Here is a 72089-nt window from a genome sequence, read left to right on the forward strand (position 1 = left end):
ATTCCACACACTTAAAAATAAAGCTTCAATAATATTATTTAGTAGCAATGCCATAAAAGAAGATCCATTTTTTGTTCCCCCCAAAAAACAATCAGTCAACCATTCTCAAAAGAACAATTTTTTTCTTCCTCGACACCAGCCGTTTCTATGGTTTGCGTTGGTGAGTCGGGCATGGCAGTTCAGGGTCCTGCCCTTTGGGCTGTCCCTGTCCCCCATATCTTTACAAAGGTCACGGAGGGCACCCTTGCCCTGTTATGGTGGGCATCAGGATCCTCAACTACCTCGACAACTGGCTCAGCTCTGAGCAGCTCTTTGTCTGTTACGGAAAGGGAAGGCTATCTCCAAGCAGAGGTTGGCCCACTGGATAGTGGATGCCATTGCCTTGGCCTACCAATCCCAAGGTGAGCTGTGCCCCCTGGGGGTGAGGGCTCACTCAACATGGAGTGTTGCCTCCTCATATGCGCTGATTTTGATAATCTAAAGAACCTTTAATCCAGTATAAAAAAAACTTTGTAGAATGGAAAAGTTCCAAACTCTTAAAATAAAGCTTCCAAAATTGTGTTTTCACTGCAGCAATGCCATGGAGGAACCATTTTGGTTTCCCAAAGAACCTTTCAGTCAACAGTTCTTAAAAGAACCATTTTTTCTTAGTGTGAAGAACATTTTAAACATCTAAAGAACCTTATAAAGAACCTGGAAAGTTTTCATGGATGTTAAAGGTTCTTCATGAAACCATCAATGCTAATAAAGAACCTTTATATTTAAGAGTAGTATTCAGATCTGATTAGAAATTCTAACCTCCAGAGTAGAGGATTATGAGAATTTCAGGTCAGGTTTGTATATTTAGATTTTGAGGGTAGATTTGCAGCTGACATCATGAGGCTGAATGCGAACTGGCTCGAGCTGAATGGCTGAAGCCGATCGCATATGAGATAATGGAGGGAGGCAGAGAAGGAGAGGAGTGTGGATTGCCACCAATTGCAGATCTGCCCTTGTGCTCTAATCCAACTCTCCTAATGAAAACCACATGCTCTGTGAAATGGCTGAGGCTCAGAGAGAGAGAGAGAAAGAGAGAGAGAAAAGAGGGGGTGTGAAAGAGGAACAGGATGTAGACACAGCTTTAAAGATACTGACACGTTTTAATGAATCCAGACTGTGGCTCTCTGAGACACTGAAAGAGCAGGGAGATTACAGGTCCACCTCTAGGAGAAGAAGCTTTGGGAATTATGAATTAATACAGACTGACAGACAGACAGATAGAAAACAGAACAGCGTTACTGGCTGCTGTATCTGGATTCAAGATTCTAAAACCAAATATATTTTAAAACCAAAAATACATTTTTGAATAGTACAGCACTTTACCTAAAATGTAATTTCTTAGTGTTTTTTGAGTTTGAGGTGAAGTAAATAGATTTCTTTCTTTCTTTCTTTCTTTCTTTCTTTCTTTCTTTCTTTCTCTAAACAATATTTTTTGAAGCAAAAGTATGTACACTTTTTATACATTTTAATATTTGTGTGTTTAATACTTGTGTTCTATATAAAAAAAAAGTACAGCATAGTTTCCCTATGTTCCCATTAAAAAAGTGCAAATTGATAACAAATCTTATTTATGATAAAATGTATTTATATTTTATTTATTTATTTAGATTAGATCTGATTCAAAACCCCTAAATAATGTATAATGATCTATCATTTTTTAATTTATGGCAACATCTCCAAGATGCTTCAAGAAACCTATCTGCAAAGCGACAGTATACTGTTTAAAGTTTTAGGCACTTGCGTAAAAATGCTGTAAAATGAGGATGCTGTCAAAAATAATGTTGTAAATAAATTTTCTTTATCAATTAACTTCTGTTATCTAAATTAAATCAACATTTGGTGTGACCATCCTTTGAGTTTAAATCAACTTTTGTCCTAGGTGAACTTGTGCATAGTTTTTCAGGTACCTTTGCAGGTAGATTTCTTGAAGCATCTTGGAGACATTGACCCAGTTCTTCTGGATTGAGTCTGTTTCAGTTTGTCCTGTATCTTCATGTTATTCCAGAGAGACTGATGATGATGATGAGATCAGATCTCTGTGTGGAGCACTGGCTGCTGTCAGACTCCTTGTGCGAACAAAAAAAATCTCACTGGATTATAACATTATGATTATACTGTATGTGATTAGATATTATTACAACATGATTATAATATCTGCTACGCTGCTGCTGAATTGCTGCTGCTGTGGGTTATTGCTTTAGTTGTAGATTATTGCTGCCGCTGCAAGCAAGTACAGGAACTGACTACTGCCAATGCATATGGATATACAGTCCCGTGAGTATTTAAGACATACTGCTGCTGCACAAATAGCATACAGTATAAAATAACCCATAACAGATCTATTCAGGTGGAGCTGGGGAAGGTGGAGGGTTTCAGAGAAACTCTGAAAGCGTGCTACAGGAATCTCAAGTGAATGCTAGCCAGCCATATAAATGCAAGGCAGTAAGCTCATTGGCTGCATATGCAGCATGAACCAATCAGCTTGTGCCAAGTCGTTTAACTCTTTGAATATCATCAGTTAACAAACTGTCAGTTAATCTACAGTTTCATGACTATATATATATATATATATATATATATATATATATATATATATATATATATATATATATATATATATATATATATATATATATATATATATATATATATTACAGCCAAAGTACAACAAAAGTATAATACACATTTTTGTTTTTATATATTTGTGTATACATTTCTGTAACAGTCAATTATTTTACTGCTTATATGGTGAGGTACTTTTAGAAAATAGTCATCCTTTATTTTAAGGTCCAATTCACGACTTTTGCCTTAATAAACTGCTAATTTTCTACTTATTAATTGTTAGTAAGGTAGTTGTTATGTTTAGGTATTAGGTAGGATCAAGGGATGTAGAATATTGTCATGCAGAATATGTGAATTATAAGTAGTAATAAACAGACAATATGTTAATAATAGGCATTCTAATAAGCAACTAGTTAATAGTGAAGAACAGTAAGCAAGCAGCATTAATGTATAAAAGCAGAGGAGCCTTTCATTAGAGTTACGAAACAGGGAATTAATGTATGAGCTGCTTTCCATTTTGGTCTATTCTTCATCACTGTTGTGTGCTGTGACGGTTACAGAAGCAGCTCTCTCCTTCTGTTCTCCAGAGCCAGTAAAAAGACCAAAAAAATCCCTGCTCTGAAATCTGAGCCCTGAATAAACCATACTACTTCCTCCTCTCAGAGAGGGAAAAAGTGGGGGAGAGCAAGGGAAGAAAGAGAGAGGATAAGGAGGGAAAAAGAGGGAAGGTGGGAGGGATGTGGAGAGACAGAGAAAGAGAGAGAGAGAGAGAGAAGAGGGGGAGAAAAACAGAAAAGTTTTCCATTAGAGGCAGATCCTCTTGAATAAACTTGACACACAAATATGCTGACAAAGAGGAAAAAAGAGAAGCGCAGACAACTGTTTGCTGACCCTGTATATCTGTCTCACTAATGGGAGACTTTCATCTCTTCATAGGGGCTTTGCCTTTTATATGTAGCGGCTTAAAAATGGGCAAACATGACGATATGTGAGCCAAGTCTTCCATCGCAAATGTAACAGAACTCTTATTGCTAACAGTTAAGGAGTGTGTTGCATATTTCCTTTGATACCTTACCGGGTGAGAAAAAAAAAGAGACTTTGCATTTGTTTTATAAAAAATACAGTAGCAATACAGTAACAACATTACAATTTAAAATTACAATTTAAAATAACTTTTTAATAAATATTTGTAATTCTTTTAAATTATATATGGGGTGGGGGTGGAGTCTTATTTCACAATGCATAAAATGTGTTAAAGGTTTTTTTTTTTTTTTTTTTTTTTTTTTTTTTTTTTTAATATTGATATTGGTTGTTTGTTTGTGGTTGATTTCCAGAAACAGCCCAATGTGCTGCACCCTCAAGTCTCTATGATGTTCTGATCTCTAGATAGGACATGAGTCAACCCTTCATTGTGAGTCCATGTAATTTATGTATTTATTTATTTTCATACATGTGAAAAACAGCAAACCTCTCGGTTCTGTTTTGTTGACATAATAAAAGACAAACATTTACACAGTTTAAATGATAAATAACCATTTGCCTGCAACCCAGCACATTGAAATATAAATTTAATAACAAACTGGTGAACAGTGAGTAAATCGAGTGCAGTAAATCATTTATTTTTAGCCCAGTACACGTCTCATTAACTGTATGATCAAGAGATCTTTTATCACCTCAGATCAGTCAGTCTTATATCACAGAGTGAGTACAGCAGATTCAGCCTGTAACAGTATATTACATACACACACATGATCTCAGTGCTGTGGAGCTGAGCTCAGCATCCAGCGGTTAGAGGCAGCGACACACGCCAAGTGTCTTTCCAGTAATAACCCACACATGGCACGGACACGTAAGTTGTGATTCACAGATCTCTCACGAAAAAACACGATAGCAAAAACTGATGCTAGAGTGCTTCCAACAGATCAGAGACCTACAAAACGTATTTGGGAGCATAAAATGTTCAGAATGTAATTGCATTAACCTCTTAAAGTCCCCAGATTATCGTTGTACAACATTCACACGCATTAAAACATCACATTCTTACTTGATCTGGACAAATGGTATAGTGTTAGAAAGTAGTAGATATTTGACTAGTAGTTATGATTAAACTCAGTTGCAATGACAGTAATTTCTTCAGGAGTGCAAAATAATCAAATGATAATTTATGATATTCTGAACAGAATAACAACACATATTCATATTAAGTCACGTATTCTGTGGTTTATTTATGATACTTTTACTTTATATTTCTTTAGAAAGAATCATAATTCTTAGTGGTTTCCAGTGCTGCACACACACAAAAAATCAAACCATGTAGCATCTGCAAAACAAATGATGCAAAAGACCAAATTTCCCTTTTCTGAGCATCCATCAATCAGTAAAAATACAGTAAAATCAGTATTATTGTAAAACATTATTGCAATTTAAAATAACTCTTTTCTATTTGAATATATTTCAAAATGTAATTTGTTCCTCTGATGCAAAGCTGAATTTTCAGCATCATTCCTCCAGTCTTCAGTGACACGATCCTTCAGAAAGCTTTCTAATATGCTGATTTGCTGCTCAAGAAATATTTATTATTATTATTATTATTATTATTATTATTATTATTACAGTTTTAACCATTTTGCTGCTTGACATTTTTGTGGAATTTTCTTTACAAGATTCTTTAATGAATAGAAAAGAAATAACATTTCTTTGCAACAGAAGTCTTTTTTTTTTACATTTTAAATATCTTTACTGTCATTTTTGATCAATTTAATGCATCATTGCTGAATCAAAGTATTATTAATAATAAAATAATAAAAGATAACTCCAAAACCTATAAACAGTATTGGGTGTATTATTTATGTAGAATTTACCTTTCAAGTCAAACATTACACACACACACAACATGTTTGTTTCCTTCTTGAAATCCATACTTATATTTTATTATCTAAAGCACTGACACCGAGACATTTCTAAGTGTATCTGAGGCCCCAAAACTTTTTGTCCAAAGGTTTTTGATACTATATGAAGGCAAAACCATATTATTGTTTGAATTAACCCAGAATAAAGTGTATATGCAATGATGAATATGGTAACCAAAGCACTGCATTATCATCTATCACTCTTGAGATTCAGACGAAAAAAGAGAATAACAAAGATGCAAAACCCATTTTAGAGACCAAACATCCTACTGACACAGGAAGAGCTCTTGCTTTCCCACCTAGAATATAAGCGTACGATTTCTGTTAAAGTTATGTTGTTGTCAGCCTTTATTATACAAACATTTTCTCTCTGGAGTCTGTCGCCTGCTGGATAGTCTGTTTCCTATGAAAACCTGCTTAAACAGACAAAGCGTGTCAGCTTTCCAGAGGACCAGCACGGCACCATTCAATTCTCATAACTTACAGAAGTATGAAATATTGCTTCCATTCCTTTTGTTTCAAAAAGAAAGCAAACAAACAAACAAAACACATTTCTCATCCTCTTTCAAGTGTAACTCAACCCTCTGCTTTTTTCTGCTTTGCATTGCAGAAAATATTTGTCTTTTTTCGCCTTAACACATAAATTTCTTTCTTCCCCCGCTTTTTTTTTCTTTCACAAGAGCTGAAATCGCTACCAGATGTGGATGCAATCTGTCCCTGTTGCCATGGCGACGGCTGGGTTGTGAACAGGCGTGTAGCCGCGGGTCGGTTGTGGACTCTGATGGTCCTGTCGCTTGATTGTGCTCCAGGTTTTGGAGAGGTATGTTTAGACTGGCACTCCATTTGTCATATAGCCTCTTCTGAAATATCAGTTTGTCTGTCCGGTCGCGGATGACAGTCATAAACCATATCTTTTTTGAAAGCCATAAGCCTTGTTTTGTGAATACTTTCTGGAATACACTTTTTTTCCTGGAAGAATCGCAGCCTAAATTACTTTTCCAGCGCTGGAGTGCTTTTTCAGTTGTCTCGTACCTCTACTGTACTGTGATTTTGGAGTTAGGTTGTGTGTATTTGCATTACTGTAATCTAGACAATATAATGGTAGATTACTTAAATGGTTAAATTTTTATAATTAATGGCAGTATTTTTATAATTCCTTTAGAATTCAAGTTGATTTTTTTTAAAATAAAAATTATTGTATTTCAGTATTATTTATTTATTTATTTAATATATATATATATAATATATATAATTTTTTTTTTTTTTTTTATCATCTTTATTCGATAAAAAATAAAAAGTAATTATAAAACCTAAAATTAAATTGATAATTTAGATGATTAAATTACTTTTATTTAAGCAAAATATAATTTATTACTTTTGATTATTTGATTTGATCTCTTTGTATTTAATTTGTGTTTAATGATATTTAATTTGTTGTAATTTATTATCATTTATAATTATACATTTTAAATATAATTTCAACAATGTAATTGAATTATTAATTTAGAAATAAAATAATAATAATACTTTTCTTACTTTTGAAATTATTTCTCACTTTTAATTTTATTTTTATCTTTTTTTTCTTTCCAAAAATGTGATTGGTCTTCTGTTTATTTTAAGCAAAAATACTCTTAATAATGATATTTATTTTATTTTAATATAATCCTAGAAAAATAATTTGTTTATAGAGAGAGAGAGAGAGAGAGAGAGAGAGAGAGAGAGAGAGAGAGAGAGAGAGAGAGAGATTTTATAAATTCACATTTTTAATTTACTTTTCTTATTTTTTCCTAAGGTGAAGCAGGATTTTGTTAGATTCACAAGGGAAACACTGCCAGATCCACCACTTTTAAGAACTTATTTTGTAAGATGGACCCAGAAATCTTTTCAAATTTTAATCACAATTACTTTGAGAAAATGTACAAAATGTATGTACAAAATCTTGTCTTTTGTTTTTCTTTGTTAAATTTTCTAAAATGTTTTAATTATATTGTATTTATTATATTATATGGTTGCAAGTTTAATCTGTATCTGCCGCGTAACAGCCGGTGAAGCCGTTATGGAAATAAATATAAATTCACCAACAACAAGACACATACATACTGAAATGAAAGCGAATTCGTGTTTAAAAGAAGCTTGATGTCAGCAGTGGGATGACTTGGGAAATGTGCACACGTGTATGTATGTCTGGATGCTTAAACATCTCTGGTTTCAATTACAGATCACATGATCTTCTTGCCTGTGTTGCCTTTTGCCCACGAAACCTTGGCTGCTTTCTTCAAGCCCTCCTCTCTCACTCTTAAAAAAGACAGAAAAATGGAGCGCAAATACGCAGCGCATGATGCTTTAACTCCAGGGCCTCATCGCACAAACTTCCAACTGTTCCTGTATGAAAGAAGCTGTTGTGCCAGTAGAGGAGCTCGCCAGTTGAGTCCTCTGGGCCCTTTAGAGTTTGATGAGCATATGACCACCATTGCAACAGCTACCGCAACTAAAAAAACCTCCCCATGATCCCTTGCTCAGAGCACAGAGGCAGCCAGGAGTCAGCGGAAACTGTAAAATATCATTTACTGTATAAACGTGAAAATGGATGGGAGAGACAAAAAAAAATTGAGAGAGCAGAGTGTCATTTAGAGACATCCTGGATCGTCTTGTAATGAATGAGAGCTGCTTAGTCTAAACAATAATAATAATTATTATTATTTTGGTAACTTTAATATAGGGACCAATTCTCACTATTAAGTAGTTGCTTATTAGCATGCCCATTCCCATTTCCACTCATTTCCAAATCCCAGAAGTCCTTGCATATATTATATGCTTCAAAATATTTAGTAAATATATCTGTAGGTAAATATTGCATTTATTATTGTTGTTATTATTATTATTGTCATTAGGCATTCATATATTGGTCCATATAAATTAAATTAAATGTAATTTTTAATGCAATATTTTTATACATATTATAGTATATTGTTCTCATTTAGTGGGGAAAAAACAGGCTTTATTTATTTATTTTATTTACATATATTTTGAATCCAGTTAGTGGCTACTTTCAAAATATTTAAATAAGGTTGTGTAAGATTTACTTATGTTTTTGTTATCTGCCTTTTTTTTAATATAATATAATATAATATAATATAATATAATATAATATAATATAATATAATATAATATAATATAATATAATATAATATATACTTTTAATTACTTATTTTGTAAGATGGACTCTTACAATTTTAAGCACAAGTACAATTAAACAATTAAATCATCTTTCATAGATTCAATGTAAAATCTTGTTTTTTTGCATCTATATTTATTCATTATATTATATTGAATGTTGAAGGGAGAGCCAATATAAAACTATACCCTATACACTCATGATGAATGTTGAAGGGAGAGCCATTTGATATCTGTACCCTTTTGATTCATGAGCTACAGGTTTGCTTTTATTTCAAATATGGTAACTGAACAACCACACATCAACAACAACAAACAAAAACAAAAAAAAACACAAAATGAAATAAAAAAAAAAAATGAGAAGATACATTACTCATAATACTGATAATGCTCCATATTTTAAGGCTGGACTTCAAAGCTCATGCCAAAGTCAGAGTACAAAAAAAAACAAAAAAAAAAAAAACACTGCTATTCATACTCCCATAAAGTCATATACTGCAGATGGTAATGTTCTGGATTCGTGCAAAAACATGAAAAGTTGTTTTTTGTCATAGGTCCCAAGTAACAGAACAGCAAAAACAAAACATGGGCTAACATGCATGGATATCTCTCAGCGATCTCTCACTGAACTCTGCATCATGCAGTTTATCGTTCATAAAAAAACAATAACATCCACAGAGAAATGTGAAAAAGATATTTTGAGAGCAAACAGAAAGATATTTAAACATTAAACATCCAAATGTACCTGATGCTTGCACAAAAAAAAAATAAAAAATGTAATCAAAATTGAAAACCAGTTCATTTGACACATTAAAAAAAGAAAAAAGCAAGATATAAGTTGTATAAGCACAGCTTACAAATGAAGGTAAAAATATTATTACAAAATATCTTAGCATGTAGAAAAATATAAGGTACCATATGCGGGAATAGCAGTTACTGTACACCACAATCGAAAAGCTTTTTGCGAACTTGCTTAAAAATACTGCAGACCCAGATTGAACATTTAACCCTAGGTTCTTAGTTAAAAAATAACCATCCAGTTTTTCATGAATTCTTTCTGTTGGTGTCATTCTAAAAAAGTATTAGTAAGCTTAAAAAAATAAACACACTGCAGTCATGAGCCATTCTTGTGTTCAGTTTAGCCACAGAAAACATATTTTTGTTGGTTGCATTTAACTTCCTGCAACTGTATAGTCAAAGCAAACTCAGAGGAATGAATAATTAAGGTAATAACCTTTAATCGGACTTGTAGGTTGCTTTATACTGGCATCTTTAAAGCATTTCATTGTTTCTATGGCAGGACAAATAATATTTGATGGTAAAAGTCTGTAGGTTGCAACTGCTGTATGTATGTGTACAGTATATATAAATAATGTATGGCAATTCTTTTTCATAAAATGCCAGTGAGCACTATAGTAATGCCATAGTTATGCTATAGAAACATGTACAGAAAAGCATGTGAGATTTTGCAAGCCTTAAAAATAATTACTGTATTTAAGAATCATTTAAGTGCTGATTTTTAATGCAAATATCAACAAGTTCAAAACTGATTGAAACATCTTTTTTTTTCCTGTGTATTTCCTATTTTTTCTGTGTGTTTCTGAATTTTATTGGATGAGAATTTAAATACTCCCTAGTGTACAAGATCTATCCTAGAGGAGAAAGGTTGTATAGCTGTAATTATTTTCTGAACTATTTAACTTTTAGAACTATAATATCATATAAACAACATGAACGCCAAGATGCACAGACTAAAAGCCAAAAAAACTAACTAAATTGACATAAGATGGGGTCTTTATCTGGCCTGAAAGAAAATAAAATAAAATGCATTACCGATTGTGAGTAATTTATGGGAAAAGGAAAAACTAGTGCTGAGCTTGAACATCAAGAAAAGACATCACTGTGGATTTGCAAGAAATACCATTTTAAGCTTAACAAGCATGATGCAAGGTGAAGTACTGATGAACGTGAATCAAATGACATGTCTTAAAACCCAAGCAGAGAATTTCCTTCATGACATCATTTACAATGTACTGAATATACTGATACAGCCTGAGAGAAAATGAATATTGGAATCATTCATTCTGTACCTTTAAAGTACCTTTGGTTCATTCTTTACACCTATTAATACAGTGCTAAATACAACCTTTCAGACACAAAAACCTGCTGATCACACAATAGTATTGGAAAATCTCTCTTTGGAAGTGGAGTGATGCATATGTAAAACTGAGAGCATACAAGATGAGCTTATTACATTAAAATCAATTAACCTACATTTTTAATACTGTACACAAGCCACAACGTTGTTTCCGATTCCAGGTCTTCAAAGAGTTAACGAGAACCACAATCCATCAAAATATTAAATCCTATAAGCAGCTCGTCCATTAAAAAAAAAAAAAAAAAAATCCATCCAATCCCTATATAATGTTTAACGAAAGAAAAACTGTACGTTTATATTCTCAAAAATGGACGCACCAGTGTGATCAAAGATCTACTTGACAGTCTGAGGTGGCATAATGGCCGTCTTTGGAGTGGTTTTGCCTTCCATCTCCAGTGTTACCTCCTTTCCTTTCTTCCTCGGTGGTTTTTTGATGGGTGTTTTCTTTGCTGTGGCGTCTCCTTCAACTCTGGTCCCATTAACCCCTTGTTTTTCTGGGCTTTTAGCTTCAGGTGTAGAGTCTGAAATTGGAGCCACCATCTTCTGGAGGTTGCTGGAGGTGGGAAGAAGGGGCTTGTTGGCCCCAGTTGCAGAGCGCTTGGTCTTTTGAGGAGGGGTGGGTTTCTCTCTGTTGGCTTGAGGTGTTGATATACCATTGGGTTTAATGCCCACTGTGAGACCCTCATTCCGGTTAAGGCTCTGGGTCTTTTCTTTCAGCTGAGCCGCGAGTAGCGTTGCGGCCTCAGAGTTCATATGCGGATGCATGATCTTTGGGCTCTTGGGTGGATCTTTGTTGGTTTCATTTGTTTTCTTGTCCGAGTGGAAGTTTCCGATCTTCTTCAGGGCATTCTGGAATGTTCCATTGAGATGCTCAATGGTATCAGAAGCTTTGTGAGATTTGCTTTTGCTTGGTGATTCGGGTCCATCTGCTTTCTTACCGTCCTGATGCTTTTCACGGTTCTTGCTCGACTTCTCCTTTGACAGCTTCTTCTCATCAACCTTTCCAGAACCTTCTGAGTTGTTCTTCCTCTTCTCTTTATGTGGTGACGGAGACTGGCTTTGCTCTGTTTGGTTGGTACCAGATGTTCCGTGGATCCAGGACACCTTCGGTTTGGTAGAAGGGTCTGGAGGACGAGGCTTTGTCTTCTCTTTCGTCTTCTCCGGTGAGGCGTTGTCCTCCTCCTCTTTGGACTGTTTGGAAAGGCGGGCAACATTGGCGTAAACAGCTCCTATGGTTGACTCAGAACCACTGGTGGAGCCCTCGCTGTCTGAAGACTTCAGGAGAGGCTGCTCGCTCCCATCGCTAACGTACTGCTTCGTAGTTTCTCTTGTGTCTTTGAGGGACGTGTACTCTCCTGCATCCCCATCAGTCGGGGTCGGTGGTGTTTCTCGAGCAGCGCTTGTATTTCGCTTGTCACAGCTCTCATTCGTAGTCTCTGAAAAATGCAAGAGAGTAAAGGGAAAGGGTAAGTAGAAGACTTGGGTAAGTCTTAACATCTCAAAAACCTTCATAAAATTAAAAGAAAAACTGTCTGGCCATTTCCTGTGCGATAAATTAACTAGAAAGAATATCAGCTGCACTTTTTAACACGTCTTTGTTTATATTTGTAATTTAAATGGTTTTGTTCCAAATTTCAGTCTGTTGGTACACCAGTAGGTGCCGATAAGTCTTTATGAGTGAGTAACTCATTGAGTGGTTCATTGAACTGATTGATTCAAAAACATAGATTGATTCATAAACAGAACAAGTGACTGTCTATATGAAAAAACCATTATTCTTGAAAAACACTGATTCAATCTGGAAACAAACATTCAATCTGGAAACAAACAGGCAATCTTTTATGGGTGATTATTAAAACAATCATTCAACAACTTATTCAAAAACATTGATTCATTTAGAAACAAATCAGTTATTCTACCGAACCAATTAATTTAGTTATACCACTATTCTGTGTTCTGCTGACTTAATTTAGATTTATTTTTTATTTATTTTTTTAGCAAAACAAAAAATACACAAAATACATGGAGATATTTTTTCTAAATCACAAATAATTCACACAAATTCTTATTCTGTTTTACTTATAAAATTATAATTTTTTTTCTAGAATTAAACTATGCAATAATGCCTTTTTGGGGGTAATTTTTGCCTTTCTATATATTTTTTTTCAGGGGCATTTTAGTCACTTTTGGTTCAGTATTTGTTTAGTATTATTTACATACATAATTTGAATTAGCTTTTATTTTTATATTTTCAGTAAATGTTTTTAATTGTTTAAAATGTAAATTAATTGTAATAAATGTATCTGCTTTTATCATGTTATTAATTTTTTATATATCTATTTATCTTTAATTATTTTTATGTCAGTTTTTTTTTTTTTGTAATTTTAGTACTTAAGCACATTTTATATCAATCGGTTACCACATTTCTGGCAACATTTCTACTGGTGTGCGCGTGTGTGTGCTTGTTTATGCTACATTGTGGGGACCAATTGTCCCCACAAGGATAGTAAAACCTGACATTTTTTACATTTCACAAGGGAAAAAAAATTGTTAAAAATAGCAAATGAAGTTTATCTCAAAGTGTAAAAATGCAAACAGGTTTTCTGTAAGGGGTAAATTTAGGTTAAGGGTTAGGGGATAGAAAATATTGTTTGGTCAGTATAAAAGTAACAGAAGTCTATGGAAAGTCCCCACAATTCACAGAAACAAATGTGTGTGTGTGTGTGTGTACAGATAGATAGACAGATAGTACAACAACACTGTTTTGTTAGTATTTTAAACCTTATTTCCTTTTTTTTTTTTTTTTTTTTGCAATAACATTATACAGTATATATTGTGCATTATTCAGCAAATCTTAAGCTAGTAACTTTTCACTGTACTAAAAGTTTTTAAAAACAACTAACCAAGCAAGAAGTCTAGATTATTATAGACACAGAAAAAAAAAACAAGGACACCTAAAGAACATTGTATGCTTTATGAAACACCAAAACTGCACATTAAGATTAAACCGTTTTCCTTAAAATGCTTTTATCAGTTCTACAGCAATCTCCCAGACAACAGATTATGCGGAAATTCCTGAGTCACATCCTGAAAGTGCTGCATTTGCTGACCTGGCCATTTATAGCATTTACTGTTAGTGTTATGCACATGATATACGCAGAGCCGGCACCAGAGCAGCACTGATGAGGGGGCAGCTGAGGTGACGAAAGGGGGCGATGACATAGCAGAGTAAAAGTCAAAGTATATATAAAAAACACAATTCCCTTTTTTGGCCCATTCATGTATTTGTTGGACCAATATTACTACAACTATTAGAATACAGGGTTCACACAGATAGAGATTTGGTCGCGAGGCAGGTCAGTGGAAGGTTTTTTTTTAAGTGCAAGGTCTATAGAGACGTGTTTCAGAAGCTGAATTTCTTTGAACTTGAGGGCCATGTTTTAGAATGATGTTGGCTATTATGCATGAGAATTATGCCTGAGAAGCTGCCAAAGACCTGAGATGAGAGCGCAGCATTCAAGACTTCACGTAGCGCATTTACATTGAAATACAATGGAAAAGTGCAGCAGTGGAATGAAAAATGTGTTCTGAGTTAATTAACCTATTAAAAGCTACTTAGCAAATACAGATGGCAGAGTACTGAATAAAACAAATCGCATAGCCACCAAATTAAAAATGTGAGCTGCTTTAGGCAGACACAAATATAGACAAGTGATACCACCACAATTAAATACTTAATTATGTCTGCTTTACAGTGAAACACAAGCTCATTGCGACCGATTCCCTGACATAATACATTCATTACGACCCATTTAACAGATGCATCATTTTAAGTTAGAACAAACTGAACAGCAACAAACAATTACAATACAGCAAAATAATAAACAAACTACGATCATCTAGCCTTCTATTAAATATGAAAAAAAAAAAAAAAATCATCATAGCTTACTCAGTCGTGCTGCTTTCTTAGTTGCACCGCTTGCGTGGGAATTTGTGTCAGAGTAACAATTAAAATGCGCCTTTGTGAAATGGACTGTCCTAAATTGTTGCTATAGTAGCATCATATTAATGCTAGAAAGTCTATGCATTTGGCAACTATATTTTTTAAATAAACCATTATATACCACAACTAAAACCAAAAAACAAAATAATCTTGCCCGAGGGGGCGGGATAGTTCAAGTGAGGGGACGATGCCCCCTCACGCCCCCGCCGTGGCGCCGGCCCTGGATATACGCACCCAGAGGGCAACCATTTACCACAGAATGGGGTAATTTAATAAAATTGTCTGGAGATTTCTTATCTCCCTCATTTGTTTTCCATGTTGCACAAACAGATGGCTTATCTGCACTAGTTCCCGCTCACCTTCGTGGGGTATGCAGTAAACAGGCCCATCTTCGTTCGTCTCAAAGGAAGAGAAGGACTCCTGGGATGACCATGATGGAGAAGGCTGGTCCACCACGGAGGGCGGCTCGATAATACTGTTGAAGGTGTTCTCAGGATCATGGTGGGTGACTAAGGGTTTGGGCAAGGGGAATACAAACAGAGAGGTCAGGTCAGATCAGTTGAAGAAGGCTCCCTGGGTTCTACAACACACAAAGGCTCTTTGACAACATATGTGATGACGTTAGGGTCTACAGTCTGCATTAGTGACCGACAAGGCCAAATAGTGGAGCGTGGATAATCTGTATGAAAGCCAGCATTGACAGCACATGAGTGAAATGGTACACTTCAAAGCACGCTACTGGAATGATCTGTGGGCATCTGAAGAGCTAGGAATTTACTGTGTTAAATTAGATTACAGTTAGGGTTTGTACTGCTAATTAGAGCTGAAAAAAAATCAAGTACACACTGGTTTTGTGTGGTTTAAACTTTCTGTTATATATATATATATATAAATTACATTATATACAGTTTTGGGAAGGACACTTTGGAAATGTACACTTTGGAACTGTAATAGGTTAAAGATTACAAGTTACCCCATTTAAATTGTAATAAGTAGTAGCAAATACAGATTTAAAATCATAACAAGATATAGTTTAATAGTCATGATACCGTTTTTGAAATCAATTTTTTTGCGTAGTTATAACAGTAAGCACTCGCATCTAACAATTCCTTGAAAAAACAAAACAACAACAACAACAACAAACAAACAAACAAACAAAAAAAATCAGTTCATTGAAAAATAAAACAGTTATTAAATTGCCATGTGTCTTATTCTGTGTCCTAAACTCCTTAAACAGTCAATGCAATTTTGGAAAGAAATCAATCAAATCTGTATGCATGTAAAAATATTCCGATGTAGCACCCCTTTGTAATCTTTTTGTTTCTTTTAACAACGGCTCATCAGGAACTAAAAATGCTAATCACAAAAGTTTACAAAAAGTTTACAGCGGTAACTTTTTGCCCAGTTCTCCTGCATGTGACTTTGGTCCTAATGAAGGTCACAGTGGTTTTCAGGAGGCCGCTTCCTTCCGCCCACTTATATGTGATGATGCATTCATGCTGACTTAGAAAAGATGGTCAACTCAGGATTCCTGTGGTCTGCTGCTCACATCTCCTTTCAGGATGAACTAGAGTAGATGCTAACCACATTTTCTTGGCCTGGTTACGCCTCTCTCACACTGCTCTTTTGGCTATTTAGCCACGCAAAGCCTTCTAGGCAAGATCAGAAGATCTCTTTCAAGTCAGCATGCATTTAAAATGGACTTCTTTTGCATTTTATACATGTTCTTGGTCTAATTATGCATGATTTTTAAACTTAATCTGTCTCTAATACAACTCTCCTTTTTAGGGGACATCATTAAGCCCTTGTTGTTCAGCCCCTCCCCCTCCATTCATCTGTCACCATTATGGCTCATAACACCCATTTTCAACAATCAATTAAATCCTGATGGATCAGACATGCTAGTACATATTCTCGCTTATTAAATGTCTAGTTTAATTCTGAAATACATCAGTTGCGTTAAGTAGTACAATTAAAATGATTTTAAATGTCGTTTCATCATATGGTTTCAATTACTAGTAGCTTTTACATTTAAAAATACCAGCAACCAGATTTACTGATTTTCAGCTCTTGACAAACTATGGGCTGTTTAATTTAGTTTACTCATAAAGTAAATAATAACTCAAAGACTGAAAAAAGTGAACTTTCATGTTGAGTTGTAGCATATGTGCTTTAGATATAAAAACAATATATCTTTCAAAATCCTCTCAAAAAGCTCCCAACACAACACCATCCCAGAAAAAAAAAAAAAGAAAAAAAATAAAATTTCAAAAATAAACATTTCAACAGCACATAGCAGTGAAAACCACAGAGAATGAAAACTGCAATTTTGGATTTTTGCCTTCAGTGAAACAATTTACATTCCATACTTTATACTTTTTCCAAACAGCTGTACATGCTGAAAGACCTTTCCTGAAATGTCAAAGGAATATCTCCTCTCTGTGTACTGCTGTTCATGTCACCAGTATTCAGAACATGCAGATTCATGATGCCCCTGTGGGACTGTGAAATGGCATGATATGAATACATGCAAACAGACTCTGCTGTTACTGAGCGATTTACTGACATCGGAGACTTAGCTGGTCTGGCTGCCAGCCCTCTGCTCTACAGGCCTTGGACAAAAGTGCATTACTGGGACATCCCAGCTGCACTAGTCCCCACAGCTGCAGAAACTACTCTGGTGGAGGGCAGCAGGTGGCCTGTCTCTCTAACACCTCTCCAGAAACATGTTTATAGACTTGGACTAAGAGAAATGTACAGCAAGAGCTGTGCACCGGAACATTGTCCATGGCTCATTCTTTACAGGGTTTCATTTGTCTTGGTTAAAAATGTGAGAACATGAACATAAATTAGGCTCGTATAATATAGAAGTAAAATGTAAATGGATGAATCCCACAAAAAAATATGCAGTTGCATGTTGCATGTCACCTTAAATAAAAAATAAAAAAAAAAATGGAAAAGTACTCAGACTTTTTCATTTATTTATTATTATTTTTATTTTTTATTTTTTTTGCATTGTGACAGTATTTTCATGAAGTTTAAGACCCTAGCCAAATTCTTAGTATGCAATGCATCCAGATGTTTTACTTTTACTTTTTACCTTTTTTATAATTCCCTCTTTCTCAATAGTGATGTTTGGAGAGATAAAACTACAGTATGTGCAGTGTAGTTTATATATGGTTTATTTATTAAATCTAAAATAAATGTGTATTAATGTGTATAATCTTAGATTGAATAAAATAAAAAAAAATGTACAAGTATAATATATATTAGAAATTATTGTATATAAAAAATGTTTATAAAATACACATTAACATATACATTAATATGCACTCATATATATTATATTTATTATAATTATATATTTTATTTTATATAATATAATTTAAATATCTGACAATATAGTAGTGGGAATTTAAGGGAAATTTGTGCTTTACTGTGATGGGCCTAAAATGTGCTAAGAATGTAGGTCACAAGGAGATGAAGGGGTAAACATTTTCCTTCTTTTTTTTCTTTTCATTTTCTCTCTAAATCTGTCATTACCAGCTGTAGTATGAGTAAAGGGGGCTCTAAAAGCACACTGTGATAAATTTGGTCACTTCCTGTCTGAAAACCCACAGCCCCCCGCTCGCTCTGAGGGTAAAGTTACAAAAAAAAAAAAAAATTGGGGGAGGAAAAGAAAGGGAAAAAATAGCAGACCTCACTACTGCAGTCAGCCAATTAGGATAACAGAACCACTGGCTTGCAACAGAAAAAAGGAGGAAGAGGAAAAAGATGGAAACAGAGAACGATATTTTCATCCAGCTCCTCCCATTAAGTAAAGAGTTGGGGGGGGTTGGGTAGAGAACGGGGTAAACGTTACATCTGCGTTTGCTTGCAGTTCTTCCTCTCATATGTTATCGCAAACCCGAATTGTTTACCAATCAAGAGTGAGCGTGAAAAGAAACGTTTTGCATTGTTTTTTTCATCACCCAAAATCACTCAAAAATTAATAATATGTCAAATAAAAGACATCATAACTCAACATCCACAAAAACTCTTATGATTAAAAGAGCATATCTCTTCACCAAAGCTAATGCCTATAATGCCATCTTCTTATTGCATTTTACTACTTGCTTATTCTTTGTTGTCTGTCCAGGGTTTTATTGAAACAATCTGCAGGCCATACTCAACCCTAACCAACAGTGACATTATTGTTTTACAGAGGATTTTTTTTTTACTCTGTTCTAATGGTAGTGACTCTTAACTTATGTAATGTGGTAAATTAGCTCTGAACCACGTGTCTCTTCTTTGACATCAAATAACTAAACAGTCTCTCAGTCATTAAATAACTAAATAATGCTCACCCGTGACCGCCTGTTACCCATACACTGGGGTATTGTGTATTGTAATTAAACCTGTGCCATCCATGTTCTTCGTAAAATCACCATTCAGCTCGCAACCACTTTATTGTGAATGTAAATTTTTTTTGGGGGGGGGGGCACTTGGGTGATCCAAGTGGCTCTTTTGGAGACTTAGGTCACATTGTGACGGGCTTTTATCTGATTTGTTTTTTTGCTCAAAGCCTTTTCGTCAGCTGGTGTTTTGGTGTTTTATAGTGGATCTATTATTTATGCATTTAGCAGACGCTTTTATCCAAAGCGACTTACAGTGCATTCTGTTGAAAATCTATGAAGTCAGTTCTCTTCAAGTTCTTAGCAGACTAACCACAGGAGTAGAGAAGTATGATCATTTTACACATTTAGACATGTTATTGTCAAAATATCTTTAATTTTCATCTGATTATCTATTATTTTATTATTTAATACCTAACAAGAATCTTTTTGTCAAATGTTTTGCTTTAAAACTGTGCTTGTGCTGTCTTTGTTTGTCTTTCACATCTTACACTGAAAAATATGTTAACTTAAATCTTGTGATTTTGTAATTGTAATTTTTATATACTGTAAATATACAATTTTATATAGTTCACTGAAAATAAAATTGTCATCAAAAAAAAACTCCAAACACAAACAAAATCCACATCCAAAATAAAACTCATCTTTATATTCAGACTGCTTTTTTTTCCCATAAAACAAAAGCACAAAGTGACAAGAGGCTGTAAATCTAAACTGTAGCTCTCAAATCTCATTCTAATGTGTCTTTTTTTTTGTTTTCAAAAATGACACCTTATTTGATATCATTCATTTTCATATCAACCAAGTTTATCTGATTGCAATGTGTCAGCTTCGTATATGCACAAGTTTATATGATATTTGAGTACTTGAAATAAATGGTTTGTTCCCCACAAATGTAATGTGTGACTTCAGAAGGCTTGAAATGGAAATACATGTGTTCGGAGGAAAATGCTTATGGTCCTTTTTCTTTTTTGGAAACTTGACAGCCCCAGTATGAAAAAGAGCAGCTTCTGCATTTTGTTAAAATCGTGAGTTGTTTTCCAAAGGTTTGGAACAAGTTGACGGTCAGCAAATGATGACAGAGTTTTATTTTTGTGTGAGCTTTCCCTTAAAAGTCAAAAAATCAGTAAAACAAAACATCTGAACTAACCCACATTTTGACCTCTTTTATCTGTGCATGCTAAAGCAAAACAGCAACTCCACAGCAAAACTAACCCACATTTTTTCTATATTTAAAAAGCCCAACTCACTTTCTTTACTATTTGGCGATGCTAATTCAAGTATTCCATGCCTTTTGCAATTTGGTCTCTGAGATGAATTCAAGTCCAAAATGAATATCACAAACAAAACTGCCTCGAAAATGTATAATATGCTTTCATGGCCACTTTAATATTCTCTCTAAAACCTCTCCTGGCAGCCGCAGCCAATACAGTTCCCCAACCACAAGAACTCCACACACGGGTTCCATCCTGGCAAAAACAGAGGAGTCTTTGATTGGGGAACAATCAGCTCCCAGCTGTCTGTTTTAACAAGAAATAGGGAAATGAGGAAAGAAATGCGGGGAATAAGAAAACAAATGTCTGTTTGGGACTCGAAGCTTCACAGGGAGCCAAAGGAAATAAAATGTGCACCCAAAACATTCCATTCAGATGATACCCTAAAGACTTTGTTTGGGTCAACGCGAAGTGCTTTTCAATCCGACTGAAGCACTTAACCAGTAGCAGCACCAATAAGAATTGCTTGAATTAGGATTCCTTCCAATCAGGTTCCCAAAAACTCCACTATTTTTAAGTCATCCAAAAAATTATTGCGTAAAGGGATGTTTCACTGAAACATTTAAAACTGTCATAATTTACACATAAACAAACACAGAAACAAAAAAAAAAAACAACAGAGAAGTCAACCAACAAATGATTTGGATAAAGGGATGTTTCACTCAAACATTAAAACTGTGTCATAATACTCATACTCATACACTTATACCATGAAACATAAAAAAGGGGTTTGCAGTATTTATAGTTTATGACAATATTGTAAATGTACACACAACAAAAAACAAAAACTCAAAAACAAAAAAAAACTAATCAAAAACACAAAACATTTGAATGTCAAAAGAATTTTATGTGCACAGGTCACACGTGGATTGACTTGGTTTTGCACTAATCAGTTGTTCCAAAAATCACAAACGGGCATTGACTTGGTTTTGCACTAATCAGTTGTTCCACAAGGTGGCAACACTGACCCAAGCCATTGTTTCACAGTAGAAATTGAAACTAAAGAGATGGAACAACAACGGATGCCTGCATTGACAAGTACTTGTGTGAGAGGGTTATGAGACAGCGGTAACTTTAGTTAAAAAGAGTACAAAGACATTTTTAACACACTTGGCTACATGCATACACTAGCGTATCTAAAGCCTTCATTAGCGCATATCTAACCAAACATAGTACAAATATGAAGACCATTCATTAGCCCACATCCACACACTAGCGTAAGTATACATTGGATAAATGAGAAGCTTTCTTGAGCATTCGTATATTCGTATATGGCATACACTATAACTAGCGTATGCATGAAAAACTGAAGTGTACAGTACTTTGGGCTTTAGAATGCAGTTAGAACGCTTTATTTTGAACAAATTGTTTGAAGTGTACAGTACTTTGGGCTTTAGAATGCAGTTAGAACGCTTTATTTTGAACAAATTGTTTGAATGGATGATTCAATGAATCACTCATTAAGACTGGGACTTAACTGCCATCACCTACTGGCGGTTTTAGCATCACATTTATCCAAGACAGGCTTAAACCAGACAATGTACAAGTACAAAAACACACTTATATAAAAAAAATAAAAAATAAATTAAGGTGCCAAAAGACCTATCATTCTGTATTCAGACACCCAAACCTATTCAACAGTGGACAAAGTATGCAGATACTTTTTTGGCATTATTTCATGCTGGGGTTTTATTAATCTTTTTTTTTTTTTTTTTTATTTTTTTTTTAATGCTGGTTGCTATTCACTTCCATTACATGAATAAGCATGAACAGGACATGTTTTAAATTTTTCCTTACGGCATAGAGCATGAGAACACCACCAGGGTGAATAAATGATGACTTAATTTTCATTTTTAGGTGAACTATCCATTTAAGGGAGTTCATACATGACACAGACTTGCAGTGTGTCCTGACATTGCATGGCAGCTCAATAGTTTTATCAGTGACCCAATTGTTTTTAAAATGTGTTGGGTTAAAAAAAAAAGTGTTAAACTGTTATGCATGTCACTTGAGGCTTGCATCCTTCAGTTACACTCCCTTTAGCTGAACTAGAATGTATTTTACAGTTATTTCTGCTATTAAACTAGATTTGAAAAGTCTGACATTCAAAAAATAAAGCTTTACTTAAAAGTTTATTTTGCCACTGCCTGTTTAGGCTGAATGAGATATGCATCAAAATACGCTTTTAACACAAAAAGCATACTTGCTTAGCATGCTGTTTTTGTTAAATCATTGAAGACTAAACATTAGGCACATCATATTAAGAGCATCTTTCATCTGTTGCATGGATCTGTTTATTCATGACACACTGACCTAAACCATATGTAATTTCAGATGGAAAATGAAGACATACCAACAACTTTGGGTAGTTTTTGTCTCCTCAGAGGGATTCTGGGGAGTTTAGTGCTGATTCGACTGAATCCACCGCAGAGGATTATTTTGGCCTTCTTGCTGTTGGTGGAGTTTTCGTGGTCAGGGCTAAAGGAGCAAGAGTGACGTTAGACCAATATTACACTGACTAGAAATGGATTGCATATTGTAGATTTGTGTTATTGTAGATCAATTGCCTTCTACCATGAACTGCATGGAGATTGCAGATATGATGTTCAAGTGAAAAAGAAATGGAGGGATTAATTTGCCTCATGGGCAAACTGAGGAAATCTAAGCTCAGTTGGTCTTATGTTCTTTAGTTTTCCAGCCATTGAGAAAAGGTGGAAAGTTTAAGACAACAGCCGACTGTGATTTTCTAGAACACGAGAGTCTTGAGTTTTCCCGACTGACTGCGGAGAACAGAAGAGGCTTTCACTTCAGCGAACTGTGAACAATTCTGATGACAGGCTTTGTTAAAAGATGATTTTTGCCAGGGGTGTAAGAACAGAGTGCGTTTGAGGGAGACACAAGGGCCACGTTCACACAGTCGATGCAGAATATGGCTGTCAGTCTGGTTTTACAGCACCAAATACAGCTGTGTTCACAAACAGTTTGTTCAGTTTGAGCTCTAGACTAGTTGTTTAAAGCTGTCATATTATAAAGAACAGCACAACTCTTTTCAGCTTTGCTAACAACAAGAAATGTTTTTGAGCTAATCATCACATTGATTTCTGAAGAATTATGTGACACTGAAGACTGGAGTAATAGTGCTGGAAATTCAGCTTTGGAATAAAGGAATAAATTACAATTTGTTATATACTACAATAGAAAATACTTATTTTGTATTGTAATAATATTTAACATTTTTACAATTTTGCTGTATTTTTCATCAAATAAATGCAGCTGTGGTGAGCATTAGTGCCAAACTTTTTTAATGGTATTGTGTTTGAGTTTAAACTAATATTTCTGATTATATAATTGGGGAAGAGGAATATCTGACACACTCAATCATTTTTATTTAAAAAAAAAATTTATTTAGAGGTAAAGTATGTAAGTGCTATTTTTTTTTTCTTTTTCAAAAAGTAGTTCTGCTTCAAACTTAACTGGTTTAGCCAAATTTTGACATCAAACCACTCAAATAATGAAGGCTTCCTATTTACAAATTCATTGACACATGTTTATCTATCAAATCTGAGGTTTACACAGCATTTGCAAATACTTTTGGAGAGTTGTGAAAGTCCATTTTACGTGCAAATTACTCATATTTGTGAAAGTTTAATGATAGAAGCCTAATGATTAAACACACTAATATCTGTAAATAAACTTCTAATGTTGTTTTGCATATTAAACTGTAATTGGGGGAAGTATTTTAACCTTTTAATATAGAATGCTGGGACTTACTAAGAAACTAATGTTGATTTGTACTTACTTGCGGTTGTCTTTGTTGCTACAGAGGAAGCAGCAGCACAGCAGAGAGAGAAGAACCACCAGCAGGAATGTCACCAGCGTTCCCGCAGCTATTACTCCCATCCGCTGATTGGGATCTGAGAGAAAGACAGACAGAAACACAATTTAACTCCAAACATCCCTGATGAAAACATGGCTGTAGTAGGAGACTAAGATGCAATTGTGTTGTGCAGAATAACAGGTGAAACCTTCTTTTAAATGCTCAAAGTCTGAGAAGCAATAGAAAATACTGAATTTAAAATTCAAACTAAGAATAATTTCATGTTACATTATTGCACATGGCATTTCACACTAAACAGCTTTTAAAAGGTTGAATTTTGCCTGCTAAGGGAAAATGTACAGAAGTTAACCAATTCCATTCATGCAAAAAGCAGTTTATTTTGACTGCAGAACAAATCTTATGGATTTTTAAAGAGAGATAAACTATTTTAGTCTTTTTAATGGAGTAATGCTGAAGTTTACACAGAATGAAAGTTAATGATCCTTATAAGTACCCTGCAGAATGCCGCTACTGACCAATCAAAGTCAAAAGCCGTGTAGTAATTTCAAAATGATACACAGAATAATTTCATGTTGCATCATTGCAAATGTTAGATTAAACAGGTTTTAACTTAAAGAATACTCTACAGAAATTAATTATATGTCCTCGCAATTACTACACGAGTTCAGGAGTTTAAGAAGCTAGCAGTTGTGTCCTGTGAGATGCAGGACTTCTGCCAGTGGCTTCATTGCATCTGTTGCCAACAGGCATTATCACTGGAGCATAAAGTGTGGCCATTTGGCTCTTGTGTTCATAAACAAAGACAATGTTGGGATGCTTAATTTAGCACTGGTGAGAATGAAGAATTTCAGCTGTTGGATTCACCGTATTTTTTGTCTGGATCGCCGATCGTTATTAGCTCAGTAATACACACTGAAATAATTACTGGCCTTTGGATGATCCAGACAAAAAATATGGTGCATCCAACATGTTATGTCATTTTTCTATATTTTCACAACTTCAAAAATGTCCAAAAGTGAAACACATCCAGCAGGCCGTATAAAATTTGTACTTCAATTTTAAAGGAATAGTTTCACCCAGAAATTCAAATGGGAAATTCAATAAAACATCACTTGCTCACCTCTCTGAATGAGTTTGTTTTTCTTCAGAAAACATCAGAACAAATTTAGTTAAACATAACATTACATCACCTGCTAACCCATAGATCCTCTGCAGTGAATGGGTGCCGTCAAAATGAGAGTATAAACATCATAATAATCCAGAAGTAATCCACACCACTCCAGTCAATCAAGCTCAGTGTTATAAGAAACAAATCCATCATTAAAGGTTTTTTAACTTTAACCTGTCTTTTCTGGCCAAAATACGAGTCCATAATCCATAATATCATTTCCCCATTGAAATATTCCATATTCTGTTGTCCTCTCACTTCAATATTCATCCACATATTTGTTTATAACTGTTTTGAACTGTTTTTACTTGTAAACGGCGCTTGATCTGTGCATATTTCTCTCCTGATTCAGATTAGACTACTTTTTTTATTAGAGAAAACAATAATTAGGATAGATGCTTGAAGTTAAAAACATATTGATACATATTGATTTGTTTCTTACAGAGACACAGTCTTTCTCTTCACAAGACATTAACCGATGGACTGGAGATTACTTGTGGATTACTGTGATGTTTTATCAGCTGTTTGGACTCTCATTCTGACGGCACCCATTCACCGTAAAGGATTCATTGGTGAGCAAGTGATCAAATGCTAAATTTCTTCAGTCTTTTCTGAAAAAAATAAAAAATAAAAACAAAACGAAAAACTCATCTACATTTTGGATGGCCTGAGGGCATTTTCAGCAAATGTTCATTTTGGAGTGAGCTACTCCTTTTTGTTTAACAGAAATTATTTTCAGCTGAACCCAAATATTCCTCTCATAATATTCCTTGTGCAAACATTTGCTTCTAAAAACCAACTGAAAACAGTTAAAGCATAATAACTGATGACAACCCATTTGACTCTTTGATTTGTGCTGTGGATTCTGTCACAGAAGTGTGGAGCTCAGTCCACACTTGAAAGCGCTGAAAGCACAGCTGTGTTCAAGGAAGGCCTCATTGAGGTCGGCCACAGTGACATCATTACTGCTTTCACTCAGGTCCCTGTGAAACCTCTGCTGACCCACACCTTTTCTAGTTACTGTCTCTCTCACTCTCTTCCTGTAGTATTTCTCTCAGCTGCGTGAAACAACCTCGGCTCTCACTAACTGGACGAGCTAGCAGGAAAAGAGCCAAAAAACACAGCCGTAAAAATAAGACACCACTCTGGAAACACCGTCAGGCCGCCATGTTAAACTGCTGCTGTCTACGGCAGTGACCTACATAGTGAGGAACTGTTACCAATATCAACTCAACTTTTATTTTACTTCACAACACAATCAAACACAAATAAAAATAAAAGAAAAACAAATGATTTTCACCTCATTCTTTAACCCAGGAATAACTTTAATTAGGAATTAGGAATAACTGATTATTCAGATGTTTTGGTAAGCAGCATGTTTTTGTAAAAATATATTAACATTGATAAAATGAGATCAATTTATAGAATAATCAGACTTGTTTTCAGAGAATATATCATGGAAGTAAATGTATTTTTCTTACCCCAAAGGCAAATATTTTGTATGGTTTTAAGCATAAACCTAACAAAACCATTGCTTAACAAGACAAAAAAATACTTGTCAGTGGGGTAGGAAAAATATGGTAACGCTTATATATTTTATATAAAATGCATTCCAAAAGTAGTTTTTATCCATTAGTTAAGCCTTGTTATACACCTTATAATGCATTGTGATATTATAATATACTACAATTAATATATAAAAGCTTTAGGTAAAGAGGTATACTCTAAAAATAAGTCTTGTTGTAAATAAATATATATATGTACATATTTTAATGGAAAGTGAAACTGATATTGTGAACTACAAAAAACACCCATTTTCCGAAACTGATATTGTGAACTACATTAATTGTACTTTTTTTGTCCTGTATGGAACTTTGTATTTTGGGGGGGAAAAATACCCATTTTGCACAATATTGACAAAAACAGTTTAGCCTGGAAAAATCAGGGTGGCTGTAATACAATGCATAATGCGTATAATGATCATGACGTGATGTCATGCTGCATTTGCTGTATCTAAAAACATCTCGTTCCACCTTTAGCAAACGACATGCATGCAAATCCGTTGAGAGTCAAAAGGTTGAATCTTAAGTTGACCTTGGCGTCAACTGGGCAGCTGCCCCCCACCCCCTTAACGTAATAGAAAATATGACTGATGCTGGACCCCACAAGTATGTCTCAACACTTTAGGAGTTCTTCTGTGTCTCCATAGCAAATGACATAACAGAAAGGGTTTCTCACATAGGTTGCAGGCTCCTGACACTGGGTTGCAGTTCTTGTCGTGACATGGACAGACCTGGGCACAGTTCACTCCAAACTGACCCAACTCACAGGTCAGGTTGCAGCTAAAATGAAGAGGAATACAAAGAGCACATTAACAACACTGATGGAAAAAAAAAAAACATCAAACAAAAGCAATGTGTGCACATAGCAACAGGAGTTTCCAGTGAAAATGGAACAAAGCAGTTACAGGCAATTATCTTGATATTGGAAATGCAAGAACTTGCAATAAAAAAAAAAAAAACACAATTAATCAAACAAAAACACATAACCTAAACTAAAAACATAAAAAAAACCTACATAACAATAAAAATAAAAATAAATACAATAAAGGTTTTAAGTAACAATGAATTCTATTTCAGTGTGTTCTCTGATCTTGTTTCATCAACCAAAAATAAAGGTATGATATCTAAAGTAAAGGTATGATATTTAATTAGAATAATTTTCAATAGTGTTTAATATTTAGATTATTGTTATTATTATTTAATATTGGTCTCAACCAACAAATACATATAAAAACTCTGAACAATCTAACAATCAAAATTTGCAGTTCAGAATAATAATAACTCAAATGGCCATTTCAGATTTGAAGGCTGAATATTCTAACCATTTATATGTTTATATAACATTTTTAAAATCCATTCAAAAAAATTAGAGCACTAAGAAATTTTTATAAAAATAACTATATTTATGCATTTAGCAGACACTTTTATCCAAAACAACATAACAGGCTATACATTTTTGTTACACTAGTTTGTGTGTTCTCTGGGGAATTCAACTCAAAACCAACTCAAAAACAAACACAATACTAAAACAATGAGCCACACAAACAAACAAAAAAAAATTCATACTAAAAAACAACAAGGATGCATTAAATAATCAAAAGTGACAGTGAAGACATTTTTTTTTAAAAACTGTATTAAGAAATAAACAGAAATATAAATCGGTTTCCACAAAAATATCAAACAGCACAACTATTTACAACATTGGTAATAATAAGTAATAAATGTTTCTTAAGAAGGTTTCCACAAAAATATTAAGCAGCTCAGCTATTTAAAACATTGATTATAATAAGTAATAAATGTTTCTTAAGCAGCAAATCAGCATATTAGAATGAAAATTCAGATTTGCCATTACAGAAATATTTTTTAAATAAAAAATTGATAAACCAAAAAACAAATACTGTAAGACTGAAATGATCTTCTGTACAAAGTTTAAGTGAAATCTGAACATTAAGGGATTCAGACTCATCAATATTAATAAGTCTTGCAATTGTAATTATAGTCAACATAGTATCAAAAATCGCTTCCCTTCTGTTATAAGAGCACAAAACATACAATTATGTGTTTATGTGATGCTCCCCTGACGATCATCATATCTTCCTATGATGGACATGTTTAGTGCCTCTGTTTACAAAGAATCAATGCACATTTAATCATTTTTGGTGTCCTGTTTTGCACACTGTAATGTGTTTTAAGGTTTACTCATCTTTAAACAATTTAGGATGACTCTTAGGATGATTCAGTGGTTAATGAAAACAGACCTAGATATCAAGATGAGCTTAATTTGTGCATGACTCAGATGTGACTTACTATGTCCCATAGAAGCCAGGGTCACAGAGACACTCTCCTGTGGCAAAATGGCAGTCTCCATTAAAACAATGGCTGCAGTCTTTTTCACAGTTTTCTCCATAGGTGCCATTAGGACAGCGCACCTCACAGCTGAATACAGAGAGAGAAAGAGGTAGAGGTTATGCAAATGGTCAATTTCAAATTTGATTTTAGTTTCCATTGCAACAATCTCCAAGAAATTACGTTAGGAGCAGCAACATATGAAAACTTTCAGAGATGAATTCACTTAAACACTTGGTACACTTCCACTATTCCGTATGATATTTCATAGAAAAAACTCTGTTTTAATCACTAATCACATGCAATTTAGTTTAATCAAGCTGGTTTATAGCACCATTATAATTCTCTTAATTACAAATATTAGTATTGTAGACTGTGCTTTATTTGCCTGAAGCTATTGATGTTTTATTTATTTATTTATTAAATTCAGTTATTTATTAACATTTATATGTTCAAATGTTTGGGGTAAGATTTGTTTATGTAATTAATATTTTTATTCAGCAAGAGAAAATAAATTGATCAAAAGTGAGAGTAAAGACATTTATAATGTTACAAAAGATTACTGTTTCAAATACAATGAGCAAAAAAAAAAAAAAAAAAAAGTGTCCTGAAAAAATATCACAAGTTCCACAAAAAACAGCATAGCTGTTTTCATTGATTATAATAAAAGATTCTTAAGCAGCAAATCAGCAGAATGATTTCTGAAGGATCATGTTACACTGAGGAGTGGAGTAATGAAGCTGACAATTCAGCTTTATATCACAGGAATAAATTACATTTTAAAATGTATTCAAATAGAAAACAATTATTTGAAATTTTATCATATTTAACAATATTTTCATCTTACCAACCACAAATGTTTGAAAGGTAGTGTATTGATGTATAAATGGTTTTATGTACAGTACTTCAATTTATGTTTTTAGTGGGTGCTTCACTAAAAACAATGCAGATAGTATATGTAAATAAATAGCGCTGTCAGTAGACATAATTCCCCCCTCTCTTGTCAACTTTGCATTTTGGATTGTTCTTGTTTCATTAACAGTCATTTTTTTAACAGTTGGCTACAATGGCCAAAATTGCGTACCGATCTCCAATCCAGCCGGGATTGCAGTGGGAACACTTCCCGTTGATCCGGTTGCAGAAATGACCGTCTTTGCACGGCGGACACTGATCCTTACAGTTCTCTCCAAAGTAACCCTCTGCACACATCTGATCACATTTTGTCCCATTCCAGCCGCTCTCACATGTTTCACAGTGACCCTCCGTCACCTTACAGGGCTGCTGGCCTTTACAGTGACCACACCTGGAGCAACAGAAACAAGAAAAGACAGTAAAACCAATATACCAAAAAGGTTTTTCTTACTCAGTGCTTTTGTCTTGCCAAATATCTAAACATTCTTAAATCAAGAAAACATACTTTAGATATGAAGTCTTGTTTTCAAATAAAAAAGTGAGTTTATGTTTAAAACAAAAACAAATATCTGCCAATAAGGACAGAAAAAATCAACTTAATTCAAAACGAAAACAAGATTATTGGTCTTACCCTCTTTTAAGTTTTTTTTTTTTTTTTTTTTTTTTTTTGCTTTCAAGTTATATCTTGATTTAAGAATTTTTTGACATTTGTGTTGCAAAACTAATAAATATACCTTTTTTTTTTCAATGATGTTAACAAAAAAAAAAAACAAAAAACAAAAAAATTATATTCATAAAACAAAAATATAAAGCTCCAAACACTAATATTCTGTAGACATTTTTTAAAACTGTTTTTAAAAAAGTAATATTGTGAAATACGCTGATTTGATGCTTTTATTATTGGTGCTTAATTATGAATAATTGTTCTTCATATTATCAATATTGAGTGTTTGCTGCATTTTGTGGTAACTAATATATTCAGGATTTTTTGATGAATGATGAGAAGAAAAAAAAAAAAAATTATCATAAATATAAATAAAAAAGAAATCTTTTGTAATATTATAAATGTCTGTACCATGATTTTTGATCAATTTAATGCAACCTTGCTAAAAAAAAAAAAAATGTACCCTTTATTATTTTATTAAATCACAATTTCCCCAAAATATTAATCACCAAAACCTTTTTTATACAGCATTAAACTATCACAATTTCCCCAAAATATTAAGCAGCAAAACTTTTTTTTTCCAGTATTAAGATTTAATAATACAGAATGTTTATTGTAGAGTAAATCAGCATATTAGAATAATTAAAAAATGAAATAATTTAAAATAAATAAAATTTTACTGTATTTTTGGTGAAATAAATGCAGCCACAGTAAGCATAAGAGACTTCTTGTACTCTACATCATTTTTTCCTCACTTGTTTTTGCAATTCTGTCCATAGAATCCTGCTGGACACGGCTCCCGGCACAGTTTTCCTCTGTATCCGGGTTTACAGGTACACGATCCATCCACAGGGTTACACTTCCCATTCGCGCACTGACAGTGCCGCTCACAACGCTGACCCCAAAACCTCTCCCTGCACTGACATCGGCCCGAAAACTGCTCACAAGGCGAGTTGTTACATGAGCACTGAGCACCACAGTTCCGGCCGAACCAGCCGGGGTTGCAGATGCACTGGCCCGTGTTCTGATTGCACACTGAGTTGATGCTGCAGTAGCAGTTGTTGTTGCACTGTGGCCCCCAGTACCCGGCATGGCAGGTGCATTTGCCCGTCTCCTGGTCACATTTCCCTTTCTGACAGTTGCAGGGCTTCTCGCAGTTCTCACCCCAGCGGTTTGGGTAGCAAGTGCACTTCCCGGTCACGTCGTCACATTTACCGTTAGGGTGACACGTGCACATGCCCTTGCAGTCTGGACCCCAGTACTGAGCGGGACACTCTAGAGGAGTCAGAAAAAGCACAATGTCAAAGGAAAAGAAACATATTTACTGTGCAACTGGGAAGCTGAAAGAATTTTTTCAGCTTGTTGTAAAAGTATATTAGACAATATTTTGTGTTGATTTTAAAACTCAGATTGCATATAAAATATACCTTTCACAAATTTATTATATGTATATATTGTATATATTGTATATATTTTTAAAAAAAATTGTATATACTGTACACTATCATTCACTACCAGTCTGGGGATAAAAAAAAAGTCTCTTATGCTCACCAAGGTGCATTTATTTGCTCAAAATACAGTAAAAACAGTAATATTTACATACTATTATGCTTATATTGTATATACAATACCATACACAAACTACCATTCACTATTTTTTTTATTTAAAATTAAATAAATAAAAAAAAAATAAATAAATAAAAAATCTCTTATGCTCACTAAGGTCTTCTGTCTTATATTTTCAAAATGTAATTTATTCCTATGAGGCAAAGCTGAATACTCCAGTCTTCAGTGTCACATGATCCTTCGTAAATCATTGTAATATGCTGATTTGGCAGTCAAGAAACATTTCCTATTATTATTGTTGACATTAAAAACAGTTTCTGCTGCTTAATATTTTTGTGGAAATTGAAATAGATTTTTTTTTTTCAGGATACTTTGATGAATAGAAAGTTCAAAAGAACAGCATTTATTTGAAATGGAAAAAAAAATCTTTACTGTCACTTTATATTAATTCAATGCATCCTTGCTAAATAAATTACTAATTTCATAAAAAAAAGGCTACTTACCCCAAACTTTTGAATTGAACTGAGGAGTGAAGATAAATAAATATTATTGATCAATATTAATTTTTCCTATTTTTCCTATTAGTTTCATCATTGGAATTGAAAAGTCAATTCAGAGGTGAAAGAACTTTATGAAAATTACGAGCGATTATAATATTTCTTCTTTAGAATAAGAGACATGTTCAAATAGAGTCAAATGGCTCAATCTTGAAGTCATGTTGTCTTTAAAGTCTGCTGAAATTGTTAACAGTGCTGTTCATTTTTCACACAGTTTTCTTACAATTAACAAGTACAAGCCTTCACAAGAAGAATTTGGAGTGGAACACTGAAAGATTTGACTATTTTTATAAATAGCCTTTAGTTTTGATCATAGCTTAGCAACTTTATGATTAGCTAATTTGGGACATTTTTTTCAAGAGCAACTTGAAAAAAAAAATTGGATAAAGTATCATTGTTATTGTAAATTTTGAGTGCACATCTTTGTAAATTGTAGCTATATTAGCATATAAATGACCTCAAAACTTAGTGACATGGAGTAAAAAGCAAAAAAGATTTTTTTTTTTAACAATTAAAATTAGCTTGATGAACTCACTTGTGTCACAACTTGCCCCAAAATATCCATGACGACATCGGCATTCGTTTGGTCGGACACACACCTCGTTCTCATTACAAGTGAAGTTACCTTCACAGAGCGCTGAGGGGAGAAGGACATAATCAAGATATAAATCGTGTAAAGTGACACTAACATAAAGGAAATGACACTTACGTGTTAAACACTCTTCGCCTTGCTGCGCCCATCCGCTGCAACACATAAACCCTGGTGACCTGAAGATTATAAGACAAATAAAATTCAAACTATACTCAATCAAAAATACATCAAAAAATAAAAAATCTTTATCACAATAATATGCAAATGCCCTGACCAAAGTTTCATATCAGCATATTTTGCAAATGCCTTGACCAAAGTTTCAACTGTCCATGAGAGATTTAAGCATGTGGCTCTTGAGGAATATTGCAGATGTCTGGATGCCATCTGTAGCTTCTCCTGAGCTTCACAAGCGCAGATGTTTCAGATAGCAAACATATACTGACTCATATCCAGTCACACAAACACAAGCATAAGCATTCATTCCATTCTCCACCCTCTCGACGACAGCAGCCATGCGAACCAGATGATCCCATCAAAAAAATAAATTAGTTACATCATCAAAAAAAAGACCTGACCATAAAAAAAACCCAAATCTACTACAAAAGCAAAACAACTTAACTAGGCCAGTAAGTTAGTCTAATAAACAGTCTGGGCTCCATATAAATAGAAAGCTTTGAAATAGCCTTTCCGAATATTAAATTGAGCTTGTTTAAACATGGTATGTTCTTCTAAATCCAAAATATTAAATGTCTGGATTCGTAAAAAAAACCCCAAAAACTCAAAGCACTCTCAGTCTCATTCACAGTTCTTTATGCACCAATTCTAAATACATATTCTGTGATTAATGACTTAAATTTGATTCACTTTCCTCACATGAAGCTGTCTCACGGCTTCAGAAGAATTGAAATATAGTGCATGAGTCATTATGCATCTCCTTTGTGTTCCACAGAAGAAAGTAAGTCATACGGGTTGGAAAGAGATGAGCGTGAGTAAATGACAGAATTGTAATTTTTTTGCATGAATTACTATTTTAATTCATCACATATGGTCCCGGTGGAATTTTGCATGTGTCTGCGGTGGGTGTTTTATTCAAAGCATCTCACAACAGGCCTGCCGCAGCAACTTGCATGCATTTCTTTGACAGAAAATGATGGGAGGAAGTGGGAGGAATGGGTTCGGGACACAATAAGGACTGGAATTGAACCCATTTCTCCCATATGAGCACCACACACTTATCTTAAGGTTTCAACATGCATGTTTGTAGGTTAATATACTACTGTTCTAAGGTTAAGGTCAGTTTTTTGAAAGAAAATTAATACTTTATTCAGCAAGGAGACATGATCAAAAGTGACAGTAAAGACATTTACAATGTTACGGAAAATTTTATTTTAAAAGTCTATTTGAAATGATGCTGTTGTGAAGTATCATGTGACACTGAAGACTGGAATAATGATGTTAAAAATTCTGCTTTTACATCACATTTATACATTATATTTTAAAATATATTCAAATAGAAAACTGCTATTTGAAATTATAATAATATTTCACAATATTATTGTTTTTACTGTATTTTTGATCAAATAAATGCAGCCTTGGTGAGCCTAAGACACTTTTTTACCAACCCCAAACTTTTGAACTGAGTGTATATCAAGCGATTCAGTGGAAAATATGAGTTAAGTGCAGTTTCATTTAAAGACTCCCTAACATTCCATGTATGAAAAACAAAATTATCTTCCTACTCTTCTTTAAACCTTTCAAATTATCCCCGCTATCTCTACTTTAAGTGGCTTCCCCTTAAAATGTAATACTCTCTAAGTGCTCCTTGGATATAAGACGTATGCCGCCCCTCATATTCCTCCACATGTGACCCCAGAGAAGCCTTGTCCACACTTTGGCTTCCTCTGAAACGTGGGGGCCGCTCTCTGCCTTCAGTCGAAGTTTGTTTAGCCTATGTGTGCGTGTCTTAGCCAGACATGATCTACACCACAGCCCTGACTTCTCTGCTCTGTGTCAAACCCAACATCAACGCGAAGCTAGGACCATTGATGAAAGCTTAAACAACTGGAAATTGAGCATCAGTGAACAGCTGGGGGGCCAAACTTGATTAAGCAACAATAAAGTCCTGTGTGGAAATTCTAAGTTATTTTGTAAAACGAACGTGAACTTCCTGTCAAAGTCTGTGGTGGGTGAGAATCTCTGTTTGTGAGAATACAAACTAGATCGTATCTGGTGGTTTTCATTCTGATCTTAAGTACAGCAATAGCCTTCTGGAGCCAGTAATCGCAAAGTAAACAAACGTTTAAACAACAGAGTAAACCATTCAGTGCTTAACACTGATAGTAGACTTCCTCAAAAATGTCTAGCGAGAAGAAATACAACATAATTTTGAGATTAACACCTAAACATCTAAATCCAGCTGTTTTATATAATATAAAATGCTTTGAATTAAAATCATGCATTTCACAATGTCATTTTGTATGATTATATATATATATATATAATCATATATATACACATATATATTTATATATATATATATATATATATATATATATATATATATACATATATATATATATATATATATATATATATATATATATATATATATATATATATATATATATATATATACCAATTAATTGACGGTTTAGTGATTATTTCCAGGTTCACCATGCTCAACTTGTTAAGTATTACTGTTAATATTGTGTACAATAAATGCTTATTTAATTGCAGAAACTCTTCTACTGTTAGAATACAGTTCAAAAGTTTGGGGTAAGTACTGTGTAAGTGTGTGTGTGAGTTTGTGTTTGTGAGTTTGTGTGTGTGAGTTTGTGTTTTTAACTAATACTTTTATTTGGCAAGAGTGCATTAAATTGATCAAAAGTGACAAAGACATTAATAATGTCGCAAAATATTTATATTTCAAATAAGTGGAGTTCTTTTGAACTTTCCATTCATCAAAGAATCCTGTATGCCAGTTTCCACAAAAATATAAAGCAGCACATGTTTTCACCATTGACAATAATAAGAAATGTTTGTTGAGCAGCAAATCAGTATATTAGAATGATTTCTGAAGGATCACAGGAACAAATTACATTTGTAAAAATATATTAAAACAGATACAGTTATTTTAGATTGTACAAATATTTCACAATATTGCAGTTTTATTTTTTTATTTTTTTTAAATGAGCCCAAATTTCTGAAAGGTAGCCTGTAGTATCAAAAGTATGTACTGTAGGTCACTTCTTTTGCACTATTCTCAGTCCTGGCTCACTTGATGGAAAAGAGCAGCCTTCTACATCCATTCTTAAAGAGATATTTCATCAAAAGAAAAATAAATAAATAAATAATAAAATAATAATAACAATAATAATAATTTACTCATCCTCATATTGTTCTAAACCTGTATGAATTTCCTGGTTCTGTTGAACTTAGAAGAAACAATGTTTGTAACCAAATAGCTTCTGGTAGCCATTGACTTGAAGTCAGTGGCAACTGTTTGGTTATCCACTTTCTTCAAAATATCTTCAACAGACGAAATTTGGAAGAACATGTGGGTGGGGAAATGATGACAACATTTTCATTTGGATGAGAACTATCCCTTTAATAAAATGTAGGTCATAGATACTGTTTGTTGTGGGTAGATGTTGCACCTTTGATGACCTCTGTGTTTAGGTCAGGGAAGAGTTTACAGTCTGTAGCAACTGTACAGGTCAAACTCTGAAATAATGAGCAGAGTATAGCAAACTGAAAGATCATTACAAGATCTTTGATATAGACTGATGCTTGTTTTTCCCCTTTAAACTAATATAAAACATTTGTTTGCACTAATAAATGATAAGGATTTTAATGCTGATTCATTTAATTGTTCTTTTGCACAGACAAATATCTATGCCTAATATCTAAACTATGCCACGACTTCAATGCTTCAGTGCTTGAGTATTTGGTATCGCCTCCTATCCCTCGATGTGTGTCAGACCCAGACGTGAAACAGGATGACTGACACAACTACATTTGTATTTGGAACAACATCACAAACAACGTGTGTACAGTTTTAAAAGTCACTAATGTTTAAAAGTCAATTATTTCTGTACACTTTCATATATATTGTGATTGATTAGTGTTAAAACAAACATATAGTGAAATAACAAACAACCTGTCCTTTAACTTTAAAAACAAAAAAGATATGTCATTTTTAACTTTTACATTTTTAACTCTTAATTTAAATAGGCTACCTCTTTATGTTCATGACTGTTTTCTTGGAGCTCACAGAAATGGGCCTAGTGTTTAATTGTCATTAATTACTGCTGCATTCAATAAACTTTAATTTAATAACATTTGATTTTCAACTTTGCACTTGCTTGATATCATGCATCGGGTCTACCGAATGATCAGAAGACATTATTTTTTTCTTTTATTTCTTCCCCCCCCAGAAGTTATTCATCCGACTTACCCTGGAACTTTGCACACGTTCCTACCCTTTGGATTGAGTTCTTGACTGAAAACAGGGCACAAGCATAGAAGCAAAAGCACCAAAACCGCTAAAGTGCCCTTTAGATCCATGGTAGAAGAAACAGCATCTCTCCATGCGCCTCTTCTGCTCAGCATTCCTTTTCTTTACAATCTCCAGAAGTTCAGACGGGTTATTCTGTATCTTCTAAGTCTTAAAACCGTCGACTTTAATCGTTTGAAAGATATTTTATCCGCGTAAATCGTTTATCCACTCGCTTCCAAGACTCCAAGGGCTGAGGCAGAGACGAAAAAAGAGGAAGAGAGGGCGCACAGAAGTTACAAAACCAAACAGTTATTCCCTCCGTCCAGCCCCAGTTCCTGAGAAGAACTTCTGCTTTTACTATGCGCTCCAAACACTGGTGGATGCAACTGGTGCATTGCTGGAAACTTCTGACACCCTAATATCCACAATTTTCATCTAATATTTCCAAAATGCAGAATTTCAGAGAGGATATGCTGCTTCAGATCATGTCAAGAAGAAAAAGAAAAAAAAGCTCGGCAAACCTTTAAAAGCGAAAATCCTAATAAATAATCCAATCTAATTTTAAAACGGGTAGTTGTTCTCTATTCAGAAGGGAAATTCCTAATTAGTGATCCTATCTCTGGCTCTTGGGAATTCGGTGCGCCTGCTCTCTTTGGCGAGCAGCGGTTTCCCAAATTCAGACCGAAACCACCCGAGCAGCTCCTCATCGAGTGGGTGTGACTATAGTGTATATGCTTACGACTTGGGACCATAGACCCATCCAGCCCCCTTACTGCCCCGTAAACGCGCTGCTAGTCTCGTATCCTCATCAATGCGCACGCGCGCACAAGTTTATCCATGCAATAAACTTTAGTTGTTTAATGTAATATAATAACTACCTATCCATAATTATAACCACTAAAAGAGAAATATTGGAATTGTAAAAGTAAATAAACGAATAGAAGTAAACATAAATAAATAAAGCCTAGTCTTTTAGTTAACCACCTAAAACGTCCCAATAAAGGCCTATAAATACTAGTGGGTTATAGTCCTACATATGTGCATGTGGTAATACTGGGTTTAAGTCACACAGAACAAATATTTTTACAGCTAAGATTTTTATTTAAAAAGCAGTCAACATGCCAGATTTACCGTTTTTAAGCAGATGAGTTGGTTGTTTCATAATATTTGTGTGGTCATTTTCACAAATAGCTAAACAAATTCATGCATTTTTGCCTAGTTACTGTACATTAAGATTGATCTATCCCCTTTATACAGATTCTTTGCCTCATTTATGAGGATATAGACTTTATATAGTTTATTATTATTGTTAACAATAAGTAAACAAAATGTTATTTTATTTTGTTTATGAATAACTTTTGGGCATCTCCATAAATTTTGTCAGCTCAGCTAAATAGTTTTTTTTCTTCAGTCTTGTAAAGTGAATTACTTTAACAATGCAATGGCTCCCCCCTCTGTTAACTTCATGGAACATGCACAACAAACTTTTACGTCACAAACATAGCTGTAAGAGCAAACCTAAACATTCTCAAACTAAACGACAAAGAGAGCAACAACAGGATATCTAAATAAAATCTGCATTTTTTTCCTGCATCTCGGAATTATAAAACTGTAATGTTTACGTCACGGAACGTTTATGCAATAGCATCCCTTTTATGGCAGCACATGCGCGTATACATTAGTAAACAGAAACGTCACTGGATTTGGCCCAATCCTTCAGCCCAGATTTGAATATAGGCGGGACCCCATAGGTTGCGTTAAATAATGTAAGCTGCTTGAGGACAGGTTGCAGGAGATTCGTTATTTATTGTCTGTACAGAAGCCTTGAATTGATGTCTCTCCGCAAAAGTCTCACTGCCTTTGGGCGCGCGACTCTTAACAGGAGTTTGGTGATCGCCACTCGCCATCATCGTGTGCAAGCGTTACATCCAACCAAAACAAACACAGAAGACGAGTCCGTTGACAGTAGAGAGTATGTATCTTATAGTAACAAGACCTCCATTGACTTTGAACAGACCAAAGAAGCCTACAAGAGCAAAGACACTCTCGAGTTGCTTAGAAGCTTGGTGGTTTTCAAACTGTGCTCCTATGACATCCTGGTTGATAAGAATAAAGAGGTATGTAATGTATTTAATGCTTAGGCCTATATAGTTTATTCATACAATATTAACCAAAAAGGACAGGCACCCTGTTCTAGTACTGTACTATATATGAAAGACTTCCATGTTCCTGTCTGGAATTACTCCTGTGGCATTGTCCCAGATGACTGGCAGGAATGGCATCTTGCCAAGGGGAAGTCATGTGGTTAGTGTGTAGTTACTAGAGCCAAGATTACTGGCAAGGACAGAATGTATCTCAGACATATGCAAGTCTCTTTGAGACAACGGCATTTCTTCATCCTGGTCCCCACGACCCCCAGCTCTACATATTTTGCATGTCCTTCTTGTTCATCACACTTGATTCAAATCACCAGTTCGTTAGAAGAGAGTTCCATATGAACTGTGTTCCGATTGACATGGTCTCAGTATACACAGTGCCCCCAAACTGCAAGGCACATACAGTAAGCCACACTTAAATATGTATGCAAGGCATTGCATTAAATAACAAGTAGTGTATAGGTGAAACAGTTTAATCATTCATGTATTAGTATGCATTGAGTGCTTAGCTAAAAGAATATAGGGCTCTCAGCTCAAGATGACTTTAGATGATACTGTAATCTGTGCATGCCTTGACAACACCCTCTCTGTCTCATACAGATAATGGACCTCAGCAGAAAGTTGTTGGGACAGAAGATGTTTGAGCAGTTTATGAAGATGACGTTCTGTGGTCAGTTTGTGGCAGGTGAGGACCATCAGTCCATCAGGGCTGTAGTGCAGAAGAACCAATCGTATGGAGTCGGGGCTGTGCTGGATTATAGTGTAGAAGAGGATCTCTCACAGGAAGAGGCTGAGAGGAAAGAGATGGAGTAAGTGCTCTCTTGCAGTTCTGCTCCTTACATCCACAAACAACCATGTTTACTATTGCTTCAATAGGTGGTGACTGTAAGATTTGTGTGCAGTTTAACAAAATGCATAGTCTGTTATTTAGATAGGAGAATGTTACTCTAGACATTTTATTTTATGATAGATAAAAGTAGGTAAGTGTATGTATGTGTGTGTGTGTGTATTTAACAAAATACACTTTCTATCGACTGGTACATTTTACATTCAGCTGAACATTTAACTAGTCTGCAGGCATTTATTTGCAGAATACATGAGCCAGACCTGACCAATTAAGAGCAAAATAAATAAATCAGCGATATAGATCACACCAAGTATAAGAACAGAATATAAATGAGCGCAATTATTTTGCTTCATAGAGCTATAGTGCTTAATTTGCCTAATTTAAAGCAGCTAATTAAGAACTTTTGCTCTCCTGATATCAACCTGCTGTTCTGTGCAATTAGTTTAGTTGAATCCTTAAGTGTTTTGAAAACTTTCTCCCTTTCAGACCCTCCTAGCTTGGCAGTATGATTCCAAAATCTTTTGGCCTGAATTAAGTCTATTAAGACCTGCTTTGCATCACACTAACTACTTTTCGGCAGAGGGCCTTGAGGTTAATGGCCATGTTGTGTTTTGTGCTCATGTGGAGAGCCTACAGAAATAGACTGAGATTTGATCTGCTGTCACAGATGTAAACAAAGAGCCGATATGCTATTGGCTGTTTCGGTCAAGCCCCATTGTTTCTGATTGGCTTATGTTGATGGTATCAACATGCTCACTGTTTAGGAATCTTGTTTCATGGTACACATACAGATAGAGAGCTGCTCTCTGTTTCCACAACAGCAACTCTTTTATAGTAGTTTATGCTGTGGTGTGATATCAGTGGGTAATTTTTTTTTTTTTTTTTTTTTTTTTTTTTTTAAACCTGCATCACTATTGCACGTATTTAGGGTTAGTGATTTGAACAAATCTATATCTGGGGAATGAATTATTGGGGAGAGGGGTGTCTGACCCCCTTAAAAGAAAACAAAATGACTGGATATTTTGTTATTGGTCAAAACATGAAGACCATCCCAAATAGCTTTAGTTATTTTCAGTTTTTATTTTAGTTTTTTTTTATTATTATTATTTTTTTTAAATGTAAACATTTAAAATTAATGTTAAATATATACTTTTGGATTTCATTCTGTTTTTGTTTTTATTTATTGCCATGTACAGTATGAATTTTACTGCGTTTTGTGCATTTTTTTTTTAATTGTTTGTTGTTTAAGCTTTACTTAATTTGTATGTATGTATGTATTTATTTATTTATTTAGAATTTATAATATACAAAATAGCTAGTAGCTAAATCTGGTGCAAAGCATCTCTTCTCTAATAAATGAATGAATAAATAGTTTTAGTTTCAGTTTTAGCAAAAATATAAGTAGCAATAATTAAGTACAATAATCCTGTTTGCAAACTTAGAGATTTCGACTTCTTGTGATGCCCTATCAATCACCCAATGCATATTTAACAGATTAAAAATATGCTCTCAAATGTAATTTGTTTCCTGTTTGTAAGCATTACTGAAACATTTACACACATTATTTGGCAAATAGTAGATTTTTTCGTTTCATGCAACTTGTATACTAATTGGAGTCTGGGCTAGTTAGAAATGCAGTGTGCGGCCTGTATGTCTACTTGGATGTTTGTTCTTAATAATACTGAAGGTAACTTTTTTTCTGATTCATCCTAACCTGGAACTGAACCTGTGACCTTTCTGTTATCAGCCCAGGTCCTTAACCATTAGCCTCACCTACATTTCAACAACTGTGACAACGTTATGACATTTGATAAAAAAATTTCTTCATTTGTTCTTGTCATTGACCTTTTGGAAATTACAGAGAGTCAGTGCCTTCCCAGAGGGTCTCCTGCTGGAAATATAAATGAAATGTATTGCCTGAGTACTGAGAGAGAGAAAGAGACGGAGATATAGATGATATGCCATTTGGATTATGAGAAAAAGCCATTGATACAAAGTGAGATCCAATAAATGGACTTCTCCCCCACATCACTGCTCTCATTTCTGAACGCAACAGTCAGAGGTCTGAGCAATCTTATAGGCCTCTCTCCTCAGATTACTCTGTGGCTGTGAAGCGCAGTTCTCTCCGTCGCCTGAGAGGGGCGCTAGATCACCGCGATAGCTCGCCACATAGCCGAAATGGAGCGTTTATTGGAAATGCTCTTTACAACCACAGAGGACCCTGGCTGGTCACTGGCTAATAAAAGCTAATTTATGTTCGTGATGTGTGTTTTAGAGCCTCTGCCCCTATCAATATTGCATTAACATCCACCCCAATGGATCCTGTAATGCTGTTATACAGAATAGAGTGCTCAGCTTGGCTTTTCTGCATTATCAAGGGTGTGATAGAGGGAGAATGCTGGAGGATGTGGCATTTGAGTAGGCTGCCATCTAATATGCAGGAACCCAGGCCGATCATTCAGTGAGTTCTGAGACACCGTTCCTGTCATGTATCATTTTGTATGAAAAAGCTGTTATTGTTAAGTCTTGCTTTGGTGCAGACAGCTATTATTATAATAACAACCATCGGTCCACTGTAATTGACTTGCATGTATTGATTTTATGAATTGTCTGCTATATAACATTCAAGTGTCTGTCCAAGACAATCCCACAAAATCTCTGTGCTTGAATCAAAACTAGTGCTTTCAAACGAATCAAAACTAGTGCTGTCAAACGATTAATTGTGATTAATTGCATCAAAAATAAGAGTTTTTGTTTACATAATAAATGAGTGTGAGTGTGTACTGTGTGACACAAACACATACATATATATAATAAATATATTTTATATATATATATATATATAATTTTAAATATATTTTAAATATATATATATATATATATATATATATATATATACAAACACATGCATGTATATATAATAGAAAAATATATATATTATATATATATATATATATTTATATATATATATATATATGTATATATATATGTATATATATATATATAAATATTATCTATATACTGTGTGTGTGTTATATATATACATATATGTAAATATTTTAAAAAATATATATATGTATATGTATGTGTTTGTATATTGTATATATACACAGTACACATGCATATATTGTGTAAACAAACTTTATTTCGGATTATATATATATATATATATATATATATTACAGCTGTAATGAATTGTGTGTGTGTGTGTGTGTGTCTGTGTGTGTATAATAACTATTATTCATTATTTTTTGTATTTGTATTATTGATATTAATACAGTTAATATAATAATTTTCAATACAGTATGTATTAGGAGTGTCAATATAAACATTATTAAAAACATTGCAAAGATAATTACAGCAGAGAATAGATTTTTTTTGACAGAGCGGAAAGGTTCACATGCAAAACATTTTCTTTATGCATTTTTTTTCTTGTGACTTTGAAGTAAAATATATATATACATATATATTTAAATCTATTTTCTTTTGAATATATATTTGTCTTTAATGTTAATAATAAGAGATATTACATCAAAATTTCCCTAGCTAACAATGAAAAGGGGTTTAAATGCAAAAATGGTCTAAATATATATTTTTTTCTTTATGCAAAATCTAAAGTTTTTCTTTGAAAATATATCTCTCTTTTTTGCATTTATATTCAGTTGATATATGTAGATAAATAGACCCATCACTTCAGATTTTCTCTTGCAAAAATGGAGAGATTTTGGAGTAAGATCTATCATTCTCATATGTTGCATGTATAACTCTGTTTCGTTTAGCCGCAGGCTGAGGCATTAACTGAGCACTTTAAGTCTGGAAGGGATTGAGTCCGTCCACTAATGTCCCCATCAACATCTCAACATTCCTTACTGTTGGAACATTACAGACGTCAAAACATTGTCTCCACTGAGCCGCCCCATGCAGCATATCCACGGCTCTAAGGGTGGATGGGAAAGAGCGGAGGCGTTGATGTGAGTGCCGTTCGAAAGAAGTGAAGATCACAGGAGCTCAATCTAAACAAATCACTGCCCCATGTGACTATGTAACCTTTTAGTTGGTTTATGCCCAGCCTGAGCCTCAGTGTAGTACATCAGAGAGTTTAAATGCATGCAGGTATAAGCATAGACATCAGGCAGGAGTCAGTGTGTGACTCTAAGTGCTGACCCTGAAATATAGAAGGGAAACAAATAGCAGAAGTGCACCACAGTAAAGTGACTTCATAGCAGCCTCTGCAGTTATTATTGATTCCTCTCTACAGAAACTGCTGTTTCTTCATTTTGTTGGAAGAAAGGTCTCTAAAAAGACCTAAAGAACAAGTAGTTGGTTTCATTAGTCTCCTTTTTTATTAAAAATGTCAATGTCTCTCTCTTTATTGATAGATCTTGCATGTCTACATCAGAGAAGGAAAGCCCTGGTGAGTATGTGCACCATTTTAACAGTTCAACTCGTTTGTAATATTGAAGTAAAAGGTCATACTTTCCCTTTTGGACATTGTTTTCAGGAGCTGACCACCGGGAGAAGAAGTTCACAGCCCATCAGAAATTTGGCGATCGTCGTGAAGGCGTGACAAGCACTCGTACTTATTTCTATGCCGATGAGGCGAAATGCGACCAACACATGGAGACTTTCCTGAAATGCATCAAAGCCTCGGGTAACAGACCATCTATTAAAGCTGATTAGTAATTAACTTTGGAATTGGAGTCAGTTTACAAGTAAAACAAAAGCCAGGAGCTACTAATGCAATGACCAAAACATAGAAAGTAAACAGGGCACTTTCCACGAATGGGATACAAATCAGGGCTTAAGACTTATTCAGTTTTATTTTTTTGACCTTCATATAATGTTAACTGGCAACAACTAAATATTATATGATCTGTTTATTTTTCATTTCATCTTACATGAGCTTACTGCATTTTTTGGATGTCTGTCTGCATTGTTTAAAACAGTGTTTCTTAACCTTTTTGACTCGAAGGCCAAATTTTTTCATCTGCTTGGTTTTAATCTTTTTTTTTAATGAACAGAAACTGAAAAACAAACAGAAACAATCGTTATTGGGGTAAAAAAGAAATAACTAAACACATAGCATTATTTAGAATTTTAATTAAAGCAGATTATTTTTATTTATTAATATCATTCATATTTATTGGATTCAAAAAATAATAATTATTATTATTTATTTTTTTTACTATTTAAACACACAACATATTCCAAGTTAATACAATTTATTGCCATATATTGTGAGATAATACCATTTATTTGATAGTGTCAGAGTTGTCCCTTATTATATGAGTTTACATCATTCAGTATGGTACATATTCATAGACAATACAAACACAGAGTATGACACATCACCATATGTTTAGATTTTGATGTTGTGATGGCATATATAATGCCTTTTTCAAATGCAGAGCAAGTTTTAAAACACTACTACTCTAAAGTAAACAGCATTGTCTTGCAAAAAGTCTTCCATCAAACCGCTCAAACTGAGATTCATGCCTCCTTAAAAAAAAATTACGGGGCACCAAAATGCACTCTGTTCGTGGAAAGTGGTGCAAAGTTTTATCCTGTTATTCCTTTAATCCTTGTTGTGTGCTATGCAGATATTGCATGTATTTTTAGTGTATGTGTAAGAGTGCCAAGAAAGCATGGAAGCTGACCAACTTTTGAAAGCATTTATATTTGTGAATGTGCATGCAGCCATACATTTCAAAAAAACAACCACTATAAGAGAAAACACCCATTGTAATGCACTGGCAACACTAAGTATAACTGCATAGAATTCATTCAGGGTTCCTGGAAAATTGCTCCTAAAAAAGGCAGTTTCACTTCCATTGCTGCAGTTACCTCTAAAATAACACTAAAAGAAAATCACCTGCCTGCTCAGGTGGAAGTTCTGAAGACGGTTTCTCAGCTATTAAGATGACTGCCTTGGGGCGACCACAATTCCTGGTAAGACTGAGGTTCAGGCAGGATTCATTCATCAGAAAACACGGGTTAAAATCCATCACCTTGGTGAACTAAACGGTCTCCTCATCCTTCCCTCAGGCGCCTGTAGCTCCAGTTCTCCGAGGTGCTGGTGAAATGGAGATGCTTTTTCAGTTTCCTGGCTGCCAAGCAGGGGAAAGACAGCGTGGAGGTGCTGGAGCAGAAACTGGATCTAGAGCAACTGCAGGTACGAACTGGGTTCAAACTGCAGCCAAACGCACAGATCAACCAACACTAAAGCGTGTTTAATACTGCAGTAGACTATAAAGCAGCTGTAACAAATCTAACCTACAGCAAGCAACTGGATGCTATATTGCAATGACTGTACAGTATGAGCTGCATTCATTTTAATGGAAAGATTAAATTAACATGACAATAAATAATTAAGTAGTCTTTTAACAGACACTTACACGGCACATTTATACTTGATTATTTCCATTAGATAAACCGAAGTAGGTTTTGCTTAAAGGAAAAGTTCAGCCAAAAATTAAAATCTGCTGAAAATGTACTCACCCTCGGGCTGTCCAAAATGTAGATGAGTTTGTTTCTTGAACAGATTTGGAGAAATTTAGTATCACATCGCTTGCTCACCAATGGATCCTCTACAGTGAATGGGTGCCGTCAGAATGAGAGTCCATACAGCTGATAAAAAAAATCACAGTAATCTACAAGTAATCCACACGACTCCAGTCCGTCAATTAATAACTTCTAAAAAAAAAAAAAGCATCATTATACAAAACAAACACATCAATAATAAATATTCCATCCACATCAAACCATTGCTTGTAAGTCCTCTAAATATATTATTACTTTCTCCAGGGAAAAAGTAGAGTTGTTTAAATCAAGAGAGAAATATGCACAGATCAAACATAAATCAGCAAATTGTCATTTTTGGGAGAACAATAGTGATAATACATGAATTGACCCTTGATTCCTCAGAATGTATCACTTTGTGCTCCTTGGAACACAAAAACCCAATGGGATCATTTTGGGTGAACTCTGCCTTTAATCATGCAGTCTTTTTTGGAGTGTTTGGTCTGATGAATGAAAATGTGTGTGTTTTCTTTGCTGACATGTCTAGCCAGACTGGGAGCTCAAGGCAACATTCATAGCTGCTTCTCTGATGGACGACTGCACTCATCAGGGTGAGAAACACCATTTTCCCGTAGCTGTTCTGACACTCAGACTGGTAAATCTTCTCAATCAATGGCAGACAATGAAGTTATCTTATGAACTGAGGTGAGCTACTCAAGGACTATTCCACGGGTGCTCCATTACTCTGCTTGACCTCCTCGAGTCAACTAAACCCCTGAGTAACTAAACTCATAAAAGAGCACTCAAAATCGACCAGTTCCGTAATGATGCATGCAAATCCTTTGATGTTTAAGAACCATCATTTCTGACAAGCTGCTGAAATGTGAATGCTGTATTTTATTTGTTCCCCAAAGCATGGTGGACATGCTGGACTGGAACCGTCTGATCGACGAGAGAACGAAGATATCTGATCTACTGGTTGTCCCGAACCTGCAGGTAGGCAGACAGCAAGAAACGGATACCTTAACCACATCATAAATTAAGAGGGTTATCGATTGCTCATGGTCTAGTTGGTTCTATGAACACTGCAAATGCCCCTTCACAGTTTTGAGTTTTTCCCAGGTCATTCGATTATGAAGACATGTCTGGAATTTAGCCTGCAAGAGAAGCAAGAGGCTTCCATCACAAGTACAGAAAATCTTAATTTTGGGGGGTTGTCTTCATTTTTTTGCATAACTTAAAGGTGTGACTTCAAGGGATAGTTCACCCAAAAATGAAAATTCTTTTATTAATTACTCACCCTTATGTCGTTCCAAACCTGTAAGTCCTTCGTTCATCTTCGGAACACAAATTAAGATATTTTTGATACCTTCCGAGAGCTCTCTGACCCTCCCATAGACGGTCCAGAAAACTATCAAGAAAATCAACAAAAAAATCCATAAAACACCACATATTAAAACATAATTTCAAAAATAAACTAGAATACTTTTTGTGTGCAAAGAACAAAGCTACGAGAATACTTTTTGTGTGCAAAGAAAACAAAAATAACGACTTTATTCAACAATTCGTCTCCACAAAATCAACCCAAAGCACCAACACGGATACACTCACAGACGTAGACAACGTATGCAAATACGTTGTTTTTGCTTTGATCTGAAATGTAAACAACGTATCCGAAAACTAAAAATATAAAAGTAAAATCTAATTCAAAATATTCAGTATAATACTGAAGTAACTGTTGTTTATATCACTAATTGTTACAAAACAAAAGCTCAGTACCAACCCTAAGTATGATCAAAAACAATTAACTTGCAGCTCTAATAAATATTGTTTCCAATCAGGTTTCCAAAACATCTCTATCTTCTATAGTTCGTTCAGACAGGTAGTTTTTCTTCAAACTCATGCGTTTGCTGAGAATTGGACACAATGTTTATAATCTTAAAGAAGTCAGCCTATGAATGCCTTTCTTATTGCATAGTAAATGGAATAAAAGGTAATGTAATACAAAAACTGTACCCTCTACCTGAAAGATCTCTGTCCAATAATCCAAAACCATCTGTTTAAAAATAATAATAATAAATAAATATAACTGTACTTAAAATAAAATTAACATTAGCAAGATTCACTTCTCAAACGAAAATGCACCCATATTCTAAATTTCTGTTCAAATACTGAATTTCGTTCTATTTTTTATTTGTTACTTTAACAGACTGGTCAGCTGGAGCCTCCTCTGTCCAAGTTCACCGAAGAAGAGGAAAGGCAGATGAAAAGGATGATTCAGCGACTGGACGTCTTGGCTAAGGTGCGTTCATTGGCTGTGTTCCTCTTCTATGTCTCCTGTGGTATTCATGTGGAGTGGCAGAAGGTCATGGTCTAACAGACAGTCATGGATGAAGAATGTAACAGAGATCGATTTTGAGAAAGCCTTCAGCAGAGTGTGGAGGTTAGAGAGCTGTTCCGCCCCGTCGACTTGATGCGAGGAACATGTATCGGGTTTATGTCGCACTGTGAAAGGCCGCTGGTACAAGCTGTGTGACTCCCATAGACTCAAGGCTTCCTGTTTTTCAGCATGGAAGTACCAAATCAAACAAAGTTTAGAGATTGCATATTACAGTTTTTCTCCAAATTGGTAAACCTGGAGAATAAAAAAAAATCAAAGTTGTTTTTTTTTTTTTTTTTTTTTAAGTTGGAACTGTTACCTAGTGGATCTCACTCATTCTACTGTGAGTTGTGGTGTGATGCGAGTTATGCCAATATAATTTCCAAAGATTTTGTTGTTGATGTTGTTGTTTTTGGTCTGAAAAAAAAGAAGAAAAAAAAATCAGCAAAGATGCATTCAATTTATCAAAAGTGCAAGTAAAGACATTTATAATGCTACAAAAGATTTCTATTTCAAATAAATGCAGTTCTTATAAACTTTCCATTCATCTAAAAATACTGAAAAAATGTACCATGGATTCCACAAAAATATTAAGCTGCATAACTTTTTTAAACATTGATAATAATAAGAAATATTTCTTGAGCAGCAAATCAGCATATTAGAATGATTTCTGAATGATCATGTGACATTAAAGACTGGAGTAATGATGTGGAAATTCAGCTTTGCATCACAGGAATTAATTCTATTTTAAAGTATATTAGAATAGAAAACACTTGTTTTAAATTATAATAATATTTCACATTATTATTGTTTTTACTGTATTATTTTTAACAAATAAATGCAGCCTTGGTAAGCATAAGAGACTTAAAAAAAAAAAACCTTAAGAAACCTTTCCAACCCCAAACTTTTAAACAGTAGTGTAGATACTGCTTTGTATTTTCATTATGAACAGTATATTTACTGTTTTAGCCTTTAAACCTATCAAACTACTTTTATTTTGTGCACATGCAAAAGTGTTTTGCATGTGCAATATAAAATGAATACCAGTTGGTTTGTTATTTTGTTATCTAATGCAATGACATTCAGACATTTTTAAATGTCTAAATACTTTTTAGCACCACTGTATCACTGTCATTATTACAGCGGAGGTTATAGCATCATTATTTGTTGACAAATCCTTGGTTATACAGTATCAGGAATGACGGTTGCCACATCAATTAAAATGCCGCTGTCTGTGGTGATAGCTTTTTTTTAGTCAGCTGATTAATGTGTTTTTAACTCGCCGCCTGCTTCTCATCTGCTGAACAGCATGCGGTGGAAAATGGCGTCAGGCTGATGGTGGACACCGAACAGACGTATTTCCAGCCTGCTATCCTCAGACTCACTGTGGAAATGAAGAGAAGTTTCAACCGAGACAAAGCTGTTGTTTTCAACACCTATCAGTGCTACTTCAAAGTGAGCATACAAAAAACAACACACAAAAACAAAATAACACACAAACATTATATTCTGGGATTTATCTACAGTTACATGCTGTGCAGAAAACATGCTATACAGTAATACCAGGATAACATTTAGACAATGCAGTATCAAAACTGATATTTAGCACCGTGGTGCTTGGAATCTGTCTTCATATTGCAATTGATCTTAAAATTTAATAAATGATGATGGTGACATTTAAACACACTTATGACAACTTTGAGTCTCCATATACTTTAGGGTCTGCTTATAATGCGGTCATGGTTTCTTGGTTTCAATTAATTAGTTTTTTTAGCATTTATGAATAAATATGCTGTTTTTGCTAATATTGCTAACCTTTAAGACATTTATATATATACCATATTTTCCAGAATATAATTTGTGGTTTTTAATTATCAAAAATGTGCTGCAACTGATATTCCAAAACGATCAGGATTTGGATTTGTGCCAAAAAAGAGAGATACAGTATGAGAGCCCGAAAATATTTGTATAGCGCATTTGCCAAATCTAGGTAGTTTCAGTTTAACTTTAAATACAATATTCTAGGGTTTATGATAAAGATTGTTTATAGTGTCACTATAATTCATGTTTCTTTTATACTTATATTTTTCATTCCTATTCTGTTTCTCATTTTTTTCTGAATATGTTGTAGAATGAGGGAAACTAAATTCATGTTTATAATGTTTGGAAACATTTTGATTTTTAATTACTGGTATTTCACATTATTTCTGAATGTAATAATGCTTATACACAGACGCAATTTATCTGTATTTTTCTGAAAACAACGCATTTTTAACCCTTTGCTACTTATTTTCCAGAAAATACAGTAGATAACACCCAAAAATGTACATTTGATTAATGTTTACTCAGCCTTAGTTAAGTTTTCTTTTCATTGGAAGAGATTTAAGGAAATTTACATCATTTGCTCACCAATGTATCCTCTGCAGTGAATGGGTGCCGTCAGAATAAGTGTGCAAACAGCTGATAAAAACATCACAATGATCCATAATAAAAAGCAATCCACACCACTCCAGTCCATCAGTTAATGTCTTGTGAAGTGAAAAGATGCGTGTTTGCAAGAAGTAAATCCAACATTAATACATTTGTACTTTAAACCATTAAAATATGACTCCATAATCCATAATAATGCTTCCTCCAGTGAAGTACATCCCCTGTTGTCCTCTCACATCACAATCCACAGACATATTTGTTTAGAACTGTTTTATACACTTGTTTATAGTGCTTGATACTGTATATTTCTCTCCTGATTCAGACGACACAACCTCTTCAGTGGAGAAATCCACTTTATGGATAGAGGACTTGTATTTTAGCTGGAAGCAATGATTTTAAAACTTCTTAATGATTAATTTATTATAAATATGCAGCTTTTTTTTTCGCTTCACAATATGTTTTTTGATGGTCATATTAGATGGTCATATTGTCTAACCTCTTTACATATTAAACAAGTCCCCACAACATTAATTTCAATACTTCAATAAATTCAATAATTTAGGAATAACCAGTTTTTACCATTTGGTTTCTGAGGGAGGTCTGCATTGCAAATGTTTGTTTACTATATAAAAAAAAATCAAAAAAAATCAATTCAACTTAATGAATACCAATTTAACAAATTGCTCTTTATTAATGAGTCAATTGGTATTAATGGATGTGGAGCTATCAAGAAGGGAGGGCTGGTGTTTCGGTGCCAAGCTGGTAAGGGGGGCTTACATGTACCAGGAGAGAAGCCGAGCTGCGGAGATTGGATACGAAGACCCCATCAACCCCGACTATGAATCCACTAACAGAATGTACCACAGGCAAAATATGTTCCAAATTCTCTCTTGCAAATTTCACGCTTGAAGTCTGTTCCAAAACCTAGTGAGCTGCCTTGTTTACAAAGGCTGCTGCTTTCTAAGGCAGCGTCTGAACTGAAATGGAGCATCATAAGTGACTCATCTGATAACTCTTCTTGGGCAGCAGCTCCATTAACGGTCACTCACCCACGCAAAACAAATAGAGCTCCTCACAAAAAACACACACGAGACTCCACTAACCCTCACACCCTATTACAACACATAAAAAACAAAATTTCACATGGACTCCCACTTTCAGTTTAAAACATGTCCTATTCATTTCTTAGCTCACATTAAAACCAAATTTCAGATATAGGCTTTATATAAATACCTTTAGGATTTTTTTATTAGTTTATTTTACATGTGTTATGTGTAATTTTTTTATTATATTACATTTGTTTGCTATCTACATATAGTACTGTATCTCTGGATTAATATTAGATTATGTATAAGAAAACAGTGCTGGCTTGATATTTCAATGGCAAGACAGCATAGTACAACTTTGGCTCATGAATATTAACTAATATGAACTTGCATGACTTTACAGTCTAGAAAAGCACAGTCACCGTGTGCTGATTTAAAGAGGTCATATGTCGTTGCTAAAAAGAAAATTATTTTGTGTATTTGGTGTAATGAAATGTTTTTATGCAGTTTAAGTTTTGCAGTTTTCAAAAAACACATTATTTTCCACATACTGCACATTATTGTTTCTCCTCTATTTCCCGCTTTCGAAACGCGACATTTTTTTACAAAGGTCATTGGTCTAAAAAGCGAGGTGTGCTCTGATTGGCCAGTTATCCTGTGCGTTGTGATTGGCCGAATGCCTCAAGCTTGTTATGGAAATGTTATGTCCCTTGCCATACTATGATGCGTGTCCCACAAGAAGTGAGTTCCGTGCATGAACTGTGTTCCCATTGACATGGTCCCTACACAGTGTTCATTGCTCCCTACTCCCTGAGCAGGGGAAATCTGTTGAAGTTTACCTCACTTCAGAACATTCATTCACGGATTTGCACTGCACAATGTCTTCACACATGAACAAGTGTGACATTATAAACCTCTAAATAAATACAATTTAAATTCTCGCACACTTCAGTGCACTTTGAATGGAACATATAAGTACGCTTCTGACTGTAATCATGGTGGAATATCCTGTGATCTCCACTTCGCAGGGCACTTACTGTACGTTCGAATAGAATAAACGTCTGAAGCCATAAGAGAAACATACAAAATGTGCAGAGCAGGGGCCGCGAGGACTGGAATTGAGAACCGCTGCTCTACACTGCTCAAAACTCGCGTTTAAATCATCAGTGGCAAATCCTTTAAATATGTAAATATACTTGCAGTCTGTGAGTCAGAACAGCTGGCATTGTAATTCTTACCAGAACTCAACCAATGTGTTTATGCAACTTTTGCAGTCATTTTTTACTACTGGATTAGGATTTTTAAAAGTATTTTTTTAGACACTGGATTAAGTAGAGAAATGTATATTCATTATTTTATTTTATTTCATTTCATTTTATTTTAGAAATCACATTTTAAATGTACATTTTTTACAGTACTACAGGAAGCCTGGTTCTTGACAATTGCTGAAGAATAGAAGTTAAAATGTAAAATTATGTCAGTTAATTATGACTTTCATCTTTTTTTCTTTTTTTTAAGCTGTTCAGCTATTTTAAAGCTCGTTTGGTCTTATTTTAAATAATTTAAAATAAGTTTTATGTCATGTCCAGTTATGTTACTTAATTAATTAAGTAACATGACTGGATGTTCTAGAAAAGCACAGTCATCGTGAGCTGATTTAATATTCATGAGGTCAGTCTTATCCATATAATGACATCATTACCCATCAGTCTTTGGCTCCTGACTCTTACCAGAAATCATTTTGACCTATGAGTTTACATGACGTTTACAGTCATTTGTGATTACCAAAAGAAGGTTTTTATTTCATTTTAGAGACCGAATTAACTGGAGAAATTTAAATCCATTATACAATTAAATAATTATTTTTTATTTTCTTTATTTATTTGATATTATAAATTATTAATATAAGTTATTCTGCAAAAATGAAAATTGTTGAAGAATACAAATTCAAATGTTAAATTATTATTTTTTGGCCATTCTGAGTTTACTGAAACCATCTAGGTGGGCAACATGCTATTCTGGAACAGAGAATAATGGGGAGAAAAATCTTAATTTAATAAGAATTTTTTAATTTAGGAAAGGGAAGTCTGGGGTCAGGTTCACTTTGCCTCTCTTTAAGGAGCAAGATGACATGGCCAAGTAGATTCTGAGTCCAGATCAGCAGTCCTAAGATACTTGTTACATATAGGACCTTATCTGAACATCATACTTCCTCTGAACTGTTTTATTCAGACAGTCTCTGTGCTGACAGAATGTTTCACAGGCAGTAGAGATTTATCTAGAGTCTTGGCTTATCTCACCGTAGGTAAGCCTCTTATGATTAAGGCACATTCTGACAGCTTTCAAAATAAATCAGATCTTTTCAAAAGCTTTTTGTGTTTGGCGGTCAACAGTCATGTTGGCTGAAAGTGCAGACCAAAAGCAGGATGATTTATGAGCAGCTGGTGTCTTTCAGGTGTCTGGATTACATGCTGGAGGAGATCGAACGGAATAATAAAGCAAATGTCATGGTGGCATCACACAATATAGACACGGTTAAACACACACTCAGAAGGTAAGACTGATTTTCTCTCCTTCTGTCTTTATATTAATGTATATACAGTATATGAACCATCAAAAACAAATGTAATTTCCAGCACAACTTAAATATCCATTAATTTTTTTTAGTAGAAATATTGGTGGTTGAAATGAGATTTTAAATGTTTTTTTTTTTTTAATAAAATGGCTGAATCTCACCACAGCTAATTTCACAGCAAGAATTTTATGTATGCCAAATACGCATTACATAATATTATTTGCACAGCTTTGATTGTAAATTTCTCAGAATATGTGATATTTATATTTATATCTCTCATATTTCATGTTAAGCATTCTGTTCACTGACACTCTTCACTCCAGTGCGCACTAACTTTTAAGTACACTAAAAGTTAAGTACACGCTTCGTTTAGATTATTATTTTTAAAATGTAATAATATTTTAATGATGGATTTTGATGTTTTAATACTTAAAGACCTCAATGAGCATACAATTGTGTTTAAAAGTTTGGGGTTTGAACGATTTTTAATGTTACTGTAAGAAGTCTCTTATGCTTACTAAGGCCGCATTTATTTAATAAAAGTAAAGACAGTAATATTTTGAAATATTATTGAAATTCAAAATAACTGTTTTCTATTTTAATATATTTTTAAAAATACAAATCATTTTTTAATATTTTAGCAGCCATTACTCCAGTCTTCAGTGTCACATGACCCATCAGAAATCATTCTAATATGCTGATTAGCTGCTCAAGAAACATATGTCATTATCAATGTTAAAAACAGTTGTGCTGCTTTAAATTTTGTGAAAAGTTGATGATTTTTTTTTTTTCAGGACTCTTTGATGAATAGAAAGTCAGAAGAACATAATTTATTCAAATAGTTGTAAAAAGTATTTACTGCCCCTTTTGATCAATTTGATGCATTTTTTTTCTGAATAAACATTTATTTAAAATAAATCTATCAATAAACTATATACATATAATGCATTGGAAAAGTCACACAATTAAATGAATTTGACATTTGTTAGTTTGCATAAAAATCAATCTTTGGTCATAAAGTGAAGAGATGTTAAGCAAGAAAAACTAACATTCACATTTAGAGTGTTGTTCTTTGATATCAGGTCCTTCCCTACATAACCAGGAACATTTAGATCCCTCTGGGAGTAAATTAATTTGTGTAAATTAATAATGGAATGTGTGATCATTATTTTTTTGTAATCACTCCTTAGGGGTGTAACCTCATTTGACAAAGGTGTGCCAGTGTCATTAACATTCTCTGTCACAATGTCAAAGAGTGTGACCTGGGCATGATTCATATGGAGGTCCACACTTGTTACCCTCCTTTTACATCATTCACACTTAATATCACCTTAAGTGTCTCAGAATGTATCTTCTTCGTGCATGTAATGGCTGTAACCGATAAGAGGGTGTAAAACTTTGAGTGAGCAATCGCCAGAATGTATCCTGTATTAAATGACCTTGCCAAAGGGGCCTCTCTCATTTTTCACTTTCTGTGACGGCGCTCTGTGTTTTTATGCTCTAACAGGATGAATGAAATGGGTCTGCCACCCACAGATAAGAAGGTGTACTTCGGCCAGCTCCTGGGAATGTGCGACCAAATCAGCTTTCCGTTAGGTGAACACACACGCACACATGCTAGCAGTGTTTATAAAATCACTTCTATAGGGATCACGTGAGTGTGTGTGTGTGTGTGTGTGTGTGTAATTTTTATATATATATATTTTTTTTTTCTATTTATTATTGTAATTTTACTTGTATATACAGTATATGTGTGTGTGTGTGTGTGTGTGTATATATATATATATATATATATATATATATATATATATATATATATATATATATATGTGTGTGTGTGTGTGTGTGTGTATAATATATACAGAAGAGTGTTACCCAGAGTACAGTTATAAAATGCATGTCAATCAAATGGATACATGACCAAAGAAATGCAGTAAAACACTTTAAGATGGGTATTCTTTTCTTATCTGCTCATATCTCCAGCTCAGGCAGGATTCCCTGTGTACAAGTATGTTCCTTATGGTCCAGTGAATGAGGTGATTCCGTATTTGTCCCGTCGGGCACAGGAGAACCGTGGCATTATGAAAGGAGTGCAGATGGAGAGAGAGCTTCTATGGAAAGAGCTGATGCGCCGACTGACCAGTGGAGAGGTCTTCTATACACCTGCTGTATAAGACTCTGCTTCTCACCAGAGACTCCTTACGCTTGATTTTGCCTGTTCACCAATTCATTCGTAAATCTTTTTTTTTCCACTCTCACCCAGGCTGTTCAAGACATAACGCACATGGGATCCATTTGAATCAAATACCACAATTGGGTGAAGCTCACAAAATGCAAATCATACTGAAAGTCAAAAAAAAAAAAAAAAGTGTGTTTGGTAAAGAAAATTAAGTCTGTTTTTAGAGTTTCTGCATTGCAGCATTATTTTCATGACAGTTAAGCACACTTTGCCTCACAATTATAATATTTTATTTTTGTCAACCATGAAAACAATGCACCTACAGCTGGTCAAACATATTCATCAAGTATTAATGGGTGAATCTCGTCAAATCATATTTTACCTAAAAATCAAGAATATATAATAGAAAATATTGCAAATTTTGCATAAATAAAACAAAGCTCGTCAAACATATTTATTAAATATTAATGGGTGAATCTCACAATGTCACACACTGTAAAAAATGTCAAAATATGTCATATTTCACTATATAATGTTATTTTAAAATGCACATTTTTTATTTTCTATTACGACACATTTTTGGATGTTTTTGCATTTTGACAAGCGTGTTTTTACAACAATTATTTTTTTTATAGTAGATATAGGTATTGCAGTTGAAAGTATTTTTATTACAATAATGAAAATCTTATGGGGAGCATGCAAAATAAATTAATTATAATAACTGAAGTTTGTATTATAGTAATGAAAATTTGGGGAAAATGTGCTTTACTGTCATGACAATTTCACAATGCAAAAATCGTAAAGTTCCTAACAAAGAATCACTTTGACACCATGATATTATCAGTGGATCATCTTTATCTGGCAAAATAACCTTTCAGAATCTTTTGGCTGGTGTCTAATAACAAGTAACAACAGTTTTTATTCCAATACCAATAACTGTTGTAACAATGGTATTTTAGAGCAGACTGCATTTACACTGATCCATTATTGTAAGGGTCAAAAAAGATATACTCTACCCTTCCCATACAATATAAACCTAATCTACTTAACTATCACACACTATTTCCACCGCTCCCTTCTCTTTATTCCACTGATGGTCTGGCTTTGCACTCTTTCTCTTACCTCATCCATCTCTCCGGCACCTTTATGACACTGAAAGGGTTCCCAAAAATGTCAGACGCCTGAGTGTGCACTGCTGTTTGTTTATACCCCACCTTTATTCCTCAAGTGGAACACCAATAATAAAAATATAAGCATGATTTAAACAGTAATAAACAAACTCATCAGTATCACTTTCTGATAATGATGGTATGAATTAAAGGATAACAACACCTGGAGTTAGAGAACTATATTTTATGTATGCAACATTTCATGCTCGGTGTGAGGAATTGTGGGTAAGTTGGAGTGCAGGCAACAACTCGTCGTCAAGATTTCCATAACCCCATAAACCTGTAAACAGATTATATTTCATTATATTTCAGATGTAATATATTCCAAGCGAGTGGTTTGTTTGTGCTCAAGCCAAATCTTGTAATTCACACTATGGATTTCATTGAGAATAATATAAAAAAAAATAGTTTTATGGAAAGAACTGAACTTTATTTTCACTTTATTTTATCCTCGCTGTTCTTGATATCTCTCTTGTGCTCAAGACGTGCTCAATGAACTTTAGAAGTTCTGATGAGACAATTTTAAGTTGGGTTTTCAGCATTAAATTCTGGTGTTTAGCATATACAGAGCGGGAATTAAATCTACTCTTTTATTATCTGTGTGATGAAGCCTTTTATGCTTAACCAACGGTTTCTCTCGCTATGTTAATATTTTCTTTGCCTCCGTGGAGTATTTGGGGAAGATGAATAAAAAGCTTTAATTAATTGAGCAGAAGTTAATAATTTCTAGACAATTGCTCTCAATTCCTCATCCATTCATATCCCGTATTAAATCCATGATGAATTAACAACCCTTTGGGCCTTTTTCCTCTCAAAAATAACATGACAGACCATAATGCACCCCACATCCCAGAGTTCTGTTGAGGCTATGGCTGAATCCTAATTTACATTATTATCCATACTATTTAGTATGCAAAATTAGTGTTGGTGGAAAAAATGTTAACAATTAAAGTTGGTCTGTGCTTTCAGCAAACATAATATAATAATTTCTATAGACTCAAAACTAATACTGTTTGTTTTACTTGTGGATCTAAGTTAAATATGATTATATTTTAAGATGAAGAAGTTTTAAGTTTAAGATGAGGAAACTATATCATAAACTGATAGTGATGTAAATCTTTCTTATTTTGGCAGATTATTTCCACCAAATTTGTCTAACTTGTGTATTAGGTAGTTGAGCAAACCTAAAGGACTATGTAAGAATTTGGTCGGTCATGCTTTAGTTTGGAGACCAATTCTAACTATTTACAAACTATTAACTGACTTTTCCCTCAATAAACTCCTAATAGGATTGAGTAAGATGCAGGGATGTACTAGGATGGAGGGGTAACAAATAAATATAAGGATATTGCACATTTTTATTGCATACGTGGGGACACATTTAACTGTTCATGAGGTAGATTGCCTGGTGGAAGAAACTGTTCACTTTCCTGACATTCTCGGCACTTAAGCCTCTGAAACACCGCAAAAATTCAAAAAATAAAATATGGGGTAACTTGGATGTGAGGGATCCAGAGTGATTTTCTGAGCCATTTTCCTCACTCTGGATGTATACAGTTCTTGAAGGGTGGGCAGGGGAGTACCAATAATCCTTTCAGCAGTCCGAAACGTTCTCTGTAGTCTTCTGATGTCTGATTTTGTAGCTGAACCAAACCAGACAGTTATGGAAGTGCACAGTACAGACTCAATGACGGCTAAGTAGAACTGTCTCAGCAGCTCCTGTGGCAGGTTAAACTTCCTCAGCTGGCGAAGGAAGTACAACCTTTGTTGGGCCTTTTTCACAATGGAGTCAATGTGATTGTCCCACTTCAAATTGGTTAAATGAGAGTTGGTCCTTAAAGCATTACTGAATTTTCATGTTTGAAGAACTTGGGATGTTTTTGCCTGGAAAATCAAAGGTGCCCCTGAGAGCTTCTCAAGTGAAATGAATGCTTATAATGTTCAGGATAATGCCGAGGGAACATTCTCTCAATGTGTGTTTTTTTTTTTCAACAATGTTGATTTTGTTGTGCTTATTTTATTGTGCATGTTTACATTTTCATCAAAAACACCGTTCCTAGCAGCGTGGACAGTGTCTTTGTACTTGTTACAAAGATATTTCCAGCTTTTACTTCTAAGCCAAGAATGAAAAATGACTGTGGCATGAGTAGCCCCTTTAAAAGGTTAAAAAAAAAAATAGGTCTATACCTCAAAGGTTGTATAAACCTGTTGGAAAGGAAGAAACTTCACAAATAAGAACACCAATCACCCCAATGGTAACTTAGAACATAATTTTTACAACAAAATATAATCATAAACAACACAAAGATAAAATATGTATTCATTCTGAATAACAAATATTTCTGTCATCCCCATGTTTTGACCAAAACACACAAATCAATGCATCATGACCTTGTAAAGTCAAATTAGAACTTTTCCCAATACAAACTGTTTTAAAGCAACTTGACAGAAAATTATGATGTTAAGGTTTTTAATATCTTAATGCCTTATAGTCAACAATTAGCAGATTAGAGCTGGATTATATTAGATTATAGTTTACATTTATTGACGATATAACAATCAAGCAGAGATTTGCTCTTTAGTCGGCTGCAAATTGTATAACTCTATCCAGTAAGATTAAATTAACTTACAGTAGTTGTATAATTTGTTAGTATTCTTTTGAGTTATTCATTCATTATGTGGTGATATTGAGAATTACAAAAGCTGTGGAGTCTAAAAGTTGACTTCATTTAATTTTCTGTGTAATGCCAACCTTCTCTAGGGATGGGATATGTATAATATATGTATAATGGGATCTTCATTGTTTTTGTGCTCATTAAAAAGATATTGCCCTCTTAATTAGCTTAGTTATTGTTTATTTGTAGCAGTGTTTGGCTAACTACTCTCCAAAAAGCTAGCTCGACAGTTTAACTACATTGGAATTAGGAATAGTTTATAGCTTGTTGCTTCCCACTAGTATTAAATCTATTCACCTGAAAAAAAAAGTAAATAGGAGAAATGAGTTTCAAATATAATTAATTTAGCTAGATGCTTTCACTTGTATATACACACAGTATGTTACAAAGGGATATTATAACATCAATAGGCTACATCATTTTATGATATGTAGCATGTCCCAATAATTTAGTTTAATTTAACTGCATTTTCATGGTGTGGACATTTCTGTTCTAAGGGCTAGAAGTCATACTACTAATTTAGAGTGACATTAGCGTGGGTAGATGATGACCGAGTTTTCAGTTCAAATCAGTTGATGTTAATGTGAATGCATAATTTCTGTGAACAGGCTTATAGTGAGCAATTGTGTGAGAGACATTTTTTTTTTTACCACAGCATTCTGGGATATGGACTAACCTACTTAATGGATTTGTTTGTCATCCGCATCCTGTTTTAGATTTCTAATTGTATTAAATGTAGTGTATTTCAAGTTAGTCGACATATGTGTACTTAAAGTCCACTTTCATTACAATGTTTCAAAATGTGCTTTTTAAAGAAGCACACTTACTGTATTTTGACAAATACTAAGCACATATAAAGTACTTTATTATAATTTTACACTGTGTTCCAAATTATTATGCAAGTGATATATCAATAGGATTTTGGTACAGTAAAGAGTCAGATTTTTGTTTGTGTTGTTACTGTGTAGTTTTCACATCTTTTTAGATAACTGGTATCAATCTCAGACAGATTTGGTCAATAGTCTGCCAGGTCTTCTTAGGTAAATGGAAATCCTACTTAAAGCAGTTGTTCCAAATTATTAAGCAAGTCACAGTTCTCATGAAATATGGTGAGGAAGAAAGATCTTTCTGAAGATAAAAAGTATGAAAAAATGCAATGTCTCACAAAAGGCATCAAAGCAATATTTCACAAAAAGCAAATAGAAATTATTGAACTGTCAAAAGATTTGTGAGTGACTTAGAGCACAGGAGATCTTGGTAAGATAACGATTTATTAAGCAAAGTTTCTGTCAAACAAATGAACTGTATTGTAATGCCAGCTGTTGAAAAAGCCACTGCTGAGCAGCAGACAGGTGTTTGAAGCTACTGGAGTCTCAAGATCCTCTCCATGCAGACTGACAGTTGTGTGTAAAGCTGCGTTTCAGTCACTGCTAACCAAACCTCACAAAGAGAAACCTGCACAGTGGCTGTAGAAACACATTTTCAAACTTTTAAGCACAATGGTATTTATGCAGCATGGGATAGTGTGTTATCCTGCATGACAATCATTTTATTTCCGAGAGCACTATTCTTCATTTTATACCACAGCAGAAAATGGTCAGTTATGAACTCCACATATCTTGCAGAAGTCATTTTGACACCCTAAAATGACCTTAAATCTCACTTCCCAATATTCCTACCCAAATCATCACCCACCACCTCCTTGCTGAGGTTGCAGTCTCATTGGAATACGATGGCCATTCATCAACTATCAGAAATCCATTTATCTGAACCATCCATTGTACTGTAGCATTCGTAAGTTAATAAAACTATTTAAAAACAAGTCTTCATGTGTTTCTACAGTCACTGTGCAGGTTTCTCTTTGTGAGGTTTGGTTAGCAGTGACTGAAACGCGGCTTTACACACAACTGTCAGTCTGCATGGAGAGGATCTTGAGACTCCAGTAGCTTCAAACACCTGTCTGCTGCTCAGCAGTGGCTTTTTTACAGCTGGCATTGCAATACAGTTCATTTATTTGACAGAAACTTTCCTTAATAAATCTTTATCTGACCAAGATCTCCTGTGCTCTGAGTCACTCACAAATATTTTGACAGTTCTATAATCTCTATTTGCTTTTCACAAAATATTGTTTGTTTTGATGCCTTTTGCAAGACATTGCATTTTTTCATACTTTTCATCTTCAGAAAGATCTTTCTTCCTAACCATATTTCATGAGAACTGTGACTTGCTTAATAATGTGAAACAACCTCTTCAAGTAGGGTTTCCATTTACCTAAGAAGACCTGGCAGACTATTGAACAAACCTGTCTGAGATTGATACCAGTTATCTAAAAAGATGTGAAAAACCACACAATAACAACACAAACAAAAATCTGACTCTTTATTGTACCAAAATCCTATTGCTATATCACTTGCATAATAATTTGAAACGCAGTGTAACTTAAGTGTTTTATTTATTTGTAATTACATTTAAATTGCAACATCATCATTACAAATGTGTAATTATTGATGTATTTAAATACATGGAAGTTTAATGACATTAAAGTATATTTTAGTTTAACATTAATGCTTTTCAGTACATTCAGCAGTACTCTGTAATATTTTTAAGCATATGATAAAATTTCAAAAATAACAGAAGTAGTTATGTAATTGCATATAAAGATGTACTTAAGTGGGTTAAAAAAACATTCGGAAGTTCTACTGATTGCATTTAATATACATGTAAACATGTATATTATTTCCATAATAAGTATCTTTCTGCAAGCATAGTAAAGTATACTTGTTTTTTAAGGTATTAAGGGTTAATACTGGTCAGCCAGGAACTACAGCCAGTTTTGCAGTCCAAACAAAACTGCTGACAACACAAAGATGTGGTGTCAGCATAGATAAGATGAGGCTGTTTTTGGGATTTAGGGATGCTGTTATGTTATCATCATATTTTGATAAACCTTTTTGACATAATATAATATTGTTGAAGCAGTATAACATTCTAAAATCATAACGTGTTCGCATCTTCCATTTAACTCTCTAAAAAGGCATAAATCACAGCCTTAAGTAATATTTTAGTTTGATTTTTCAAGTGGAATCAAGAGTTTAATTCCCTCGTTGACAGTGGTTGTGTGTGTCAAATCACGGGTCAAAAAGCCAGTAATGTTACCTCACGCTCTAAAAAAATTTGGTTTATTCCAAGCTTGCCATACCTAGCCCACAACGTCAGTGCATATTATTATGTAGTATTATATATAATCAGTTGCATGCAATCAAAACCTTTTATTTCAATGAATTATTCATGGAATACAAATGGAAAATACACTTTAGGCCTTTAAACACAGTCCAGTACACTGTAATTTATGAACTCAAAAACAATAAAAATAAAACACCAGGTCCTGAATTCAGAATGAACAAAATCATGTTTGTTTTTTGTTTTTGTTTTTTCACAGAAAAAAAAAGTGAAGCAATAAATATGGGACTCACTTTATATGTAGATTACAGTGTAAAGATGCACACAGTATAAAGAAGGAAAGTGATATAAAATTGTTTGTTTTTTATACACACACCCTATCTAAGGCAATATTTCTTCACTTGCAATCTGTTTATTCATATTTCAAGAGCTGGGGGCGTGTGTTATTGGTCATGTTCAAAGACCCCATGTTGGTTTGAATCAATACTTTGTGCAGATGTCCAATGCTGCTTTTACACATATGACAATATTGATTGTTTGTTGACAATGATGTGAAGTTTAATTCAAGAATGTCTCTGCATATAGAAACGCGATCACACTCAAGACTGCGTGTTGTTGAGGAGTTAAACTTCAGTTAAACTACTGATTTGAAAAACAAAATAGCATTAAAAGTGTTTCATTTGATAGTGTTTAACTTACAGTATGTATATATTTACACTAAATACAATTAATGCAACTTGGAAAAAATTTTACTTTATGTCTAATGTCTAAAACATTGTGATGTACCACTTTTTTATCAAAATTTTTTTCTCTGAAATGTAGAGGGAGAAAAAAAAAGTTTTTTGAACAAGAATGTTTTTTGAACCAAAATTTTGAAATGATTTAATTAATTTTACATTTATTCATTTGTCACAAGTATGCAGATGCAAACGCTTGGTAAATGGATTGCAACACATGGTCCTGTTGCACACACAACAAACAACTACATAAATACTACATATAGCCTCGCTAGTGATACATCAGTGTATGGTTTAATATGGTTATCTGCAAGTACCATCCAAGTGACATAAAGGTGTGGTCACATTTAATATTGTTTGGTGAATTTTAATAGCTAAATCCCATCATTTCAATAGGAATCCACATGATTGGGAATTTTGCGTGAGGCCAAAAGATTTCCACATGCAGATTTCACAATGGGTTCAACTTGAAAGCTCATGTGGTAACTTATTTGGTTTGAAAGTGACTGTGCTACTTACAGTACATCACTACAGTATTGACTATTGACATTGACCCTTTTTTTTTGCTTGCAAAAGTTTGACGAAATCTCACAAATGTAAAAATTTAATAATTTGAATATACTCGTGAACATAAGAAATTATGTTTTGTGGCGCTACTGTTGCAACACTTTTGGAGACATTCATAAGTAAGCAATTTAGACATTGATTCCCATGATAAGTGTACTGTAAGTTGCTATCAAAACTTTAGCTGCATCTGAAATTGCATACTGTCTAGTATGTACTACATTTGGTTTGAATCTTGACTGACAAAAAAAATTCAGTCAATCGAATGCACACTCCAAAAACTCATTCATAACATTCTAACATTCTGTGTAGTGTAGTATAAGTGTGTTTCGGACATACTACATTTTTCATGTGACCTTCCAGTGTCAGTTGCATCGCTTCCTCTCCAATGGCCTCATGGGATAGTACAGTATCCATCGGATACATGCTTCAGAATCCAGAATACTGTAGTAGGTTATCCAGGGATGAAGTATGCGATTTTCAGACATACTGTAGTATTCTTCTTCAATACTTACTTACACACAATATATAGTATGCAAATAAGCATACACTAAAAAAACACATCCAATATAGAACCAACTTAATCAACCACCAAATTTGAATAGATAATTACTTTGCGACCACTAAAAAGTAAGTTCTATATAGTATGAATGTAATCTGAATGTAATTCATTCACCATGTTGTCTTTATCATGTGATCTATCAGTTGCGTCAGTTGTCACTTAGCTGCCATTCAGAAATCCTCTCCTGTGGCCTCCAGGGATCGTAAAGTGTCCATCATGTGAACACTTCAGAATCTTGCTGGAAGAGGTCATCTGGGTATTTTTTGCCTACTATTTTTATGAGTACAGTGAGTTTGGACATACAGTACTTCTTTTGACACATACTATTTTTCACATATTATATATTAGGAAAAATATGCTATTTCAGTTGCAGCCTATCAGACATACTACTCTATTGCCATACTGTTTTTCACATACTATATAGTATGAAGGTAGATATATTTGAACACAGTGATTGTGTTGCAAAGCAACATTGATTTAACCAAACTGCTAGTTTGGGGGTGGGACTGTCTGTACAATTACATAAACTATAAGAATTACAAAATTAAATACTCACTCATATCATTAGGTTCTTGACCTACTTTTAGTTAGTTACTTTTTGAAGTACTTTTTGAAACGCTGACTGGCAGATGTAAAGGTAGTGGCTGACTTTGGTGACAATTATCGTGGGCCGCAGGCATAACATTGACAGAAGAGTTTGAAACTGCATTTGAGTTTTAACTGTGGAATTAATTACCTTTTTGTGCTTTGACAGGGGCCTTGTAGTTTGCTCTTAATTTGATTTCACCAGCAGGTAACTGAAACAAAGGTGTTAATACTCAAAAAAAACAGTATGTCTTTCCATAAAGGACAGTATGTTTTTCTTTTCTCTGCCTGTTTATCTTTCTCTTCACACACAGTCTCTCTTTCTTTCTGCATGTATAATGCGTAGCAAACAGTGCATTCGTCTTCATAATTTGATAGGTGCCCCCTTTCACATTGAATGTGATTGATTCAGCACCCTGATGAAGAAGGATAACAAGAAAGCATGAGAAAGAACACGTGCACAGTGGCGGCTCGTGGGTTTTAAAATAGAGGAGGCACACTAATTGTGTTGGTCTGGGATCCCTACCGATTATTATTATTATTTGCTTAACCGCTTTAAAATGGCTTTTTGGTTGCTTTTAGTCAGAAAACGTAAAGAAAACAACACATACAACAATATAATATAATTTCACTTACCTGTTCTATCACCTGAAGCAAACATCCATCCCTTCTTAAAAGTCTGTGTTAAAAGAGAGCTGTCTGTTGTGCCATTTAATTAAGCTGACTGCTGTATTCTATATCCAGCTTATGGAGGTTCAGTGTAAAGTTTCCACAGTCAATAATGGTTTGCGGTGCCATGTCATCCACTGGTGTTGGTCCACTGTGTTTTCTGATGTCCAAGGTCAACACAGCCGTATACCAGGAAGTTTTAGAGCACTGCATGCTTCCTGCTGCTGACCAACTTTATGGAGATGCAGATTTCATTTTCCAACAGGACTTGGCACCTGTACACAGGGCCAAAGCTTCCAGTACCTGGTTTAAGGACCATGGTATCCCTGTTCTCAGTTGACCAGCAAACTCGCCTGACCTTAACCCCATAGAAAATCTATGAGGTATTGTGAAGAGGAAGATGCAATATGCCAGACCCAACAATGCAGAAGAGCTGAAGGCCACTATCAGAGCAACCTGGGCTCTCATAACACCTGAGCAGTGCCACAGACTGATCGACTCCATGCCACGCCGCATTGCTGCAGTAATTCAGGTAAAAGGAGCCCCAACTAAGCATTGAGTGCTGTACATGCTCATACTTTTCATTTTTATACATTTTAGTTGGCCAAGATTTCTAAAAATCCTTTCTTTGTATTGGTCTTAAGTTATATTCTAATTTTCTGAGATACTGAATTTGGGATTTTCCTTAGTTGTCAGTTATAATCATCAAAATTAAAAGAAATAAACATTTTAAATATATCAGTCTGTGTGTAATGAATGAATATAATATACAAGTTTCACTTTTTGAATGGAATTAATGAAATAAATCAACTTTTTGATGATATTCTAATTATATGACCAGCACCTGTACCATAACCCTAAACCTACCCTAAGAGTAATGCAAATACAGTAATTATGTGTTATATTCGCAGTTGAAGCTAGAAGGTATACATGATTTACAGGAAACCAACAATAATTTTTCTTTCTACCTATTAGATTGTGTTTTATTCCTACCCCAACCCTAAACCTACCCTTACAGTAATGCAGATACATTAAATGTTGTTTAGCATGAGAAAAAGGACGCAATATTGCTGTGCGCATGCGCAGTAAACCCTGGTAGGAAAATCTGATGGGTAGAATAAAATGTGCATGTGCGTCGCTGTGAGTGAGTCTGTATAATGTGGGTGCACCGCATTGTTTTTTTGTGGAAGCCCTGGAACGTAAAAAGCAGTGTGGATTTTCTCTTGTTAATTGGAGAGGATAGACGCTCAGAATCAGTCGAGGCCAAATATAGATGAATGATCTGACCATGGACTCCATCATTAAGCACAGTAATGGTGTCGCTTCATGATGTCTGAGGTGCAGACCATTTGTTTGGATGCTATTTGTCATTAAACACCATGTTAAATTTGTGAGCAAACTGGATCTGCTCCAGTCAGATGTCTATAAATAATTCAATATAATACTAGTAAATAATATTATGTATACAGTCAGGACTAAAAAGCACAAGATACAACCTTTGCTCTGACTACATCTCAACCAGCCCAACACAACAACTTTGGCTCATCCAAAGCTAAAGTGAGTGGTGTGAGTTTGGCATGGGACTACCTGTTTATCCAACCAGTGGCAGAAGGAGTGTTCAGGTAGCCATTCTTTTTACAATTCCATTCCATTCACACTTAAGATTTAGCAAGTTCACCCACTGCCATCTTTCACTAGTGAAGTTGTGGTGCCATCAGCCAATCAGTTATTGTCCTCTACCTCAGGATTGAGTCATATGGCATTTACGGTATGGCTCAGTTTATTGGCGCAAAAAGCTCTGATGCTGTGTTCAAGTCTTAAAGGATGGAGGGTCTGAGTTACAAGTTTGGAAATCACAATTATGATGTTGTGATGCATTTGTAATAAATGTATTGTTCATTGTTTGTTAATGTTAGTTAACACATTAACTTACACTAACTAATGGAACCTTATTGTAAATTGTTACCATGATTATTAAAATGAGTAGTATTTTATCAGCCACTGTTTTTCATTAACAGCACACAAAATGTGTACAAACTAAAGTGCACAGTAAGTTTATTCAACATACTCCCAACTCATTGGGGTGGTTTATACAATATTGCAGCATTTATTTTAAATTATTTATCTGATCATTATTACTAGTACATCTGATACACACACACACACACACACACACACACACACACATATATATACAGGTCCTTCTCAAAAAATTAGCATATTGTGAAAAAGTTCATTATTTTTCCATAATGTAATGATAAAAAATTAAACTTTCATATATTTTAGATTCATTGCACACCAACTGAAATATTTCAGGTCTTTTATTGTTTTAATACTGATGATTTTGGCATACAGCTCATGAAAACCCAAAATTCCTATCTCAAAAAATTAGCATATTTCATCCGACCAATAAAAGAAAATTGTTTTTAATACAAAAAAATTCAACCTTCAAATAATTATGTTCAGTTATGCACTCAATACTTGGTCGGGAATCCTTTTGCAGAAATGACTGCTTCAATGCGGCGTGGCATGGAGGCAATCAGCCTGTGGCACTGCTGAGGTGTTATGGAGGCCCAGGATGCTTCGATAGCGGCCTTAAGCTCATCCAGAGTGTTGGGTCTTGTGTCTCTCAACTTTTTCTCTTCAAAATATCCCACAGATTGTCTATGGGGTTCAGGTCAGGAGAGTTGGCAGGCCAATTGAGCACAGTAATACCCATGGTCAGTAAAACCATTTACCAGTGGTTTTGGCACTGTGAGCAGGTGCCTGGTCGTGCTGAAAAAACGAAATCTTCATCTCCATAAAGCTTTTCAGCAGATGGAAGCATGAAGTGCTCCAAAATCTCCTGATAGCTAGCTGCATTGACCCTGCCCTTGATAAAACACAGTGGACCAACACCAGCAGCTGACATGGCACCCCAGACCATCACTGACTGTGGGTACTTGACACTGGACTTCAGGCATTTTGGCATTTCCTTCTCCCCAGTCTTCCTCCAGACTCTGGCACCTTGATTTCTTGATTTTGACATGCAAAATTTGCTTTCATCCGAAAAAAGTACTTTGGACCACTGAGCAACAGTCCAGTGCTGCTTCTCTGTAGCCCAGGTCAGGCGCTTCTGCCGCTGTTTCTGGTTCAAAAGCACACGCCTGTGCACAGTGGCTCTGGATGTTTCTACTCCAGACTCAGTCCACTGCTTCCGCAGGTCCCCCAAGGTCTGGAATCGGTCCTTCTCCACAATCTTCTTCAGGGTCCGGTTACCCTCTTCTCGTTGTGCAGCGTGTTTTTTTGCCACACTTTTTCCTTCCCACAGACTTCCCACTGAGGTGCCTTAATACAGCACTCTGGGAACAGCCTTTTCGTTCAGAAATTTCTTTCTGTGTCTTACCCTCTCGCTTGAGGGTGTCAATGATGGCCTTCTGGACAGCAGTCAGGTCGGCAGTCTTACCCATGATTGCGGTTTTGAGTAATGAACCAGGCTGGGAGTTTTTAAAAGCCTCAGGAATCTTTTGCAGGTGTTTAGAGTTAATTAGTTGATTCAGATGATTAGGTTAATAGCTCGTTTACAGAACCTTTTCATGATATGCTAATTTTTTGAGATAG

General features: G+C 34.5%; 2 protein-coding genes across 2 annotated transcripts; one reads left to right on the forward strand and one right to left on the reverse strand.

Annotated features, from left to right (window-relative positions):
- Positions 1 to 10591: 10591 nt before the first annotated feature.
- Positions 10592 to 38742, reverse strand: scarf2 (scavenger receptor class F, member 2). Its single transcript, XM_042723119.1, has 11 exons — positions 38175 to 38742; positions 33836 to 33894; positions 33662 to 33763; positions 31759 to 32278; positions 30512 to 30730; positions 29389 to 29517; positions 27758 to 27861; positions 24313 to 24427; positions 22867 to 22991; positions 15205 to 15354; positions 10592 to 12278 (listed from the first exon to the last, which is right to left on the reverse strand). The coding sequence occupies exons 1-11, from the start codon at positions 38327 to 38329 to the stop codon at positions 11176 to 11178; spliced, it is 2781 nt and encodes a 926-aa protein (XP_042579053.1). The 5' UTR covers positions 38330 to 38742; the 3' UTR covers positions 10592 to 11175.
- A 1203-nt stretch (positions 38743 to 39945) lies between these two features.
- Positions 39946 to 58868, forward strand: prodhb (proline dehydrogenase (oxidase) 1b). The gene is made up of 13 exons (XM_042723452.1): positions 39946 to 40333; positions 40973 to 41181; positions 45599 to 45633; positions 45721 to 45870; positions 47104 to 47168; positions 47275 to 47402; positions 48290 to 48349; positions 48653 to 48734; positions 49948 to 50040; positions 51427 to 51573; positions 55964 to 56148; positions 57677 to 57765; positions 58153 to 58868. Exons 1-13 carry the CDS (start codon positions 40049 to 40051, stop codon positions 58341 to 58343), a joined length of 1719 nt encoding a protein of 572 aa, XP_042579386.1. The 5' UTR covers positions 39946 to 40048; the 3' UTR covers positions 58344 to 58868.
- The last annotated feature ends 13221 nt before the right edge of the window (positions 58869 to 72089 follow it).

Source organism: Cyprinus carpio, chromosome B5 (assembly GCF_018340385.1).
Source record: "Cyprinus carpio isolate SPL01 chromosome B5, ASM1834038v1, whole genome shotgun sequence".
Classification (NCBI taxonomy): domain Eukaryota; kingdom Metazoa; phylum Chordata; class Actinopteri; order Cypriniformes; family Cyprinidae; genus Cyprinus; species Cyprinus carpio.

What these genes read in the sequence shown, in the direction of transcription:
- scarf2 (XM_042723119.1), bottom strand. Translation starts at nt 38,329, where the DNA reads ATGCTGAGCAGAAGAGGCGCATGGAGAGATGCTGTTTCTTCTACCATG. An exon ending in GGACAGAATTGCAAAAACAA is followed by an intron (nt 30,731 to 31,758) that starts GTGAGGAAAAAA and finishes CTGTTGCTCCAG; the next exon opens with GTGTGGTCACTGTAAAGGCC. An exon ending in CCCGGCTGGATTGGAGATCG is followed by an intron (nt 29,518 to 30,511) that starts GTACGCAATTTT and finishes CTCTGTATTCAG; the next exon opens with CTGTGAGGTGCGCTGTCCTA.
- prodhb (XM_042723452.1), top strand. Translation starts at nt 40,049, where the DNA reads ATGTCTCTCCGCAAAAGTCTCACTGCCTTTGGGCGCGCGACTCTTAAC. An exon ending in ATCAGAGAAGGAAAGCCCTG is followed by an intron (nt 45,634 to 45,720) that starts GTGAGTATGTGC and finishes CATTGTTTTCAG; the next exon opens with GAGCTGACCACCGGGAGAAG. An exon ending in CCAAATCAGCTTTCCGTTAG is followed by an intron (nt 57,766 to 58,152) that starts GTGAACACACAC and finishes TCATATCTCCAG; the next exon opens with CTCAGGCAGGATTCCCTGTG.